Here is a 72,089-nt window from a genome sequence, read left to right as displayed (position 1 = left end):
GGTATAACTCAGTATAACTAGATAACTACAGTATATAACCTGGTATAACTAGATAACTACAGTATATAGCCTGGTATAACTCAGTATAACTACAGTATATAGCCTGGTATAACTCAGTATAACTAGATAACTACAGTATATAGCCTGGTATAACTCAGTGTAACTGCAGTATTTAGCCTGGTATAACTAGATAACTACAGTATATAGCCTGGTATAACTCAGTATAACTACAGTATATAGCCTGGTATAACTCAGTATAACTACAGTATATAGCCTGGTATAGCTAGATAACTACAGTATATAGCCTGGTATAACTCAGTATAACTACAGTATATAGCCTGGTATAACTCAGTATAACTACAGTATATAGCCTGGTATAACTAGATAACTACAGTATATAGCCTGGTATAACTCAGTATAACTGATAACTACAGTATATAGCCTGGTATAACTAGATAACTACAGTATATAGCCTGGTATAACTCAGTATAACTGATAACTACAGTATATAGCCTGGTATAACTCAGTATAACTAGATAACTACAGTATATAGCCTGGTATAACTCAGTATAACTACAGTATATAGCCTGGTATAACTCAGTATAACTACAGTATATAGCCTGGTATAACTCAGTATAACTACAGTATATAGCCTGGTATAACTCAGTATAACTACAGTATATAGCCTGGTATAACTAGATAACTACAGTATATAGCCTGGTATAACTCAGTATAACTGATAACTACAGTATATAGCCTGGTATAACTAGATAACTACAGTATATAGCCTGGTATAACTCAGTATAACTGATAACTACAGTATATAGCCTGGTATAACTCAGTATAACTAGATAACTACAGTATATAGCCTGGTATAACTCAGTATAACTACAGTATATAGCCTGGTATAACTCAGTATAACTACAGTATATAGCCTGGTATAACTCAGTATAACTACAGTATATAGCCTGGTATAACTCAGTATAACTACAGTATATAGCCTGGTATAGCTAGATAACTACAGTATATAGCCTGGTATAACTCAGTATAACTACAGTATATAGCCTGGTATAACTAGATAACTACAGTATATAGCCTGGTATAACTCAGTATAACTGATAACTACAGTATATATTCTACCTAACACACAGAGATAACCACTATACAAAAAAACAGTTTGACAGCTAGATCCAGAACTCTTTCAGGGTTCCAGTCCAATGTCTAATTAACTGCTTCGTGTTTTCCATATAATACAGAGTGTAATGGTGATATAATGACAACGGACACTGCCATAAATACAGTATATAGCCTGGTATAACTACAGTATATAGCCTGGTATAACTACAGTATATAGCCTGGTATAACTACAGTATATAGCCTGGTATAACTACAGTATATAGCCTGGTATAACTACAGTATATAGCCTGGTATAACTACAGTATATAGCCTAGTATAACTACAGTATATAGCCTGGTATAACTCAGTATAACTACAGTATATAGCCTGGTATAACTCAGTATAACTACAGTATATAGCCTGGTATAACTCAGTATAACTACAGTATATAGCCTGGTATAACTCAGTATAACTACAGTATATAGCCTGGTATAACTCAGTATAACTACAGTATATAGCCTGGTATAACTAGATAACTACAGTATATAGCCTGGTATAACTCAGTATAACTACAGTATATAGCCTGGTATAACTAGATAACTACAGTATATAGCCTGGTATAACTCAGTATAACTACAGTATATAGCCTGGTATAACTACAGTATATAGCCTGGTATAACTACAGTATATAGCCTGGTATAACTACAGTATATAGCCTGGTATAACTACAGTATATAGCCTGGTATAAATACAGTATATAGCCTGGTATAACTACAGTATATAGCCTGGTATAACTACAGTACATAGTCTACCTTACACACAGAGTGTTTTTCATATAATACAGAGTGTAATGGTGATATAATGACAACGGACACTGCCATATAACGGACACTGTCATATAACGGACACTGCCATATAATGGACACTGCCATATAACGGACACTGCCATATAACGGACACTGCCATATAATGGACACTGCCATATAATGGACACTGCCATATAATGGACACTGCCATACAACGGACACTGCCATATAACGGACACTGTCATATAACGGACACTGCCATATAACGGACACTGCCATATAACGGACACTGCCATATAACGGACACTGCCATATAACGGACACAGCCATATAACGGACACTGCCATATAACGGACACTGCCATATAATGGACACTGCCATATAATGGACACTGCCATATAACGGACACTGCCATATAATGGACACTGCCATATAATGGACACTGCCATATAATGGACACTGCCATATAACGGGCACTGCCATACAATGGACACTGCCATATAATGGACACTGCCATATAACGGACACTGCCATATAACGGACACTGCCATATAACGGACACTGCCATAATACGGACACTGCCATATAATGGACACTGCCATATAATGGACACTGCCATATAACGGACACTGCCATAATACGGACACTGCCATATAATGGACACTGCCATATAATGGACACTGCCATATAACGGACAATGCCATATAGCGGACACTGCCATATAACGGACACTGCCATATAATGGACACTGCCATATAATGGACACTGCCATATAATGGACACTGCCATACATACAGAAAAGTGTTGTTTTATGTCACATGATTTTCCGTCACCAACACAGGTTTTAAAACAACCCGTTATTTTTATTGAATATAACTATGCCCCCCCCCCCCTTATATCTTATTGTAATGACATTAATATTTTTGTGCAGACTGTTATCAATGATTTATCAACAGCTGTAACAAGTTGTCCAGCGTAGGAAATCCTCACGGGTACAGTAGCTTCTAGAAAGACCAATATGGGACGCGGGTGATTTATCTTATTTTCTGTCAGTTTGCTGCCCCATCATCTTGGAACATTTTGCAGAAGTAAAACTAGATAATTCAATTCTGATTGATGATTTGTAATCCCAGAGGACCACATATTGGCCATGTTTTAAAAAATCTCTTATTAACTCTGTTTTTATCTGACAATGATGTTTAATGTTGCTGCTTTCTTGACCAGGGCTCACTTGGGAAAGAGAGGTCAATCTCCATATGATTTTGAGGCTAAATAAAGTGTTCAAATTAAAGAGGAGAAAAGTATAGTTAGCTAGTTAGGAGAAGCTAATACTGTCTGTTCCCCTACTACTATTCCCTGTCAGGAATTCTACCAGACCTGGGAGCTCACGAGGGAATCATTTGAAACATTCATATAAATGTTTTTTTTTACCACAGTAAAGTTAATCACATTTCATATGGTAATTTGAATTAGCCACGCTCTTCCTCTCTCTCTGAGCAAGTCGACTTCAATCCCAATCTAATTAGTAATTATATGCTTGGAGATTGATTGAAAGAACCAAGGCATCCCAGCTAACAACAAAACGTTCCCGCGACTTTAGAGAACGTTTCAATAAGAGTCACGGTCAACAACTAACATTTTCATAGGAATGTTTTCTGTGATGTGCAAGGATTGTTTCCAAGAGACCATTCCCTTAAAGGAATACCCTTTATCTATCTATGTATTTATTTTTCTCCAGAGTCAGGTGAACTAGTGGAGAAGCTGTTTCTAGACCCAGTGTTGGTCTGTACGGTTCCCCTCAACCGTGTCTTATTAGAGTAACTACTGTATGTCTGTGTCTGTCTGGCCCTGAATTGGATACACAGGAGGAAACATGATCACAATTCTAGAGCATCGTATATTTATTTTATATTTTTTTATTTCACCTTTATTTAACCAGGCAGTCCAGTTGAGAACAAGTTCGACCTGGCCTACCTGGCCAAGATAAAGCAAAGCAGTTCGACACAAACAACATGGAGATACACATGGAATAAACAAACACACAGTAGAAAAAGCCTATATACACAGTGTCTATATACAGCATGTACAAATGAGGTAAGATAAGGGAGGTAAGGCAATAAATAGGCCATGGTGGAGAAGTAATTACAATCTAGCAATTAAACACTGGAGTGATAGATGTGCAGAAGTTGGATGGGCTATTTACGGATGGGCTATGTACAGGTGAAGTGATCTGTGAGCTGCTCTGACAGCTGGTGCTTAAAGCTAGTGAGGGAGATATAAGTCTCCAGCTTCAGTTCGTTCCAGTCAGTATTGGCAGCAGAGAACCGGAAAGAGAGGAGGAAAGGAGGAATTGGCTTTGAGAGTGACCAGTGAGATATGTACCTGCTGAAGTACGTGCTACGGGTGGGTGCTGTTATGGTGACCAGTGAGCTGTATATAAGGCGGGGCTTTACCTAGCAGAGACTTGTAGATGAGCTGTAGCCAGTGGGTTTGACGACGAGAGTGAAGCGAGGGCCAGCCAACGAGAGCGTACAGGTCGCAGTGGTGGGTAGTATATGGGGCTTTGGTGACAAAACGGATGGCGCTGTGATAGACTGCATCCAGTTTGTTGAGTAGAGTGTTGGAGTATATCACCCCTGTATATGAACCAAGTGTTCTCTGTATGATCTATTAGCCTACCAAGGCAACAACACAGTAGTAAAACGAATGTCACAAAGAGAGAGACTGTTTGACAAAGGAGTATTCTGCCACCATGAGTTATCATAGTAGAGAACTCCTGCCGTCTCACTGGTTAACGAAGGGACAATAGACCTGATTTAATCAATTAACTAATCAGTCATATTTAAATATCAACCCTGATTAAGGAGCTGTATCACTCTGATTAAAACCCTTTATTAATTATTTATTCTGATTTAAAACACTTTATTAATTCATTATTCTGATTAAAACACTTAATTAATTAATTAATTATTCCGATAATCTTTGCTAGAGGGACATTGCATAAAAACAGTTTAGAAATATCTGATTGGGATAAAGAGGACGAGAAAATTTATCAAACCAAATTTTGCGCTTAATGGTGAAGTTCACTCAAAAACACTTCAGTGTTTCAGTACCCCAGACAGTTTTTAGGTCCATTGTTTGAGTACTGTATTTTTATATCAACATGCTGAATTTCAGAATTGACCTAAAATCCATAAAAAATATTTTATCAACAAAGCATTGTATTACCTTGTAAATGTGTTGTTTTAATGTAAAAAGTATTTTTTTTCAAAAGCAAATACCTACATCGGGCACAAAGGTCACCCATATCAATCTGTAATCTGGTAAAAACTCTTCTTCATGGTTCTAAAATGGATAATTATAGGAGGCGGGACGAAGGAGTGTCTTATTATTGGTCTTCAAGAAAGGAAATCAGAACGAAGTTAATGAAGATGGTAGCTAGCTAGACTAGCGGTTAGTAGTCTGATGTAAAGTAAGGCTAGCGGTTATTAGTCTGATGTAAAGTAAGGCTAGTGGTTAGTAGTCTGATGTAAAGTAAAGTGAGTGGTTAGTAGTCTGATGTAAAGTAAGGCTAGTGGTTAGTAGTCTGATGTAAAGTAAGGCTAGCGGTTAGTAGTCTGATGTAAAGTAAGGCTAGTGGTTAGTAGACTGATGTAAAGTAAGGCTAGTGGTTAGTAGTCTGACGTAAAGTAAGGCTAGTGGTTAGTAGTCTTATGTAAAGTAAGTCTAGCTGTTAGTAGCCTTATGTAAAGTAAGTCTAGCTGTTAGTAGTCTAACGTAAAGTAAGGCTAGTGGTTAGTAGTCTGATGTAAAGTAAGGCTAGAGGTTAGTAGTCTGATGTAAAGTAAGGCTAGTGGTTAGTAGTCTGATGTAAAGTAAGGCTAGCTAGGCTAGCGGTTAGTAGTCTGATGTAAAGTAAGGCTAGCGGTTAGTAGTCAGATGTAAAGTAAGGCTAGCGGTTAGTAGTCTGATGTAAAGTAAGGCTAGTGGTTAGTAGTCTGATGTAAAGTAAGGCTAGTGGATAGTAGTCTGACAAAGTAAGGTTAGCGGTTAGTAGTCTGACGTAAGGCTAGCGGTTAGTAGTCTGATGTAAAGTAAGGCTAGCGGTTAGTAGTCTGATGTAAAGTAAGGCGAGTGGTTAGTAGTCTGATGTAAAGTAAGGCTAGCGGTTAGTAGTCTGATGTAAAGTAAGGCTAGCTGTTAGTAGTCTAACGTATAGTAAGGCTAGCGGTTAGTAGTCTAACGTAAAGTAAGGCTAGCTGTTAGTAGTCTAACGTAAAGTAAGGCTAGCGGTTAGTAGTCTGATGTAAAGTAAGGCTAGCTGTTAGTAGTCTAACGTATAGTAAGGCTAGCGGTTAGTGGTCTAACGTAAAGTAAGGCTAGCTGTTAGTAGTCTAACGTAAAGTAAGGCTAGCGGTTAATAGTCTGATGTAAAGTAAGGCTAGTGGTTAGTAGTCTGACGTAAAGTAAGGCCAGTGGTTAGTAGTCTGATTTAAAGTAAGGCTAGTGGTTAGTAGTCTGATGTAAAGTAAGGCTAGCGGTTAGTAGTCTGATGTAAACTAAGGCTAGTGGTTAGTAGTCTGACATAAAGTAAGGCTAGTGGTTAGTAGTCTGACGTAAAGTAAGGCTAGTGGTTAGTAGTCTGATGTAAAGTAAGGCTAGTGGTTAGTAGTCTGATGTAAAGTAAGGCTAGTGGTTAGTAGTCTGATGTAAATTAAGGCTAGTGGTTAGTAGTCTGATGTAAGGCTAGTGGTTAGTAGTCTGATGTAAAGTAAGGCTAGCTGTTAGTAGTCTAACGGAAAGTAAGGCTAGTGGTTAGTAGTCTAACGTAAAGTAAGGCTAGCGGTTAGTAGTCTGATGTAAAGTAAGGCTAGCGGTTAGTAGTCTGATGTAAAGTAATGCTAGCAGTTAGTAGTCTGAAGTAAAGTAAGGCTAGCGGTTAGTAGTCTGATGTAAAGTAAGGCTAGCGGTTAGTAGTCTGATGTAAAGTAAGGCTAGCTGTTAGTAGTCTAACGTAAAGTAAGGCTAGCGGTTAGTAGTCTGATGTAAAGTAAGGCTAGCTGTTAGTAGTCTAATGTAAAGTAAGGCTAGCGGTTAGTAGTCTAACGTAAAGTAAGGCTAGCTGTTAGTAGTCTAACGTAAAGTAAGGCTAGCTGTTAGTAGTCTAACGTAAAGTAAGGCTAGCGGTTAGTAGTCTAACGTAAAGTAAGGCTAGCTGTTAGTAGTCTAACGTAAAGTAAGGCTAGCGGTTAGTAGTCTGATGTAAAGTAAAGAATGTAGTAACACAACTAGAACCTCTACTAATGAGCTATGTAGTAGCAATACTCTCCTGGCAGACAGTTTGTGTAAAACTTCAGAATTAAAAGAACTGACAAAACTCACAGAGCTTTAATCCTCAAATCAGACTGTTTGCGTGTGTTCTTCTATGTTTAGTTCTGATGTGAGTTTCAGTGTGATGTGAAGGATCTTTCTCTCCCTATCTCTCCATCCCCCACCACTTACCCCAGCAGTCGTACCACAGTAGGATATAATCTATCTGTTGATTATTATATATTTTCCCCAGCGGTGGCACCCGGTGAATCAGACTTGTCAATCCAGTGTCAGCATACGTCCCAAATGGCACCTTATTCCTTAGGGGTTCTAGTCCAAATTAGTAGGGAATAGGCTGCCATTTGGGACATATCCTCAATCTCAAACACCACACGGAGAGGGAGGCCATGTTTATTTTGTTTATTTAGACCCAGAGCATATGTTAGAAAGCTGTTTAGCGTCGAAACCGAGCAGAAGTTTCAGAGTTAAGTCCTACTCCACTTGGCAACCGTTCAGTTGGCAGGAAGGGAAGGAACACTGTGAGAGCTCACACACACACACAACACACACAAATCAAGACCTCACTGACCTCATTGGGCCACCAAGGACCTCTATACCAGGCGGTGTCAGAGGAAGGCTCCTGCCATCCTGAACCTCTATACCAGGCGGTGTCAGAGGAAGGCTCCTGCCATCCTGAACCTCTATACCAGGCGGTGTCAGAGGAAGGCACCTGCCATCCATGACCTCTATACCAGGTGGTGTCAGAGGAAGGCTGCTGCCATCCTGAACCACTATACCAGGCGGTGTAAAAGGAAAGCTCCTGCCATCCAGGACTTCCATTACAGGCGGTGTCAGAGGAAGGCCCTAAAATTTGTCAAAGACTCCAGTCACCCAAGTCGCAGTCGGTTCTCTCTGCTACCGCACGGTGAGCAGTAACGGAGCGCCAAGTCTAGATCTGAGCAGTTTCCTTCCTCTCCAGCAACTGAGACAGGAAGGACGCCTGTATCTTTGTAGTTACGGGGTGTATTGATACCCAATCCAAATTGTAATTAATAACTTCAACATGCTCAAACAGATATTCAATGTTTTTTACCCATCTACCAATAGAGTACCACAGTATGAGTCATAATAACCATAAAACCTAGCGGTGAAACAGGGAAATGGTTCCAATCGTTTTTCCACCATTAATTTTTCCTATAGAGGATTTTGTAAATCTCTCCAGGACAAGGTGACATTTTTCAATATATTCGCCTGTATTTAGCCCCCAAATATGAAATAATAATTAGCTGATAATGAGGCTACCATAAAGAAGTACAAATGCCTTGATGATCTGGACGAGACTGCCGAATCGAGGCAAAGGGAAGAATCTCCGGATGTAATGTTAGCTAAATGCAGTAATGACTAGAGATGACGTGCAGGGATTTGTAGTTTTGCAAGATGTCTAATTTGATGCCAATTAGCATTTTTTTGAATCTGAAAATAAATAGAGAGGAATATATTTGATAAAAGTCCCCTTTTCCGAGAGAGAATTACATGGTTATCAAAATGTCATGCCAGAGCGAGCCTACACAAAACACAGACCTTATTTTAAGTGTTTCTAAAAAAATCCCCTATGGGAAAAATGTATGCTGTAAAAACGATTGGAGCCATTTCCTTATTTGACCGCTAGGTTTTATGGGTATTATGACACCTCCACTGTGTGGCTCTATGGGTGCTCTTCTTTGCGAGGCATTGGAAAACCTCCCTGGTCTTTGTGGTTGAATCTGTGTTTGAAATTCACTGCCTGACTAAGGGACCTTATAGATAATTGTACGTGTGGGGTACAGAGATGAGGAAGTCATTCAGAAATCATGTTAAAAACACTATTATTGCACACAGAGTGAGTCATTGCAATTTCCTATGTGACTTGTTAAGCACATTTATACTTCTGAACTTATTTAGGCTTGCCATAACAAAGGGGTTGAATACTTATTGACTCAAGACATTTAAGATTTTCAAAAAAAAAACGAATTCCACGTTGACATTATGGGGTATTGTGTGTAGACCAGTGACGCACTATCTCAATATCATAAGTTTACAATGCAGGATGTAAAATACCAAAATGTGGGAAGAAGTACTTTCTGAAGGCGCTGTAGCCTCGCTATTGTTATTTTAATTGTGTTATTATATTATCTTTTTACTTGCAAATGTTCGTACTTTTTAACTGTTGGGAAAGTTTTTAAACTCATTGTTTGTAAAGGTTTTTAACTCATTGTAAGGAAAGGTTTTTAAGGGCTCGTAAGCATTTCACTGTAAAGTGAAACACATCTGTTGAATTCTGGCATATGACAAATAACATTTGATTTGAATGCTGGAGTTTGAGGCAGGCGGCTCGACATGTAGAAACAGAAATACAACACAAAGGTTGTGTACTGCACAGTACAGTATAGTACTGCACAGTACAGTATAGTACTGCACAGTACAGTATAGTACAGCATAGTACAGTATAGTACAGCACAGTACAGTATAGTACAGCATAGTACAGCATAGTACAGTATAGTACAGCATAGTACAGCATAGTACAGTACAGTACAGTATAATACAGTATAGTACAGCATAGTACAGTATAGTACAGCATAGTACAGCATAGTACAGTATAATACAGTATAGTACAGCATAGTACAGTATAGTACAGCATAGTACACCCAGTTGCACAGGGCGGGGTCGAGACCCAGGGTCTCGAGCTTGATGACGAGCTTGGAGGGTACTATGGTGTTGAATGCCGAGCTGTAGTCGATGAACAGCATTCTCACATAGGTATTCCTATAGTACAGTGTAGTACAGCATAGTACAGTATAGTACAGTATAATACAGTATAGTACAGCATAGTACAGTATAATATGGTATAATACAGCATAGTACAGTATAGTACAGTATAGTACAGCATAGTACAGTATAGTACAGCATAGTACAGCATAGTACAGTATAGTACAGTATAATACAGTATAGTACAGTGTAGTACAGCATAGTACAGTATAGTACAGTATAATACAGTATAGTACAGTGTAGTACAGCATAGTACAGTATAGTACAGCATAGTACAGTATAATATGGTATAATACAGCATAGTACAGTATAGTACAGCATAGTACAGTATAGTACAGCATAGTACAGCATAGTACAGTATAGTACAGTATAATACAGTATAGTACAGTATAATACAGTATAGTACAGCATAGTACAGTATAGTACAGTAGTCAAAGTTCATTATGTTTTAGTCCAGCCAGGGTATGCTATGCTACAGTATAGTACAGTACAATACAGTATAGTACAGTATTGTACAGTATAATACAGTATAGTACAGTATAATACAGTATAGTACAGTATAGTACAGTATAGTACAGTATAATACAGTATAATACAGTATAATACAGTATAGTACAGTATAGTACAGTATATTATGTTATAGTCTAACCAGGGTATGCAATGCTACAGTATAGTACAGTACTCATAGCTCATTATGTTTTAGTCTAGCCAGGGAAAAGGGGATAGTTCGAAATAGCCTGAGTGCCAGTCTGTTTGAGCTATCATGCAAACTAGGAAAGCAATGGAGTTGGCAAGAGTACATCAAGATCTGGGACCAGGCTATAGGAGGAGACAACAGATCTGGGACCAGGCTATAGAAGGAGACAACAGATCTGGGACCAGGCTATAGGAGGAGACAACAGATCTGGGACCAGGCTATAGAAGGAGACAACAGATCTGGGACCAGGCTATAGAAGGAGACAACAGATTTGGGACCAGGCTATAGAAGGAGACAACAGATCTGGGACCAGGCTATAGGAGGAGACAACAGATCTGGGACCAGGCTATAGAAGGAGACAACAGATCTGGGACCAGGCTATAGAAGGAGACAACAGATCTGGGACCAGGCTATAGGAGGAGACAACAGATCTGGGACCAGGCTATAGAAGGAGACAACAGATCTGGGACCAGGCTATAGAAGGAGACAACAGATCTGGGACCAGGCTATAGAAGGAGACAACAGATCTGGGACCAGGCTATAGAAGGAGACAACAGATTTGGGACCAGGCTATAGAAGGAGACAACAGATCTGGGACCAGGCTATAGAAGGAGACAACAGATCTGGGACCAGGCTATAGAAGGAGACAACATATTTGGGACCAGGCTATAGAAGGAGACAACAGATCTGGGACCAGGCTATAGGAGGAGACAACAGATCTGGGACCAGGCTATAGGAGGAGACAACAGATCTGGGACCAGGCTATAGAAGGAGACAACAGATCTGGGACCAGGCTATAGAAGGAGACAACAGATCTGGGACCAGGCTATAGGAGGAGACAACAGATCTGGGACCAGGCTATAGGAGGAGACAACAGATCTGGGACCAGGCTATAGAAGGAGACAACAGATCTGGGACCAGGCTATAGGAGGAGAACAGATCTGGGACCAGTTTGAAGTACCTCAGAAATGTAGGCTAGCATATGAAACTAAAGTGTGAAAAGAAAATAAGAGTTGGAAGAAGGAGAAAATGAGTCATGGTGGAAATAAATGCAGCAGCTGGCAATGATTAGCTGCCATAAATTAGTGTTATCTTGGGCTTTTAAAATATATATATATTAAACCTTTATTTAACTACTCAAGTCAGTTATTAACAACAAATGATTTACGATGACAGCCTAGGAACAGTGCCTTGTTCAGCAACAGAACAGGGATTCGATCCAGCAACCTTTCAGTTCCTGGCCCAACGCTCTAACCACTAGGCTACCTGCCGCCCCTCTAACCACTAGGCTACCTGCCAACGCTCTAACCACTAGGCTACCACAGGTCATGGCCCAACGCTCTAACCACTAGGCTACCTGCCGCCCCTCCACTCTAACCACTAGGCTACCTGCCAACGCTCTAACCACTAGGCTACCTGCCACCCCTCTAACCACTAGGCTACCTGCCACCCCTCTAACCACTAGGCTACCTGCCACCCCTCTAACCACTAGGCTACCTGCCACCCCTCTAACCACTAGGCTACCTGCCACCCCTCTAACCACTAGGCTACCTGCCACCCCTCTAACCACTAGGCTACCACAGGTCATGAAGCTGAAGGGTAATTAGCTCACAGGTCTCTTTAGAAGTTAAATTAATATGTCAGTGTAACAGTCATGGTCTCATGACAGCTCTCTCTCTGTGTGTGTGTGTGTGTGTGCCTGTGCGTGTGCGTGTGTGCGTGTCAGAACACTGCTCAGTCCTGGTCTCATGACAGCTAATGAGGGTCAGAGAGCATAGCAGCTAACTTGCCTGGCTGCACTATACTGGAGGGCCTGTTAAGGCATGTAGTGGAGCCTGATATGGCATGTAGTGGAGCCTGATATGGCATGTAGAGGAGCCTGATACGGCATGTAGAGGATCCTGATACGGCATGTGTCTGTAGAGGAGCCTGATACGGCATTTAGAGGAGCCTGATACGACATGTAGAGGAGCGTGATACGGCATGTGTCTGTAGAGGAGCCTGATACGGCATGTAGTGGAGCCTGATATGGCATGTAGAGGAGCCTGATACGGCATGTAGTGGAGCCTGATACGGCATGTAGAGGATCCTGATACGGCATTTAGAGGAGCCTGATACGGCATGTAGTGGAGCCTGATATGGCATGTAGAGGAGACTGATATGGCATGTAGAGGAGCCTGATATGGCATGTAGAGGAGCCTGATACGGCATGTAGAGGAGCCTGATACGGCATGTGTCTGTAGAGGACCCTGATACGGCATGTAGTGGAGCCTGATACAACATGTAGTGGAGCCTGATACGGCATGTAGTGGAGCCTGATACGGCATGTAGTGGAGCCTGATACGGCATGTAGAGGAGCCTGATATGGCATGTAGTGGAGCCTGATACGGCATGTAGAGGAGCCTGATATGGCATGTAGTGGAGCCTGATACGGCATGTAGAGGAGCCTGATATGGCATGTAGTGGAGCCTGATACGGCATGTAGTGGAGCCTGATACGGCATGTAGAGGAGCCTGATACGGCATGTGTCTGTAGAGGAGCCTGATACGGCATGTAGTGGAGCCTGATACGGCATGTAGAGGAGCCTGATATGGCATGTAGTGGAGCCTGATACGGCATGTAGAGGAGCCTGATATGGCATGTAGTGGAGCCTGATACGGCATGTAGTGGAGCCTGATACGGCATGTAGAGGAGCCTGATATGGCATGTAGTGGAGCCTGATACGGCATGTAGAGGAGCCTGATACGGCATGTAGTGGAGCCTGATACGGCATGTAGTGGAGCCTGATATGGCATGTAGAGGAGCCTGATACGACATGTGTCTGTAGTGGACCCTGATACGGCATGTAGAGGAGCCTGATACGGCATGTAGTGGAGCCTGATATGGCATGTAGAGGAGCCTGATACGGCATGTAGAGGAGCCTGATACGGCATGTAGTGGGGCCTGATATGGCATGTAGAGGAGCCTGATACGGCATGTAGTGGAGCCTGATATGGCATGTAGAGGAGCCTGATACGGCATGTAGTGGGGCCTGATATGGCATGTAGTGGAGCCTGATATGGCATGTAGAGGAGCCTGATACGGCATGTAGTGGAGCCTAATACGGCATGTAGTGGAGCCTGATACGGCATGTAGAGGAGCCTGATACGGCATGTAGTGGGGCCTGATATGGCATGTAGTGGAGCCTGATATGGCATGTAGAGGAGCCTGATACGGCATGTAGAGGAGCCTGATACGGCATGTAGTGGGGCCTGATACGGCATGTAGAGGAGCCTGATACGGCATGTAGAGGAGCCTGATACGGCATGTAGTGGGGCCTGATATGGCATGTAGTGGGGCCTGATATGGCATGTAGTGGGGCCTGATACGGCATGTAGAGGAGCCTGATATGGCATGTAGTGGGGCCTGATATGGCATGTAGAGGAGCCTGATACGGCATGTAGTGGAGCCTGATACGGCATGTAGTGGAGCCTGATACGGCATGTAGAGGAGCCTGATACGGCATGTAGTGGAGCCTGATACGGCATGTAGAGGAGCCTGATACGGCATGTAGAGGAGCCTGATACGGCATGTAGAGGAGCCTGATACGGCATGTAGTGGAGCCTGATATGGCATGTAGAGGAGCCTGATACGGCATGTAGTGGAGCCTGATATGGCATGTAGAGGAGCCTGATACTCACTTCTGTGAGCAGGCCTTTCTAATCGACCTGGCCCGGGTATCCTGGAAGGACATTGACCTCATCCCGTCAGTTGAGGATGCCTGGTCATTCTTTAAAAGTAACTTCCTCACCATTTTAGATAAGCATGCTCCGTTCAAAAAATGCAGAACTAAGAACAGATACAGCCCTTGGTTCACCCCAGACCTGACTGCCCTCGACCAGCACAAAAACATCCTGTGGCGGACTGCAATAGCATCGAATAGTCCCCGTGATATGCAACTGTTCAGGGAAGCCCGGAACCAATACACGCAGTCAGTCAGGAAAGCTAAGGCCAGCTTCTTCAGGCAGAAGTTTGCATCCTGTAGCTCCAACTCCAAAAAGTTCTGGGACACTGTGAAGTCCATGGAGAACAAGAGCACCTCCTCCCAGCTGCCCACTGCACTGAGGCTAGGTAACACGGTCACCACTGATAAATCCATGATTATCGAAAACTTCAATAAGCATTTCTCAACGGCTGGCCATGCCTTCCGCCTGGCTACTTCAACCTCGGCCAACAGCTCCGCCCCCCCCGCAGCTCCTCGCCCAAGCCTCTCCAGGTTCTCCTTTACCCAAATCCAGATAGCAGATGTTCTGAAAGAGCTGCAAAACCTGGACCCGTACAAATCAGCTGGGCTTGACAATCTGGACCCTCTATTTCTGAAACTATCTGCCACCATTGTCGCAACCCCTATTACCAGCCTGTTCAACCTCTCTTTCATCTCGTCTGAGATCCCCAAGGATTGGAAAGCTGCCGCAGTCATCCCCCTCTTCAAAGGGGGAGACACCCTGGACCCAAACTGTTACAGACCTATATCCATCCTGCCCTGCCTATCTAAGGTCTTCGAAAGCCAAGTCAACAAACAGGTCACTGACCATCTCGAATCCCACCGTACCTTCTCCGCTGTGCAATCTGGTTTCCGAGCCGGTCATGGGTGCACCTCAGCCACACTCAAGGTACTAAACGACATCATAACCGCCATCGATAAAAGACAGTACTGTGCAGCCGTCTTCATCGACCTTGCCAAGGCTTTCGACTCTGTCAATCACCATATTCTTATCGGCAGACTCAGTAGCCTCGGTTTTTCGGATGACTGCCTTGCCTGGTTCACCAATTACTTTGCAGACAGAGTTCAGTGTGTCAAATCGGAGGGCATGCTGTCCGGTCCTCTGGCAGTCTCTATGGGGGTGCCACAGGGTTCAATTCTCGGGCCGACTCTTTTCTCTGTGTATATCAATGATGTTGCTCTTGCTGCGGGCGATTCCCTGATCCACCTCTACGCAGACGACACCAATCTTTATACTTTCGGCCCGTCTTTGGACACTGTGCTATCTAACCTCCAAACAAGCTTCAATGCCATACAACACTCCTTCCGTGGCCCCCAACTGCTCTTAAACGCTAGTAAAACCAAATGCATGCTTTTCAACCGGTCGCTGCCTGCACCTGCATGCCCGACTAGCATCACCACCCTGGATGGTTCCGACCTAGAATATGTGGACGTCTATAAGTACCTAGGTGTCTGGCTAGACTGCAAACTCTCCTTCCAGACTCATATCAAACATCTCCAATCGAAAATCAAATCAAGAGTCGGCTTTCTATTCCGCAACAAAGCCTCCTTCACTCAAGCCGCCAAGCTTACCCTAGTAAAACTGACTATCCTACCGATCCTCGACTTCGGCGATGTCATCTACAAAATGGCTTCCAACACTCTACTCAGCAAACTGGATGCAGTCTATCACAGTGCCATCCGTTTTGTCACTAAAGCACCTTATACTACCCACCACTGCGACTTGTATGCTCTAGTCGGCTGGCCCTCGCTACATATTCGTCGCCAGACCCACTGGCTCCAGGTCATCTACAAGTCTATGCTAGGTAAAGCTCCGCCTTATCTCAGCTCACTGGTCACGATGGCAACACCCATCCGTAGCACGCGCTCCAGCAGGTGTATCTCACTGATCATCCCTAAAGCCAACACCTCATTTGGCCGCCTTTCGTTCCAGTACTCTGCTGCCTGTGACTGGAACGAATTGCAAAAATCGCTGAAGTTGGAGACTTTTATCTCCCTCACCAACTTCAAACATCAGCTATCTGAGCAGCTAACCGATCGCTGCAGCTGTACATAGTCTATTGGTAAATAGCCCACCCTTTTCACCTACCTCATCCCCGTACTGTTTTTATTTATTTACTTTTCTGCTCTTCTGCACACCAATATCTCTACCTGTACATGACCATCTGATCTTTTATCACTCCAGTGTTAATCTGCAAAATTGTAATTATTTGCCTACCTCCTCATGCCTTTTGCACACATTGTATATAGACCCCCCCTTCGTTTTCTACTGTGTTATTGACTTGTTAATTGTTTACTCCATGTGTAACTCTTTGTTGTATGCTCACACTGCTATGCTTTATCTTGGCCAGGTCGCAGTTGCAAATGAGAACTTGTTCTCAACTAGCCTACCTGGTTAAATAAAGGTGAAATAAAATAAAAAAAAATGTGTCTGTAGTGGAGCCTGATACGACATGTTGTGGGGCCTGATACGGCATGTAGTGGAGCCTGATATGGCATGTAGAGGGGCTAATAGAGATGGAGATAATCTAATACTGTTGTTATCAAGGTTTATTATAATCTAATACTGTTTTTATCAAGGTTTATTATAATCTAATACTGTTTTTATCTAGGTTTATTATAATCTAATACTCAGGAAGAAGGAGAGATGTTGTCTGCCTCCTAAAGACACTCTAACACACTCGGTCGCAGAATGAATCAGTCCCACACGATGGCTGCTGCCATTGTCCCAGATGATGTTGACACGTCTTCCTCGCAGGGTCTTGTCTGAGACGACGGTGTCATTTAGACCCCGATACCCTGGAGTATTCTCCTCCTCATGCAGACTGCTTAATGAAGCAATTAATGGCCCGAGAGGGAGAGTGTAGGGGGAAGGGGGAGAGAGAGTGTATGAGTGTGTATGACAAAGAGGGAGAAGGAGAGAGAGAAGGATGGAGGGAGAGCGAGAGAAGAAGCCGTGGAGGGGTACTGATGATGAGTGTTGAAGCTAAATCGCCTGCCTGCCATTTACCTCCACTGATTAACTTCAATTTTAACACATCAACACTGTGGTTTTGTTTCTGTCACATCTAGGTACAGTACATTACTGCATTGGTACATGGCTGTATTGGTACATTACCACATTGGTGCATTACTGTATCGGTACATAACTAAATTGGTACATGGCTATATTGGCACATAAATGAATTCACCCATGAATGCATTGGCACATGACTACATAGGGACATGACTGCATCGGCACATATCGGTATTGGTACATGTCTATATTGGTACATGGGTGTATTGGTACATTACTACATTGGTACATACCTGTATTGGTACATGACTACATTGGTACATACCTGTATTGGTACATTGCTGTGTTGGTCCATTATTAGAAAGGTACATAGCTACACAGGTGCATTACCACACTGGTACATGACTGTATTGGTACATGACTACATGCCTGTATTTACTACACTGGCACATAACAACACCGGCACATGGGTGTATTTACTGTATTGTTATGTGCATGAATGCACCGGTACATAAATATACATACTATATTGGTACATGTCTACATCTACTGCATTGGTACATTAATGTTTTGGTGCATGCGTGTATTAACTGTATTAACACATAACTATATTGGTACATGGCTGTATTGACTGTATTGACACATGACTGTATTGACTGTATTGGTACATAACTGTATTAGTACATGACTGTATTGGTACATGACTGTATTGACTGTGTTGGTACATGCATATATTTACTGTTTTGGCACATGACTGCATCAGAACATGAATATATTGCATGTATTGGTACATTGCTATATAGGTACATGTCTGCGTTGGTACATGACTGTATAAGTACATGACTGTTTCGGTACACAACTGTATTGGTACATGACTGCATCAGCACAGGAATGTATTTCATGTATTGGTGCATGGCTATATTGGTACATGTCTGCGTTGGTACATGACTGTATAAGTACATGACTGCATCGATACATTACTGTATTGGTACATGACTGTATCAGTACATGCCTGTACTACCAATATTGGTACATGACTATATCGGTACACATATTTATTGGCACATGACTGCATTGGCACATGTTTGTATTGGCTGTATTGGTACATAACTATATGGGTACATGCTTGTATTGGCACATGCATGTATTGGTACATGTCTGTATTATATGTGGTGGTACATGACCATACAGGTACATGTCTGTGTTGACACATGACATGTATTGGTACATGTCTGTATTGGTACATGGCTGTATTGGTACATACCCTCATTGGTACATGCCTGTATTGGTACATGCCTGTATTGGTCCATGCGTGTATTGGTACATGGCTGTATTGGTACATACATGTATTGGTACATGTATGTATTGGTACATACATGTATTGGTGCATGCATTTGTTGGTACATGCCTGTATTGGTACATTCATGTATCAGTACATGCCTGTATTGGTACATGACTGTATTGGTACATGCATGTATCACTACATGCCTGTATTGGTACATGCCTGTATTGGTACATGCCGGCATTGGTATATGCATGTATTGGTACATGCCCGTATTGGTACATTCCTGTATTGGTACATGCCTGTGTTGGTACATACCTGTATTGGTACATGACTGTATTGGTACATGACTGTATTGGTACATGACATGTTACAAAACATTAGGAACACTTCCCTAATACTGAGGAAGCTTTTTGCCCTCAGAACAGTCTCAATTTGTCGGGGCATGGACTCTACAAGGTGTCCAGCGTCCCACAGGGATGCTGGCCCATGTGGACTCTACAAGGTGTCCAGCGTTCCACAGGGATGCTGGCCCATGTGGACTCTACAAGGTGTCCAGCGTTCCACAGGGATGCTGGCCCATGTGGACTCTACAAGGTGTCCAGCGTTCCACAGGGATGCTGGCCCATGTTGACTCTACAAGGTGTTGATAGCGTTCCACAGGGATGCTGGCCCATGTTGACTCTACAAGGTGTTGATAGCGTTCCACAGCGATGCTGGTCCATGTTGACTCTACAAGGTGTTGATAGCGTTCCACAGGGATGCTGGCCCATGTGGACTCTACAAGGTGTCCAGCGTTCCACAGGGATGCTGGCCCATGTGGACTCTACAAGGTGTCCAGCGTTCCACAGGGATGCTGGCCCATGTGGACTCTACAAGGTGTTGATAGCGTTCCACAGGGATGCTGGCCCATGTTGACTCTACAAGGTGTTGAAAGCGTTCCACAGCGATGCTGGCCCATGTTGACTCCAATGTTTCCCACAGTTGTGTCAAGTTGGCGGGATGTCCTTTGGGCAGTGGACCATTCTAAGTGTGAAAACCCAGCAGCGTTGCAGTTCTTGACACAAACCGATGCGCCCTGGCACCTACTACCGTAACCCCGTTCAAAGGCAATTCAATATTTTATCTTTGTCCATTCACACTCTGAATGGCATAAATACACAATCCATGTCTCAATTGTCTCAAGGCTTAAAAATCCTTCTTCAACCCGTCTCCTCCCCGTCATCTACACTGATTTAATTTTATTTTACCTTTATTTAACTAGGCAAGTCAGTTAAGAACAAATTCTTATTTTCAATGCCAGCCTAGGAACAGTGGGGTTAACTGCCTTGTTCAGGAGCAGAATGACAGATTTGTAACTTGTCAGCTCGGGGATTCGATCTAGCAACTTTTAGCATGCCACCATTTAATAGCAGGTACATTTATGTAATTTCGATGTCACAGACACATCACTTGAAAAACCCTTTAAACCCTTTTAAAACCCATTCAAATTACAGACTATATATATATTTATTTATTTATTTTTATATCTGGCTTCCAGACCTTCTTTCTCATACAGGACAAGAACAAATCGGCCTAGCAGCATTGACAAATGTCACTTGGTACAAGTAACCTACAGTACTCCCATCTGAAGCGATGTCAAAGTGCTCCCTATTGATGTCAGGCAACACAGTAAGTAAAGCATTACCCAGACACATTATAAGGAGATCTATTAGTTACCGCTGTGCAGCATGCGTAATGGGCCACCCACGGGAGAGCAGGAAATCATTTGAATCTCCACCCCAAATGGCACCCTATTCTCTATATAGTGCACTACTTATGACCAGGGCCCATATTGTATTATATAGAATAGGGTGCCATTGGGACACAGTTTAAACTTCAGTAAATTCCAAGCAGTGGCAAACCTCTGTAATCTGCACGCAGCCCCAGGCACCAATACGACCAGATGCAGATAGAGGGTTACAACATTCAACACAGCAAACAAAGAGACATGTAAATTGCTGTTAAATCATGGAACAAAGAAGAACACAAATATAGAGAGGGTATTTCTATTACCTGATGAGCATGTAGGCCTACTGATATAGCTCAGTATCTCTCTATATGATTTACAATCATATCTGGATATTTTTCTGTAATTCAGTAGTTAGTTATTGAGAAGGTAGTTGTAATATTGTAATGACTAAGTAGGCTAACCCCCCCCCCCCCCCCCCCCAAAAAAAAACGTGTAATATTAAATATCTGAACCCTATTTTAATAAACTATTACCATATTTTAATGTATTAACAGTTGATTGTATCTTTATAAACCTAGTTAAATTGCACAGAATCAGATGTTATGTTCTCCTAAATGAACCACAGATACAGTCCTTTCTCCTTTAAATCGGTCTCTTCCTTCAAGATAAGGATACGGGGTGGTTGGTTGGTCAATTGTCAGAAGACTGATCGTACTCCTGCAGCAGAAGAGTCTGGTAAGTGTGGAGGAGAGGCTCATATCATTATATTTATACAGAAACATGCAGATAGCCTAAAACGTGTGCCACTGTGGTTAGTAATGTCCTGCTTTGCTATTTCTGAGTCTATAGCTTCTTACCTAGCCGTTCTTAGACAATTTTGTGATGAGTGGAAGCGCATGTCGATAGTTTTTTTTTGTCTGTGAGTCCCGCCTTCCACTCTACTATTGGTCAATTTCGCAAATACTCGTCTCTGATTAGAGAGCTAAATTGTCTATCATTAGTGGTGACGTGGATTACCAGGAAATGATAATTGGGGTGAAGTGATGTGTTGGCATGTTAGGGAGAATTTGGTGGAAAATACAGCAAATCTGTCAATTATCTCTTCCATGTTTGCAGACTGCAGACAGGCAACCTGAGAATGCAGAAGTACCTTGAATAAGCAACACTATTTCGACTTACTGAGTAGGTAAGTGCACCAATGTAGCAATGTATTTGGGTGTAGTCATTCGATATTGTGCACAGAAAGTGCAGCTAAATTATTGAGTTCAGCCTGTCTGTTGCAGTGGATATGCATTTTGAAGAGTTGTACAATATGTAGTTGACACAATCACCGCATAGGGAAAATATACAACTATTATCATCAACATTCTGGTATAAAATGGCTGTTGTGGATTTTTGCGTCCTCCTTGCCCAGGTTGCCATTTTCTAGTGAATTAAAGCAAGGTCATAGTGCTGTTTCCTAATCAACCAATCCCACTGTACTGGACATATGGTTTGTTTTAAAATGCATTTCCTCCTATTTCTTAGTATAGCTGGAGGTGCAAATGGTTTTCTCTGTGATGCTCAAACCTTTTTGTTTACTCAGTCTTCAATGGGTCTAGCCTACACACCTACAGGCTTCTTCAGACTAGGACCATATATATTATTTCACCTTTATTTAACCAGGTAGGTTAGTTGAGAACAAGTTCTCATTTACAACTGCGACCTGGCCAAGATAAAGCAAAGCAGTGCGACACAAACAACATGGAGATACACATGGAATAAACAAACACACAGTAGAAAAAGCCTATATACACAGTGTCTATATGCAGCATGTGCAAATGAGGTAAGATAAGGGAGTTAAAGGAAATAAAAAGGCCATGGTGGAGAAGTAATTACAATCTAGCAATTAAACACTGGAGTAATAGATGTGCAGAAGATGAATGGGCAAGTAGAGATACTGGGGTGCAAAGAAGCAAGATAAATAAATACAGTATGGGGATGAGGTAGATAGATTGTTTGTCAAAGCTGCGGAGGATTTAAAGGTTGTTGGATTGTTTTCTGAGAGAATAGGTCAGAGGGGATTTAGATGCCATCAGAAACACTCCTGCCCTTTGACTCGTACTGTCTCCCCCTCTTAAACAGAGTAGGGCTGGGTGACATGGCCAACATCTCATGTCCTGATTATAGGTCATTTCATATAACGAAACATATCACAATATACACATTTTCTGTCAATTAAATTAATAAATAGTATATTTAAAATGACCACATGTAAAGGCCTATTATTTAATTTTGAATTAGCACCAACTCACGAAACCCCCGTTTCTCAACTGTGTAAATTGTCTTTGCAGCTGTTATCTCCTTCCATCTTCGTGGTTCTTTGCCATATGTTGTGCCGCGGGCGAAAGCCTCTTGCAACGTCTGAGTCGGGGTTTGTTTTGAGCGCTTGACTGTACTTTTTAGGGTCTCATCCGTAGTAGACTCTCTCCATACTGTTTCACATGACTCCTGCGTAGGTGTTAAAGGAGGTTAGTGGTGTTTGAGCCTGTTGGCGGGACCGGCCTGCAGCATATTCTGCAGAGGATGGTTTTCTGGTCCGTGTCAGGCTTTTCATACCCAAACCACGTCCATGCGACCAAAGTAGCCCCTCTTTTAGGTACGGTCTCTGTCACGTTCTCCATGTTTGTTTGTGTTGCACATTTCTTTCCACACGACACGAAGAATGCAAAGCGACGTCCAATTGACAAAAAATATTTCCGTAAAGTGATTTGCAACACAACGAAATAAACGGTAGAGCATAATATGAAACGATAGAAAAACACCTATCGTCCAGAGAGAGACACAGATATCTCCCTAAAACAGAGTTTTGATGTAAAACAGTACTGTGTATAGGCCTAAGAGCTTTGATACAATACCACAGTTGATTACTAAAGATCTTGTATTGAAGATCCATGTCATATTTAGCTGTAGGCCTATTGTCCTCAGAATGTTAACTCTTCTACTCTTCTTCCTCCCAGGTGAGGATGGGGAGGAAGGATGCATGCGCTGCGATGGCCCCGGTCGACCAGTACCGGAAACAGATCGGTGAGTTTCTTGTACTGAGTCAGAGCTAACGTAACTAGCTGTACAGCCCGGTAGTACCGGTGATGGTGTACAGCCCGGTAGTACCGGTGAAGGTGTACAGCCCGGTAGTACCGGTGAAGGTGTACAGCCCGGTAGTACCGGTGAAGGTGTACAGCCCGGTAGTACCGGTGAAGGTGTACAGCCCGGTAGTACCGGTGAAGGTGTGCAGCCCGGTAGTACCGGTGAAGGTGTGCAGCCCGGTAGTACCGGTGAAGGTGTGCAGCCCGGTAGTACCGGTGAAGGTGTGCAGCCCGGTAGTACCGGTGAAGGTGTGCAGCCCGGTAGTACCGGTGAAGGTGTGCAGCCCGGTAGTACCGGTGAAGGTGTGCAGCCCGGTAGTACCGGTGAAGGTGTGCAGCCCGGTAGTACCGGTGAAGGTGTGCAGCCCGGTAGTACCGGTGAAGGTGTGCAGCCCGGTAGTACCGGTGAAGGTGTGCAGCCCGGTAGTACCGGTGAAGGTGTGCAGCCCGGTAGTACCGGTGAAGGTGTGCAGCCCGGTAGTACCGGTGAAGGTGTGCAGCCCGGTAGTACCGGTGAAGGTGTGCAGCCCGGTAGTACCGGTGAAGGTGTGCACCCTGGTAGTACCGGTGATGGTGTGCACCCTGGTAGTACCGGTGATGGTGTGCACCCTGGTAGTACCGGTGATGGTGTGCACCCTGGTAGTACCGGTGATGGTGTGTAACCGTATCTTCTAAATCGGAGGAATACACGAAGCAAGAATGTTGGCTACGTGAAGTAGCTAACACGACATTACATGTAGCTACAGATTAGGTCACCTAGGAAACACTTTGGTTTCTACCTTGTCACAATGGCTCCTCCCTGGCATTTTCATTTGTTGTTTTCTCAAGACACTGTATTCAAAGTGCCCACTATTATATTCTATAGATTTAAAATAATCATTCTATTTCAACAGTTCACCAAAATGTTTTGCTCTAAATCACAAGTCAAATTGCAATTGCAAAATGTTGTTAAAAATAAGGCCAATATTGTTCAGACCTACGTGACCGTGTGGAAATGATCTGAAATTAGGGCATGAAATTGCAGAAACATATTTTGGGTTGAATTGAACAGTATACAACAAATCAGAACAGAGAAAGACCCATTTGGGGCGGCAGGGTAGCCTAGTGGTTAGAGCGTTGGACTAGCTGACAAGGTACAAAATCTGTCGTTCTGCCCATGAACAAGACAGTTAACCCACTGTTCCTAGGCCGTCATTGAAAATAAGAATTTGTTCTTAACTGACTTGCCTAGTTAAATAAAGGTGTACAAAAAAAACGTATTAATGTCTCACTACAAAGGGTTGCAAAAGGTCGGAAACATTTCAGGATACATTTCTGCTCGTTTTTTTTGCTACCATGTGGGTTTTAGCTTGCTTGAGCCTGCTAACTGAGTGTTAATTCACCTGTTTCCATACATGTTTAGTTTTAAAACATTTATTTATTTACAAAGAAGCAGATTCAACAATCTATTTATCTGTAGTTTTATTTCTCTTTGACTCTTTTCTCTTTTTCTTTTCTTTATATGAAAATGCCTCGGGCATTTTATCATTTATTATTATCTGATGTGTGGAGACATTTCACTGCAGCACTGCAATGTAGAAGGAAAAGCGGTGTACATTTGCAAATAATGTGCCAAGTTTTATGTGAAGAATGCAAAAAATATGCAGAATCGTCTGGCCAAGTGCATAAAGTTCCCTCAGCGCTCACAACAAGCAACCTCTGACAAAACTCCCTCTACTTCTATTCGAGATGAAAATTATGAATCAGAGACCTTATCGATAGCAACAGCTCATGGTCCTCCTGGAATCAGAAGTTTTTTTTTGACTCAATGGAGGAACGTAGTCAGAGAAATGCTGATGAATGTCTTGCTCGAGCTGCGTATGCAACTGGTTCACCTCTGATGCTCACAGGCAATGTGTATTGGAAGAGATTACTGAATGTTCTTTGCCCAGCAAACACCCCTCCAACCAGACATGCTTTATCTACTCATTTGCTGGATGCAGAGTTCAGCAGAGTTCAACAGAGTTCAAGTGAAGGTCAAGCAAATGTTGTGTGGTTGAATGTTCGTGGACAAGGATTAATTAACTACATCATCTCCACCCCTCAACCAGTATTCTACAAGAGCACAGACACAAGGAACAACATTGCAGATTAGCTGAAGGACCACAGCACTGGTGCCAGACAATGCTGCGAACATGAAGGCTGCTTGGTCTAAAGTTGAGGAGTCCTACCCTCACAGCACACCCAATGGCTGTGCTGCTCATGCATTGAATCTGCTGCTCAAGGACATCATGGCACTGAAAATAATGGATACACTCTACAAAAGAGCCAAGGAAATGATTAGGTATGTGAAGGGTCATCAAGTTATAGCAGCAATCTACCTCACCAAGCAAAGTGAGAAGAATAAGAGCACCACATTGAAGCTGCCCAGCAACACCCATTGGGGTGGTGTTGTCATCATGTTTATCAGTCTCCTGGAGGGGAAGGAGTCTCTCCAAGAAATGACCATATCACAGTCTGCCGATATGGACAGCCCCATCATGAGGATCCTCCTGGATGATGTATTTTGGGAGAGAGTGGTAAACAGCCTGAAGCTCCTGAAATCTATAGCAGTAGCCATTGCACGGATTGAGGGAGACAATGCCATCCTGTCTGATGTTCAGACTCTGCTTGCAGATGTAAGAAGAAATCCGTACTGCCCTGCCCACGTCACTATTGCTCCAAGCAGAGGAAACTGCAGTTCTGAAATGCATCAAAAAGTGTGAAGACTTCTGCCTGAAGCCCATACACACTGCAGCGTACATGTTGGACCCCAAGTATGCTGGCAAGAGCATCCTGTCTGGTGCAGAGATCAACAAGGCCTATGGTGTCATCACAACCGTGTCTCGCCACCTTGGCCTGGGTGAGGATAAGGTTCTTGGCAGTCTGGTGAAGTACACTTCCAAGCAAGGGCTTTGGGATGGAGATGCAATATGTCAGTCGTGCCAACATCTCATCAGCCACCTGGTGGAAGGAGCTTTGTGGATCTGAGGCTCTTTTCCTAGTTATTTAATCTGTAGTAAACTGCATGGTTTCCTGGGTCGTAGTGGGAGGACCACACAACAACACATCGGGTGACTCAAAGTTTACTTCCATGTGGTTATTATATCGATATTTGCGCGTTAAGGCGTTTCCACCACCATTTCTTGTAAAATGAATTTTACCGACACAAAACGATCCCATCTTGTCTAGCGTGTTTTGTCGACATTTGGAAAGTTTACCTACAAATGTTCTGATTCCATCAGACCTGTTAAATGTCACCATACTTTACCGGTGTTAAAGGAAACCTGGATACTGACTCGTGTTCTGACTAATCTGGTCCAAAAGTTGGGTCTTTTTCTGTAGTATTTGATTATTTCTCCCCCCAACATGTCGTTGTCCTAACCAAGACAAGATGCTGCATATCAATCATGATTTCAGGCCTTCAGCATGCCAGCTGTCTTCCCTAGCTGGAGCACCAATAAGAGAGGGTTTTATTCCCTGGAGCACCAATGAGAGAGGGTTTTATTCCCTGGAGCACCAATGAGAGAGGGTATTATTCCCTGGAGCACCTTCGTTTCTGAGGAAATGGCAGTGTTGGAAATTGCACTGTTGTGTAGTACACATAAACCAAGGTTGTCCGTGTACTGGCCTTCCATCTTGTGCAACCCAGCTTATTGGTACATATTTGGTCTATCCCCTTCAAATTCAACTCTGGACCTCCAAGCCAGTTCCACTGTATAATAAAAAATAAACAAATCCTCGTTCCCCTCTAATCAGGGACTGGTTTAGACCTGGGACACCAGGTGGGTGATTCCCCTCTAAACAGGGACTGGTTTAGACCTGGGACACCAGGTGGGTGATTCCCCTCTAATCAGGGACTGGTTTAGACCTGGGACACCAGGTGGGTGATTCTCCTCTAATCAGGGACTGGTTTAGACCTGGGACACCAGGTGGGTGATTCCCCTCTAAACAGGGACTGGTTTAGACCTGGGACACCAGGTGGGTGATTCCCCTCTAATCAGGGACTGGTTTAGACCTGGGACACCAGGTGGGTGATTCCCCTCTAATCAGGGACTGGTTTAGACCTGGGACACCAGGTGGGTGATTCCCCTCTAAACAGGGACTGGTTTAGACCTGGGACACCAGGTTGGTGATTCCCCTCTAAACAGGGACTGGTTTAGACCTGGGACACCAGGTGGGTGATTCCCCTCTAATCAGGGACTGGTTTAGACCTGGGACACCAGGTGGGTGATTCCCCTCTAAACAGGGACTGGTTTAGACCTGGGACACCAGGTGGGTGATTCCCCTCTAAACAGGGACTGGTTTAGACCTGGGACACCAGGTGGGTGATTCCCCTCTAATCAGGGACTGGTTTAGACCTGGGACACCAGGTGGGTGATTCCCCTCTAAACAGGGACTGGTTTAGACCTGGGACACCAGGTGGGTGATTCCCCTCTAAACAGGGACTGGTTTAGACCTGGGACACCAGGTGGGTGATTCCCCTCTAAACAGGGACTGGTTTAGACCTGGGACACCAGGTGGGTGATTCCCCTCTAAACAGGGACTGGTTTAGACCTGGGACACCAGGTGGGTGATTCCCCTCTAATCAGGGACTGGTTTAGACCTGGGACACCAGGTGGGTGATTCCCCTCTAAACAGGGACTGGTTTAGACCTGGGACACCAGGTGGGTGATTCCCCTCTAAACAGGGACTGGTTTAGACCTGGGACACCAGGTGGGTGATTCCCCTCTAATCAGGGACTGGTTTAGACCTGGGACACCAGGTGGGTGATTCCCCTCTAATCAGGGACTGGTTTAAACCTGGGACACCAGGTGGGTGATTCCCAGGAAACCAGCTCCAGACCTCGTAGGGTCAGAGTTGAATATCCCTGGTCTTCCCTATTCTCCCAAAAAAAAGAAAAAAAAGTTACATGCCCTCAATACAACTGGCGTAGTCTTTACTGTGAAATCCCTAAACACACTCAGAGATATATATATATATATATATCAGTCAGTCACTCACTGACAGAAAACATCACTGCTCTAGAGGAGATCTGCATGGAGGAATGGGCCAAAATACCAGCAACAGTGTGTGAACCTTGTGAAGACTTACAGAAAACGTTTGACCTCTGTCATTGCCAACAAAGGGTATATAAACTTTTGTTATTGACCAAATACTTTTTTTCCACCATAATTTGCAAATAAATTCATAAAAAATCCTACAATGTTATTTTCTGGATTTTTTTTTCTCATTTTGTCTGTCATAGTTGAAGTGTACCTATGATGAAAATTACAGGCCTCTCTCATCTTTTTAAGTGGGAGAACTTGCACAATTGGTGGCTGACTAAATACTTTTCTGCCCCACTGTGTGTGTGTGTGTGTGTGTGTGTGTGTGTGTGTGTGTGTGTGTGTGTGTGTGTGTATATATATATATATACATACCATATACACAGTCACTCACTGACAGCCAGTGCAGATAGTCAGTTAAATGGTATCCACACTATTTAGTAGTCTTATGGCTCGGGGGGTTTCGCTGTCTCAGAAGCTGTTGGTCTGATAGCCGACACTCCGGGACTGTTTGCTGGAAGGCATCAGTGAACTGGCTCGGATGGCTGGAGTTCTTCGGGCCTTCCTCTTAGATCACCTAAAGTTTCTAAATAACTCTAAATCAAAGCATATAGGACCTGTTTCAAATGCTCACTTTAATGCTTTGCCACTTCACATCATCACATGGGGGAAAATATCATTTTATTTAGCTCAGTTCAATTATTTTCTTTTACTATCAATTAATGGCACTGGACTTATTAGCATATCTAGTCTGATAAATGAACAAGCCTACAGGCTATATCATAGCCAGATAACATACAGTATCTAGTCTGATAAATGAACAAGCCTACAGGCTATATCATAGCCAGATAACATACAGTATCTAGTCTGATAAATGAACAAGCCTATAGCCTACAGCCAGATAGCATAGAGTATCTAGTCTGATAAATGAACAAGCCTATAGCCTACAGCATGGAGAATAGCCAGATAACATACAGTATCTAGTCTGATAAATGAACAAGCCTACAGGCTATATCATAGCCAGATAACATACCGTATCTAGTCTGATAAATGAACAAGCCTATAGCCTACAGCATGGAGAATAGCCAGATAACATACCGTAGACCAACTCGTATTCTGTTCTTCTGAAATACATTTTCTTCATATGTTTCTTTGGACCTGACTAAAATAAATAATGGATTTATTGGGATGCTGTCTATTAAAATGATTTATCACTGTTTAATGTAGATGTTACAGGCACACAACAGTGTGCTTGCAGGCCTGGAGATGTAACCGTGAGACCGGCAGGCTTCTTCTGCATGACAATAACCAGCTGACACAATTTGATGACCGCCACAGTCTTTCATAACATGGGACATAAACTGCTCTAATCTCTACATTATGATAGTGCTGTATGAAAGCACAGGACATAACAAACTACTCTCCCGCTGTATCCCTTTCAACGGGCTGAGGCCCAAACCGTACCCTGTTCCCTCTACAGTGGTCCATAGAGCTCCGGTTTAAAAAGTAGTAGACTGTAAAGGGAGCAGGGGTGCCGTTTGGGACGTAGAGCTGTCTCTGCGACGTTTGCTCGCAGCCGTTCTCCTACTCATCAATTCAAAGATGTAACCGCAGGTCACACAGTCAAGCCCTCCTTTTTATTTCCCTGTGAAAAGAAAGAACCACTATCAACCAGTTTTAGAGAACCGCTGGTTAACAACAAAAAGAATATTTAAAAAAATAAAAGAATCTTCCAGAATAGTACGAGGCAATTTTAGTTTATTTTGAGAGACCTGAAAGGGAAACGCCACATTGGTAATTCCACTAAGGTAATTCATAGGCTGCCACTACTCTGGCGCTTTATGAAGAGCGAGGCTCTGTCATGTCAGACACTGTCAAAAAGACCACTGCTGACACTGGCTTTTAAATACTATTATTATGGGTTCATCATTGACTAGTCAGCTGTCATCCACACACCTGCCTGGCCGCGAGTATGGGAGAAGAGGATTGGATGGGAGAGAAGAGGACGGGAGGGAATGGGAGAGAAGAGGACGGGAGGGAATGGGAGAGAAGAGGACGGGAGGGAATGGGAGAGAAGAGGACGGGAGGGAATGGGAGAGAAGAGGACGGGAGGGAATGGGAGAGAAGAGGACGGGAGGGAATGGGAGAGAAGAGGAAGGGAGGGAATGGGAGAGAAGAGGACGGGAGGGAATGGGAGAGAAGAGGACGGGAGGGAATGGGAGAGAAGAGGACGGGAGGGAATGGGAGAGAAGAGGACGGGAGGGAATGGGAGAGAAGAGGACGGGAGGGAATGGGAGAGAAGAGGACGGGAGGGAATGGGAGAGAAGAGGACGGGAGGGAACGGGAGAGAAGAGGACGGGAGGGAACGGGAGAGAAGAGGACGGGAGGGAACGGGAGAGAAGAGGACGGGAGGGAACGGGAGAGAAGAGGACGGGAGGGAACGGGAGAGAGAGGACAGGGAAGAGGACGGGAGGGAACGGGAGGGAAGAGGACGGGAGAGAAGAGGACGGGAGGGAAGAGGACGGGAGAGAAGAGGACGGGAGGGAAGAGGACGGGAGGAATGGAGAGAGAGGACGGGAGGGAAGAGGACGGGAGGGAAGAGGACGGGAGGAAGAGGACGGGAGGGAAGAGGACGGGAGGGAAGAGGACGGGAGGGAAAGGGAGGAAGGGAGAGGAGCGAATGGGAGAGAAGAGGACGGGAGGGAATGGGAGAGAAGAGGACGGGAGGGAATGGGAGAGGAAGAGGACGGGAGGGAATGGGAGAGAAGAGGACGGGAGGGAATGGGAGGGAAGAGGACGGGAGGGAATGGGAGAGAAGAGGACGGGAGGGAATGGGAGAGAAGAGGACGGGAGGGAATGGAGAGAAGAGGACGGGAGGGAATGGGAGAGAAGAGGACGGGAGGGAATGGGAGAGAAGAGGACGGGAGGGAATGGGAGAGAAGAGGACGGGAGGGAATGGGAGAGAAGAGGACGGGAGGGAATGGGAGAAGAGGACTGGAGGGAAGAGGAGGAGGACAGGAGAGACCTGGCCATGTGGTCAAGACTAAGAAGATGATTGTGGAAAAGGAGGACCGAGCACGCCCCCGTTCTCATCGACGGGGCTGTCGTGGAGCAGGTAGAGAGCTTCAAGTTCCTTGGTGTCCACATCGCCAACAAACTAACATGATCCAAGCACAACATGACAGTCGTGAAGAGGGCATGACACAACCTATTCTCCCTCAGGAGACTGAAAAGATTTGGCATGGGTCCTCAGATCCTCAAAATGTTCTACAGCTGCACCATCGAGAGCATCCTGTCTGGTTGCATCACTGCCTGGTATGGCAACACCTTGGCCTCCGACCGCAAGGCACTGCAGAGGGTAGTGCGTACGGCCCAGTATGTCACTGGGGCCAAGCTTCCTGCCATCCAGGACCTCTATACCATACCAATTGTCAGACTCCAGCCACCCTAGTCATAGACTGTTCTCTCTGCTACCACACAGCAAGCAGTACCAGAGGCTTCTACACAGCTTCTGCCCCCAAGCCATAAGACTCCTGAACATATAGTCAAATGGCTACCCAGATGATTCACAATGCCCCCCCCCCCTCTCCACTGCCACTCTCTGTTGTCATCTATGCATAGTCACTTTAATTAACTCTACCTACATGTACATACTACTTCAATTAACTGGTGCCCTAGCACGTTGACTCTGGCACCCCCTGTATATAGCCTCCACATTGACTCTGTACCGTAATACCCTGTATATAGCCTCCACATTGACTCTGTACCGTAATACCCTGTATATAGCCTCCACATTGACTCTGTACCGTAATACCCTGTATATAGCCTCCACATTGACTCTGTACCGTAATACCCTGTATATAGCCTCCACATTGACTCTGTACCGTAATACCCTGTATATAGCCTCCACATTGACTCTGTACCGTAATACCCTGTATATAGCCTCCACATTGACTCTGTACCGTAACACCCTGTATATAGCCTCCACATTGACTCTGTACCGTAATACCCTGTATATAGCCTCCACATTGACTCTGTACCGTAATACCCTGTATATAGCCTCCACATTGACTCTGTACCGTAATACCCTGTATATAGCCTCCACATTGACTCTGTACCGTAATACCCTGTATATAGCCTCCACATTGACTCTGTACCGTAATACCCTGTATATAGCCTCCACATTGACTCTGTACCGTAATACCCTGTATATAGCCTCCACATTGACTCTGTACCGTAATACCCTGTATATAGCCTCCACATTGACTCTGTACCGTAATACCCTGTATATAGCCTCCACATTGACTCTGTACCAAATACCCTGTATATAGCCTCCACATTGACTCTGTACCGTAACACCCTGTATATAGCCTCCACATTGACTCTGTACCGTAACACCCTGTATATAGCCTCCACATTGATTCTGTACCGTAACACCCTGTATATAGCCTCCACATTGACTCTGTACCGTAACACCCTGTATATAGCCTCCACATTGACTCTGTACCGTAATACCCTGTATATAGCCTCCACATTGACTCTGTACCGTAACACCCTGTATATAGCCTCCACATTGACTCTGTACCGTAATACCCTGTATATAGCCTCCACATTGACTCTGTACCGTAATACCCTGTATATAGCCTCCACATTGACTCTGTACCGTAATACCCTGTATATAGCCTCCACATTGACTCTGTACCGTAATACCCTGTATATAGCCTCCACATTGACTCTGTACCGTAATACCCTGTATATAGCCTCCACATTGACTCTGTACCGTAATACCCTGTATATAGCCTCCACATTGACTCTGTACCGTAATACCCTGTATATAGCCTCCACATTGACTCTGTACCGTAATACCCTGTATATAGCCTCCACATTGACTCTGTACCGTAACACCCTGTATATAGCCTCCACATTGACTCTGTACTGGTACCCCCTGTATATAGCCTCCACATTGACTCTGTACCGTAACACCCTGTATATAGCCTCCACATTGACTCTGTACTGGTACCCCCTGTATATAGCCTCCACATTGACTCTGTACCGTAATACCCTGTATATAGCCTCCACATTGACTCTGTACCGTAATACCCTGTATATAGCCTCCACATTGACTCTGTACTGTAATACCCTGTATATAGCCTCCACATTGACTCTGTACCGTAATACCCTGTATATAGCCTCCACATTGACTCTGTACTGTAATACCCTGTATATAGCCTCCACATTGACTCTGTATATAATGTTAATTTTTTACTGCTCCTCTTTAATTACATACTTTGTCTCTCTTATCCATATTTTTATTTAAACTGCGCTGTCGGTTAGGAGCTCGTAATTAAGCATTTCACTAAAGTCTACACCTGTTTTGATTTGATGGTCATTCTCCCCTTTCCTCAGAGATGTTCCTCCAGTGATTCTCCCCAGAACAAAGGGACAGAATGTCGTTTTATAACCCAGCCCTGTGGTTGACCAAGTAGAATTCCTTGCAATAAAACTAGCCAATGGCCAAATAACAAGCAGCCTATTTCTGTAGACATATTCCTCCCATGTCTCTGAACCATGGATCAATAATTCCCTGTTAGCACATCCTGTATCAGTCCCACATAGATGACTATTAGACATGACCAGCTCTTCCACACTGGTATCAGTCCCACATAGATAACTATTAGACATGACCAGCTCTTCCACACTGGTATCAGTCCCACATAGATAACTATTAGACATGACCAGCTCTTCCACACTGGTATCAGTCCCATAGATAACTATTAGACATGACCAGCTCTTCCACACTGGTATCAGTCCCATAGATCACTATTAGACATGACCAGCTCTTCCACACAGGTATCAGTCCCATAGATAACTATTAGACATGACCAGCTCTTCCACACTGGTATCAGTCCCACATAGATAACTATTAGACATGACCAGCTCTTCCACACTGGTATCAGTCCCATAGATAACTATTAGACATGACCAGCTCTTCCACACTGGTATCAGTCCCATAGATCACTATTAGACATGACCAGCTCTTCCACACAGGTATCAGTCCCATAGATAACTATTAGACATGACCAGCTCTTTCACACTGGTATCAGTCCCATAGATAACTATTAGACATGACGTTATGACAGTCTGCCGGTAGTGAGGTGTTCTTCTTCTGTTCCACTGGTTGATAAGGACGTCTCTAATGAGACCTTCATCTGTGATCTTGTATCGTTTCAGGCACAGTCAAGGTTTATTGCTTCAGCCTCAGACGATAGATTCTCATAACATGTAACGAAGGAAACAAAAAAAGTCAAAGTAACGTCCTGGTTTCAAGAGAGATTGATATTTCACATAGATTTCCCCTCAGTAAGCTTGTCCTCGTTTCAAGAGATTGATATTTCACATAGATTTCCCCTCAGTAAGCTTGTCCTGATTTTCAGTAAAATGTTGGACATTTCACCCTAGATATTCCTAATATGATGACTAAGGTGTAAAACATAGAAGCTTATCAGATTCTGATCATTCTACTATGCTTCTTCACCTGAGATTGACCCCCGATTGCTGATCAATCAGTTCTTAATTCTCCAGGCTCAGCTTTGTTATCAACATGGACAACCTTGCAATGACTGACATGTATCCATCGTGGATTTTCCCTGGACTTTTACTGCTCACCTCGTTATAAGGAAAAACTTGGTAAGGACCTTCCCATTTTGGCCCTAACGTGTCGGTCACATATTTGTTTATCATCACCCAGTGTCCTGGCACTACGTCATGTCCCCCCTCGGGAGTTAGTCCCCACTAGAGAGTTGTATGCAATAGTTAAGCATTGTGTCACTCATAAAATGAACATCTGCTTTTCTGAAATATAACGTGTCTGGTATTATCACCTTGTCCATTGTAGTAACTACCCATGTCCAGCCTGCCTCACACCCCCTCCACAATGCTTGAACAGTCTGTATAAGATAAACTCAGGGTTTTCCAACGGATTACTCTAAACCCATCAGAGAGCTGATCCAAAACAACTCACAACAGTCGTGTTTAAGTAATGTGGTATCTGGAGGATACATCAGAGTAGCTGGATTAGATGGTGTCTGTTCAACTATACCCATGTCCCATAGATCTTTACTCACTACTATAGTAGCGTCCATAGCTTCCTGTTCAACTATACCCACATCCTATAGACTATTTACTCACTACTATAGTAGCGTCCATAACTTCCTGTTCAACTATACCCACATCCTATAGACTATTTACTCACTACTATAGTAGTGTCCATAACTTCCTGTTCAACTATACCCATGTACCATAGATCTTTACTCACTACTATAGTAGCGTCCATAGCTTCCTGTTCAACTATACCCATGTCCCATAGATCTTTACTCACTACTATAGTAGTGTCCATAGCTTCCTGTTCAACTATACCCATGTCCCATAGATATATACTGACCACATTAGTAGCATCCATAGCTTCCTTACTAATGGGATATTGTTTTGTTCAAGGTGGGACAACTCCTGTCAAGCACACTGGTTCCATATCAAAAGTTTGACACTAATTTGTCTTTGTAGTCCTAATAGCATGGATCTGAACTGTAGATCCCTGCAGTTGTCTAATTTGCCACGTCACCTTCCCTTCAGAAATGTTGGATGTAGAGTCAAGTTGCATAATAACATCAAGGGCTAAAATGGGTTGTTTTAAATGAGCCTATCCACACCCCTGCATCAATCTTCATTGGACCAATACCTCTTCCCTCCCCCCCTTTTTCCTCTCTCTACCCTTCTGATGTTACATTTGCAAATCCCTTTGGTTAACATAGATATTCTGGGAACATCAGAAGGTGGGGGGGGGGATTAACTATATTTTGGTAATCCGAACAATTGAACATATGCGGTGGTACTTAATGAATATGTCAGTTCGGTTGTCATCTGAGACATTCTCATCAATGATAAGATGACAAACTCAACAGTGGAAAGTCTACACATCAGAGTTATCGGATTCACATGGAATTGTTGTTCAATTTAAATGTTTGAATATGAAATTATTCGTGATGGGATGAAATGTGATTTTACCTTCTAAAATGTGAGATTTGGGTTTTCATAAGGTAGGGCTCTGCTCAATCAGTGGCCCGCCCCTGTGAAGGGACATGGGCTATAAAACGTTTGAAACACGCCCTCCTCTCCCTTCCTATATAAAGCCTTGACGACAATGTAACCTCCTGTTCCGAGGATGTGAGGACGACGGTCCGATGTCAGAATGGTTCAGATAATAACTACAGAACGAAGCCAACATCAGCGTGAGATTTGGTTGCGAATGGTATAAACTTTGAATTCCTATTCACTACAGAAGTGATACCTCCTAGCCGTTGAGTTAGCAACAGCCGCTGCAAACGAGGGTTAGGAAGGAACAGACAGAGTATCCCGTCTATCACACAATGACATTACTACAACGTATCCAGTTGACCACCAGAGACATTCTTCAAAGGACTCGGTTGGGCAACACGGCCTTCCATCTACCACCAACCTACTGAAGCGCAGCTCAGAGTAAATATTTATTGCATTTTCCTTTTCCAAATAGGCGGTAATTTAGAATGCATAAGATACTGTATTTACGATAGCACAGCTTCGCCCTTTGTTCCTCAGTCTTCCCGCTCTTTCACTCAAACCCAGCCCCTTTTCTTTTGTGTAACCAGCTGTCATATCTGTTCCGCCCGCTAGGGACGTTTTCCTTTATGACGTAATTTGTAATCGAGGTTTAATTAATTCTTTGTATATGTAATTGTGTGTGATTAGTTAGGTATTTAGTAAATAAATAATGAAACCCAATATTGTAAACTTTCAGATGAGACTGAATTAAGGTGACGATTAATATTGACTGCTATTGATGTAAAATATTACTAGGTCTTTTAGAGTTTATTTGGAAGATAACAGCTCTATAAATATTATTTTGTGGTGCCCCGACTCTCTAGTTAATTACATTTTACATGATTAGCTCAATCAGGTAATATTAATTACGGATAATTTATTTTATAGAATTGCATGTCATATCACTTAATCCGGCATAGCCAAAGACACGACACATAAAATATGGGCAATACAATGCCTTCAGCATATCTACTGAAACGTTATTAACCATCATGTTCACTTTATATTGCATCTGATTTTCATATGCCAGCTGAGATGGGACGTAAGAGGGGAGTCTGTCAGTTTACCTCCACAGCATCTAGCAACCTCTGCTGCTGAGATGGGACGTAAGAGGGGAGTCTGTCAGTTTACCTCCACAGCATCTAGCAACCTCTGCTGCTGAGATGGGACGTAAGAGGGGAGTCTGTCAGTTTACCTCCACAGCATCTAGCAACCTCTGCTGCTGAGATGGGACGTAAGAGGGGAGTCTGTCAGTTTACCTCCACAGCATCTAGCAACCTCTGCTGCTGAGATGGGACGTAAGAGGGGAGTCTGTCAGTTTACCTCCACAGCATCTAGCAACCTCTGCTGCTGAGATGGGACGTAAGAGGGGAGTCTGTCAGTTTACCTCCACAGCATCTAGCAACCTCTGCTGCTGAGATGGGACGTAAGAGGGGAGTCTGTCAGTTTACCTCCACAGCATCTAGCAACCTCTGCTGCTGAGATGGGACGTAAGAGGGGAGTCTGTCAGTTTACCTCCACAGCATCTAGCAACCTCTGCTGCTGAGATGGGACGTAAGAGGGGAGTCTGTCAGTTTACCTCCACAGCATCTAGCAACCTCTGCTGCTGAGATGGGACGTAAGAGGGGAGTCTGTCAGTTTACCTCCACAGCATCTAGCAACCTCTGCTGCTGAGATGGGACGTAAGAGGGGAGTCTGTCAGTTTACCTCCACAGCATCTAGCAACCTCTGCTGCTGAGATGGGACGTAAGAGGGGAGTCTGTCAGTTTACCTCCACAGCATCTAGCAACCTCTGCTGCTGAGATGGGACGTAAGAGGGGAGTCTGTCAGTTTACCTCCACAGCATCTAGCAACCTCTGCTGCTGAGATGGGACGTAAGAGGGGAGTCTGTCAGTTTACCTCCACAGCATCTAGCAACCTCTGCTGCTGAGATGGGACGTAAGAGGGGAGTCTGTCAGTTTACCTCCACAGCATCTAGCAACCTCTGCTGCTGAGATGGGACGTAAGAGGGGAGTCTGTCAGTTTACCTCCACAGCATCTAGCAACCTCTGCTGCTGAGATGGGACGTAAGAGGGGAGTCTGTCAGTTTACCTCCACAGCATCTAGCAACCTCTGCTGCTGAGATGGGACGTAAGAGGGGAGTCTGTCAGTTTTCCTCCACAGCATCTAGCAACCTCTGCTGCTGAGATGGGACGTAAGAGGGGAGTCTGTCAGTTTACCTCCACAGCATCTAGCAACCTCTGCTGCTGAGATGGGACGTAAGAGGGGAGTCTGTCAGTTTACCTCCACAGCATCTAGCAACCTCTGCTGCTGAGATGGGACGTAAGAGGGGAGTCTGTCAGTTTACCTCCACAGCATCTAGCAACCTCTGCTGCTGAGATGGGACGTAAGAGGGGAGTCTGTCAGTTTACCTCCACAGCATCTAGCAACCTCTGCTGCTGAGATGGGACGTAAGAGGGGAGTCTGTCAGTTTACCTCCACAGCATCTAGCAACCTCTGCTGCTGAGATGGGACGTAAGAGGGGAGTCTGTCAGTTTACCTCCACAGCATCTAGCAACCTCTGCTGCTGAGATGGGACGTAAGAGGGGAGTCTGTCAGTTTACCTCCACAGCATCTAGCAACCTCTGCTGCTGAGATGGGAAGAGCTTCTTACATTTCTGCATCAACAATGTCATTGGGGCTGTTGTCTTGATTCCATTTTCCCTTAGATGGACCCATCTTCTCCTGGCCACTTCTTCTCATAAAATCACTTTTCCGACATTCTCGTTGCCACAGTGACCAGCAATCCCATAATAATGACATATACACCAGGTTTCTCTTCTGCTGAACGAATGATGTTGTTTGGTTTTACTCGGAAACCTGCACAACTCTGACAGTTGGTTTATTATGTTGATTGATGTCTCTGTCCATTCGTGATGTCGCCGTAGTTTTCTCTCCCAGTCATTAGTTGTGGAAATGTTTTTCGCACATCATCATGTTTGCATAAGCTGATGAGTGATTGCCCCATTTTTTTTTTCTGGAGGAATTTAGTGGGTCTTCATCTCCCCCATGTCAGATAATCCACTGTGTCTAACCACCTCTGATCTAAACCTTTCTACAAATTCAACAAACGGTTCTTTCGGTTTTTGAACACGTTTTGGTCATCTCTCCCCAATTGGTGGTTTCAATGGTCAGACCGTTAAGGAAAACCGTGTATGGCTCTCCGTCCATCGCCCCTATCTTGCTCTTCACCACCCACAGCTCCTCCCTAATCCTGAGTCCTGTGATATTGTGTGTGATTAAATTCCATTGTTGTCCAAAAACCTACCTGTAAGGCAAAGCCACAAATAATGTATAATTATTTTAAATTTGTCTCTTCATATAGGGCAGACTATATTTAACACTGCGATGACAGGAATTTTACTGACTAATCTCTCCCTGCACACGGAACACAATTACTGGAGTTAATTAGTCTCTACACCCATGCATACCCCATAAGACATGCCACCAGAAGTCTCTTCACAGTCCCCAAGTCCAGAACAGACTATGGGAGGTGTACAGTACTACATAGAGCCATGACTACATGGAACTCTATTCCACATCAGGTAACAGCGGGGACTGTGTGAAGAGACACACACACACACTCTACACACGTACACATGGATGTTGTATTGTAGATGTGTGGTAGTAGAGTAGTGGCCTGAGGGAACACACTGTGTGATGTTGTATTGTAGATATGTGGTAGTGGCCTGAGGGAACACACTGTGTGATGTGATGTTGTATTGTAGATATGTGGTAGTAGAGTAGTGGCCTGAGGGAACACACTGTGTGATGTGATGTTGTATTGTAGATATGTGGTAGTAGAGTAGTGGCCTGAGGGAACACACTGTGTGATGTGATGTTGTGTGGTAGTAGAGTAGTGGCCTGAGGGAACACACTGTGTGATGTGATGTTGTGTGGTGGTAGAGTAGTGGCCTGAGGGAACACACTGTGTGATGTGATGTTGTATTGTAGATGTGTGGTGGTAGAGTAGTGGCCTGAGGGAACACACTGTGTGATGTGATGTTGTGTGGTAGTAGAGTAGTGGCCTGAGGGAACACACTGTGTGATGTGATGTTGTATTGTAGATATGTGGTAGTAGAGTAGTGGCCTGAGGGAACACACTGTGTGATGTGATGTTGTATTGTAGATGTGTGGTGGTAGAGTAGTGGCCTGAGGGAACACACTGTGTGATGTGATGTTGTGTGGTAGTAGAGTAGTGGCCTGAGGGAACACACTGTGTGATGTGATGTTGTATTGTAGATGTGTGGTAGTAGAGTAGTGGCCTGAGGGAACACACTGTGTGATGTGATGTTGTATTGTAGATATGTGGTAGTAGAGTAGTGGCCTGAGGGAACACACTGTGTGATGTTGTATTGTAGATATGTGGTAGTAGAGTAGTGGCCTGAGGGAACACACTGTGTGATGTGATGTTGTATTGTAGAGTAGCGGCCTGAGGGAACACACTGTGTGATGTGATGTTGTGTGGTAGTAGAGTAGTGGCCTGAGGGAACACACTGTGTGATGTGATGATGTATGTATCTGTGTGTTGGACCCCAGGAAGAGTAATGGGGATCCGTAATACATCTAAATGACCAATGCATTCCAGGTGCAGGCTGGTAATGCTTTCACAAGCTGATACAACTAGTTTAACCCAGTCGTATGGTGTTTTACACTATAACAGGTGAAATTTAGAAGCCACTCAAGCAACTCTTACATTTAGGTTTTAAGTGGAACCATTTTGTGCCCTCTTGAGTATCATTCTTCAATTCTGAATTAAATAGTTGTGAACCTGTAGAGACCACTAGACATTCTGTTTGACGTTCTGTCTGCTAATGATTTCTTTCCCCCAGTCTGTTCCACCCTGATTACCATATATACACGCTGGAGTAGTGTCAGAGAGAAAGAGGCAGACTCTGCCCCATCCATCTGTATGTGGGAGGCCAAGGCCTATTTGTTCCAGAGTGATTGTCTAGGAGTGTGTTTAGACGGTAACTATCTAGGAGTGTGTCTGTAAACTGGCCCTGTGTGTTGACAGCACTCTGCCAGACCTCACCCTGGGCATTCTGCTGGAGTCACCAAGGACACCTCTCTACCTCTCTCCTCTACTCCTTTCTGCCCCTCCACCCTACCTGGTGACCAGTTTGTCCGCTTCACCTCAGAAAGAACAGCTGTTTAGAATCCAAACTGAACCATGCATACAAATATCTCACTTTGTGTGTGTGAGCAGTTAATTAAATACAATTACCACAGTCCTCATTCTCATTCATTGTATTTTTTTTGGCCATATATTTCTTACATTGATTTTATATATATATATATATATTACTGCTCAACACTAAAATAACACATCCTAGATCTGAATGAATGAAATATTCTTATTAAATACTTGTTTCTTTACATAGTTGAATGTGCTGACAACAAAATCACACAAAAATGATCAATGGAAATCAAATTTATCAACCCATGGAGGTCTGGATTTGGAGTCACACTCAAAATTAAAGTGGAAAACCACACTACAGGCTGATCCAACTTCGATGTAATGTCCTTAAAACAAGTCAAAATGAGGCTCAGTAGTGTGTTTGGCCTCCACGTGCTGTATGACCTCCCTACAACGCCTGGGCATGCTCCTGATGAGGTAGCGGATGGTCTCCCGAGGGATCTCCTCCCAGACCTGGACTAAAACATCCGCCAACTCCTGGACAGTCTGTGGTGCAACGTGGCGTTGGTGGATAGAGCGAGACATGATGTCCCAGATGTGCTCAATTGGATTCCGGTCTGGGGAACGGGCGGGCCAGTCCATAGCATCAATGCCTTCCTCTTGCAGGAACTGCTGACACACTCCAGCCACATGAGGTCTAGCATTGTCTTGCATTAGGAGGAACCCAGGGCCAACCGCACCAGCATATGGTCTCACAAGGGGTCTGAGGATCTCATCGCGGTACCTAATGGCAGTCAGGCTACCTCTGGCGAGCACCAAACCGGTCATGCTGGAGGATGTTGCAGGCAGCAGATTGTTCTCCACGGCGTCTCCAGACTCTGTCACGTCTGTCACATGCTCAGTGTGAACCTGCTTTCATCTGTTAAGAGCACAGGGCGCCAGTGGCGAATTTGCCAATCTTGGTGTTCTCTGGCAAATGCCAAACGTCTCGAGCCCTCATGGAGTCTGTTTCTGACCGTTTTGAGCAGACACATGCACATTTGTGGCCTGCTGGAGGTCATTTTGCAGGGCTCTGGCAGTGCTCCTCCTGCTCCTCCTTGCACAAAGGCGGAGGTAGTGGAGGTAGTGGTCCTGCTGCTGGGTTGTTGCCCTCCTACGGCCTCCTCCACATCTCCTGATGTACTGGCCTGTCTCCTGGTAGCGCCTCCCATGCTCTGGACACTACGCTGACAGACACAGTAAACCTTCTTCCCACAGCTCGCATTGATGTACCATCCTGGATGAGCTGCACTACCTGAGCCACTTGTGTGGGTTGTAGACTCCGTCTCATGCTACCTCTAGAGTGAAAGCACCGGCAGGGTAGCCTAGTGGTTAGAGCGTTGGACTAGTACCCGGAAGGTTGTGAGTTCAAACCCCCGAGCTGACAAGGTACAAATCTGTCGTTCTGCCCCTGAACAAGACAGTTAACCCACTGTTCCCAGGCCGTCATTGAAAATAAGAATGTGTTCTTAACTGACTTGCCTGGTTAAATAAAGGTTAAAAAAAATAAAAAGCATTCAAAAGTGACCAAAACATCAGCCAGGAAGCATAGGAACTGAGAAGTGGTCTGTGGTTGTCACCTGCAGAACCACTCCTTTATTGGGGGTGTCTTGCTAATTGCCTATAATTCCACCTGTTGTCTATTCCATTTGCACAACAGCATGTGAAATGTATTGTCAGTGTTACTTCCTAAGTGGACAGTGATTTCACAGAAGTGTGATTGACTTGGAGTTACATTGTGTTGTTTAAGTGTTCCCTTTATTTTTTTTGAGCAGTGTATATTATATCTATGTCCATTTTATATTTCAGGTAAACAAGACTACAAGAAGACCAAGTCAGCTCTGAAGTTGACGAAGTTGAAGGCTGAGGCGAAGAAGAGTGCTCCTGGAATAAGGGTCTGTATGTCTCACCCTCCTTCATACCCTCCTCTCCTCTCTGTGATGAAATGGTTTTATGCCCACTGGTCACAAACACACACACACACCGTCTAATCTGCCATTTTATATTAAGAGTGTGTTCTATTTCCCTTCATGCATTTAAGCCATTTTCTTTCTAGAAGCATTATCTATTAACTTCTATTTAACCGTTGAAAACACCTTGAGACTTAGGTCTCATTTGCCCCGGGAACAATACAGAAAATGTAATTGTCCACAATTTAAAACACAAAATGTAATAAGTAGCACATATTATATAAACATGTCTAATATTATTTAGCTCCTTTGTTAGCAGTAAGCTGTAGTTTATAGTATAATCTGTTCAGGGTTTCTGTTAGCCGCTTTTGGCCCCAAAAGTAGTGTTTATTAGTGTTTAAAAATATATATATATTATATGAATGTGTCGTCTGACTATCATTAAATGTGAAGACTTATTTTATCAAATCAATTCTCTGTGTAATAATAGTAGCCTAGTGGTTAGAGCGTTGGACTAATAACCGGAAGGTTGCAAGTTCAAACCCCAGAGCTGACAAGGTACAAATCTGATAATAATTATTACATGATTAACTATTCATGTAAACTTTAATTAACTAGGAAGTCGGCACCACGGGAAAATGTTTAGTCTGTTTTCCCGAATCTACTATTTTCATATCTTCTCGAGTCTTCTATTAATGTATTATTATGACATCATCAGTTCTCATTACTGAACGTCGCAAACCCTTGGATATCTGTACAAAATTATGAATCAGCAAAATACAAAATAAGTATTTGGTCACCTACAAACAAGCAAGATTTCTGTCTCTCACAGACCTGTAACTTCTTCTTTAAGAGGCTCCTCTGTCCTCCACTCTAACTTACTGTCACGAACCGGCTCAAAGCCCGTAACAAAAGGGAGACAACGTGGAGATAAGGAGTAACAAAATATATATTTATTAACTAAAGCAACTAAGGAAAATATACAATGGTGTGTGTAATCAGTAATCAGTAGTGTAAGTGAGTGTTTTGCATGCATGAATGTGATAATGCAGGGTGTTGAAAGATGTTGTCACAAACAACCCAAAAACCACCAAGAAACACAACAAAATCCATAAAGGTGTCTGCATGGAGAGAGTCTCTTCCATGAATGGGGAAGTGGTGTATTTATCCTGGGAGACACCGGGCCCAGGTGTTTCCCATGTAGCTGACGACCCTCCCAACTCCGCCCACCAGCATCCTAATAAGGAAATAACAGAGAGAGAATACGGCAGACAGAGTGGGAGGGTCGTCACCCCCCCCCCCCCCATAAAACCGGGGACCAACAAGGACCCCGGAACAAAATACCAGCCTAAGTTCCAAATTGACACAGCTTCTGCGCCACAAATTGATGAGGGTTTACGTGTTCACACTTTGCCCCAGCCAACCTCCTCCCCAGACCTCAGCGACCTTCGCACAGGAAGCAACATTTAAGAGGAAATAAGAAAACAAGACCAGGAGGGAGCAGACAGGACAGAGAGAACACGACAATACGAAACAATGGTCAGTCACGTAAACATTTAGGAACAGGGCGCACGAGAGAGCGCATCAGCAATCACGTTTTCAGTCCCCCGGATGTGCCTCACATCGAGATGGAATGATTGTAAAAATAAACACCATCGCATTATCCTCTGGTTTGGACACATCATGGACCTCAAAAAAGTGAGGGGGTTATGGTCGGTGTAGACCACAATGGGCACTACCCCCGACCCGACATACACTTCGAAGTGTTGTAGCGCCCAAATGAGTGCTAGCGCTTCCTTTTCAATAACCGAATAGTTCAACTGATAATCGTTAAACTTTTTGGAAAAGAAACTAACAGGCATCTCAATCCCAGACACATCTGCTTGCAGCAAAACTGCACCTGCCCCCACATGACTAGCATCCACCTGCAAGGTAAATGACAAATCCACGTGAGGAGCAGCCAGCACCGGAGTTGAGGTCAGCAACCTCTTTGCATCTTCAAAAGAGTGTTGACAACGAGTAGACCAAACGTAAACAGCCTTAGCTTTCAGCATATCTGTCAAGGGAGCGACCACAGTAGAGAAGTTCCTACAAAAACTACGGTAATACCCAATCATGCCCAAGAAACGCATCAGTTCCTTTTTAGTAGTTGGTGGTGGAAAAGCATCAATAGCCACCACTTTAGCCCGAACAGGACGCACTTCACCCTGCCCAACCACTTTTCCAAGGTATGTAACGGTCGCCTGAGCAAACTCACATTTAGCCAGATTGATTGTGAGGCGACCCGCAGCCAGACGTTCGAACAAGGCTTGAATACGGGACAGATGTTCTTCCCAAGTATCTGCATATATTACTACATCGTCCAAATAAACAGCGCACCCGGTCAGACCGGCGACAACCCTGTTCATAAGTCGCTGAAAAGTGGCAGGTGCATTGCGCAGACCGAAACTCATAACCGAATACGAGTACAGACTAAAGGGTGTAATAAAGGCAGAGATTTCACGTGCCCTACTCGTCAGTGGCACCTGCCAATAGCCTTTTAACAGGTCAAATTTGCTCACAAACTTAGCTGCACCGACTTGATCAACACAGTCCTCCATCCGAGGAAGAGGAAATGAATCTGGCTTTGTGACACTGTTTACCTTACGGTAGTCCGTACAAAAACGGTTTGTTCCATCCGGTTTACTGACCCAGATACAGGGAGAAGCCCAACTGGAGAAAGAATGCTCTGCTATCTTACTCTCCAGCATGTACTTGACCTCAGCATCCAGACAACGTAGTTTCTCTGAAGAAACTCTATAGAACCGCTGACGAATGGGGTCAGCACCTCCAATGCCAATATCATGTTCTATTAAGTTTGTACGTGTAGGTGTATCAGAAAACAAACCTGGAAATCTCTGAATAAGATCAACCATCTCTTTCCGCCCATCAACAGGTAGGTGAGTGAGAAGACTGAAAAATTCAGAAACACTGGATATTTTAGACAATCTACCCCGCAATATACAATCGTCAGGACCAGGAACATCTTCCTCCTCATGCACAGATCTAGCAGGACAAGAACACAAGGAAACAACGGTATCAGCCAAAAGAACAGGTTTACCGTCCTCTGTAGAATCCCACTGTTCAGTCTCAGAGGAACGTGCATAATAGGGTTTTAACAGATTTACATGGCACAGCTGGTGTGCTTTCCTCCGTTCTGGAGTGGCAACTAGATAATTTTGCTCAGTTTACTGGCGCACCACTGTATATGGACCTTGAAACTTGGCTTGAAAAGGAGAACCAACAATTGGGAGCAGAGCAAGAACCTGGTCACCTGGACTAAAGTGACGAGGCTCAGTTCGGCGATCAAATATGCCCTTCATCCTCTCCTGTGAAGATGATAACTTCTCTTTAGCCATTTCACCAGCGGCGTACAGTCGTCGCCGGAAATCACACACATACGATAATAGGGACTGAGGAGGCTCGGGAGACTTCCAGTCATCCTGGAGAACAGATAAAAGTCCACGCACCCTATGTCCAAACACAAGGTCATTTGGACTGAAACCTGTGCTCTCCTGTGAAACTTCCCTAGCGGCTAACAGTAACCAAGGCAACCACTCCTTCCAATCCTTATCCATCTCAGTACAATAAGCTCTCAACAAGGACTTAAGTGTTTGATGGAAACGTTCCAGTGCTCCTTGACTTTGCGCGTGATAGGCGCTAGACAAATTGTGTTTAATATGGAGCTGTTGAAGAACCTGACTAAACAGATTAGAGGTAAAATTAGATCCTTGATCACTCTGAATGACCTTAGGGATTCCAAACAATGAGAGAAACTGAGTCAATGCTTTTAACACAGACTTAGTCGTGATAGATCGGAGAAGATAGGCAGCAGGAAACCTAGTGGTCTGACACATCACAGTGAACAGGTAACTGCTACCCTTTTTAGAACGAGGCAGAGGACCCACACAGTCAATAATCAGATACTCAAAAGGTTGGCTGAGTACAGGAATAGGAAACAATGGTACTGGTTTAATAGCTTGATTAGGCTTACCAGTTAATTGACAGGTGTGACAAGTTTTGATAAAATCAAAAACATCCCTCTTTAATCTAGGCCAAAAGAAATGTCTTAATATGCGATTGTAGGTTTTCCTTACCCCCATATGTCCAGCAACGTCGCTGTGAGAAGTTTCCAACACCAACTCACGAAGCTTAACTGGTACAACAACCTGACTAATTGCCTCCCCCAGAAAACAACTATCATGAGACACCCACTTTCTCATCAGGACATCCTCTTGGAGAAAATAGCCATGGGCGACATCTCCCAACTGTTCTACAGGCACAATTTGATCACGCAACTCTTCCAACGTGGGGTCATCCCGTTGCGCATTGATTAGATCTGACCGGGTTACAGATAACGGGATAACAGGGAAAACAGTGACATACTTTGTATTATTATCATTAGTCGGCGCAGTAACCAGTTCGCCACGGCTCATAGAACGTGTCACTGCACACGCAGAGAACACCTCTGGGAAACTCTGTACACTCTCATCAGGAATCCCAACAAATGACGGCTTAGTGGAAACCACTAGAGATGGAAACACGACTGGCCATACACGCTCACCAGCCAAGTTATTCCCAAGGATAACGTCGATACCCTCAATAGGCAACGAAGGACGCACCCCCACAACAACTTCACCCTTCACCAGCCCACAATCCAACATCAGTTTATGCAATGGAACTGACAGAGTGTTCAAACCTATTCCCCTAATTAGAACACTATTCCCCGAATCAGTCTCAGCAGAAAAGGGTAACACAAATGATTCAGAGGCACCTGTGTCTCTCAGGATCTTCACTGGCACTAGGTCTTTACTTCCTAACATAGACACAAAACCTTCCGTAATGAAAGGTAAATAGTCTGGATCAATATGGACTTTCACATTCTCCTGGGCTTGAGGAAATGAGTCATGAGTGAACTGATGTGGAACAGGTGCAGCTAACGCGGTAGGCTTAGATTTAGCATAAGCACCCTTTGACCTGAGAAGTGGACATTCGTTTTTCCAATGACCTGAACCTTGACAGTAGTGACACTCCTGCCCAAAGTCAGCTTTACCATGGGAGTCAGGCTCAACCCTAGTTGAATAGAACTCTGCCCGTGAACCAAAGTATCTCGGTGAGCGAAGCCCAAATCTATCCGAACGCCCCCACTCTTTCCGAATACGGGGCTCTGCAAAGACACTTTTGTGAGTCAACACATACTCATCTGCCAAAACTGCAGCTTCAGCAACATTCTTTACTTTCTGTTCGTTAATATACGTGGCGATACGATCAGGAATTGTGTCCTTAAATTGCTCTAACATAATCAGATCACACAGCCCTTGGAAAGTCACAACTGCAGAGGCGGAACACCAGCGATTAAACTGTAAAGATAACTGTCGCGCAAACTCAACATGAGTCTGCTTATCATCCCTTTTTAAAGTTCTAAATCGTTGGCGGTAAGCCTCAGGGACCAATTCATAAATCTGTAACACAGCTGTTTTAACTTTATCATAACTGGTACTGTCTAGTGCACTAAGAGCTGAATATGCTTCCTGTGCTTTACCAGTCAGCACACACTGCAACATTAAAGTGCGGTCAGAATCAGGCCAACTCCTAGCGTCAGCAACCCGCTCAAACAACGAAAAGAATGTCTCGGGGTCCTTTTCATTAAACTGAGGCAATAACCGTAAGTTCCCAACAATATCAAATGTCTCTGGGGCACGACCAAAAGCAGAACTACCCCTAGGTAAATCTGGGTCACCTTCCCAAAACAAACTCTCCCCTGAGATCTTTCCTTCCCTAACCAACTCTATACGTTCTTGTTGCAACTTGATTTTAGCACGCTCCAGATCTCGTTTAAATGCCAATTCCTTTTCATACTTTACACGATCATGCTCTAGCTTCTCACGATCATGCTCTAGCTTCTCACGATCATGCTCTAGCTTCTCACGATCATGCTCTAGCTTCTCACGATCATGCTGCCGATCATGCTCTCTCTTCTCACGATCATTCTCCAGCTGTAACAAAAGCAGTTCTTTCTGCTGTTCAAAAAGAAGGCTACTAGGGCTAACCGATGGAATGGCCATTGTAACGTTATGGGGAGACGACAAATCCTCAGCAGAGGCTGGCCCAGTGGTAACTTCAAGAATACCACTCTCCATCAGATTGGCCTTCAATATCAACCTAATAGAATTCTTTAGACGTTTATCACTAATCTCAACCTTGTAGTGTTCCGCGACCTTCAAAAGCTGTACTTTAGTACCTAAATCTAACAATTCCTCTGATGGAGAGCGAATGAACTTATCTACATAAGACGCCATAATCACAAAAAAAAAATCTCGCTCTTCCCTTCTGCTGAGCACACCAGACCACAACCAGAGAATTGACAATCACCCTGAGCACCACAGAAGAGAGATGAGATCCCCAAAACCTACAATAACTCAACCCTAGTCTTCGTGCAGATTTGCGGTGGGAATTTACGCACTGTAGCCCGCTGGCAAGGAAAAACTCCCCAGCATGCTGGCAAATTCCACCAAGCCACAGATGTGCCCCCGAGACAACTGCTCAGTCCACAGACACCACACAAAAATAACAAACATTAACCATGCCCAACATATGCAACTGTTCAGGGAAGTCCGGAACCAATACACGCAGTCAGTCAGGAAAGCTAAGGCCAGCTTCTTCAGGCAGAAGTTTGCATCCTGTAGCTCCAACTCCAAAAAGTTCTGGGACACTGTGAAGTCCATGGAGAACAAGAGCACCTCCTCCCAGCTGCCCACTGCACTGAGGCTAGGTAACACGGTCACCACTGATAAATCCATGATTATCGAAAACTTCAATAAGCATTTCTCAACGGCTGGCCATGCCTTCCGCCTGGCTACTTCAACCTCGGCCAACAGCTCCGCCCCCCCCGCAGCTCCTCGCCCAAGCCTCTCCAGGTTCTCCTTTACCCAAATCCAGATAGCAGATGTTCTGAAAGAGCTGCAAAACCTGGACCCGTACAAATCAGCTGGGCTTGACAATCTGGACCCTCTATTTCTGAAACTATCTGCCACCATTGTCGCAACCCCTATTACCAGCCTGTTCAACCTCTCTTTCATCTCGTCTGAGATCCCCAAGGATTGGAAAGCTGCCGCAGTCATCCCCCTCTTCAAAGGGGGAGACACCCTGGACCCAAACTGTTACAGACCTATATCCATCCTGCCCTGCCTATCTAAGATCTTCGAAAGCCAAGTCAACAAACAGGTCACTGACCATCTCGAATCCCACCGTACCTTCTCCGCTGTGCAATCTGGTTTCCGAGCCGGTCATGGGTGCACCTCAGCCACACTCAAGGTACTAAACGACATCATAACCGCCATCGATAAAAGACAGTACTGTGCAGCCGTCTTCATCGACCTTGCCAAGGCTTTCGACTCTGTCAATCACCATATTCTTATCGGCAGACTCAGTAGCCTCGGTTTTTCGGATGACTGCCTTGCCTGGTTCACCAATTACTTTGCAGACAGAGTTCAGTGTGTCAAATCGGAGGGCATGCTGTCCGGTCCTCTGGCAGTCTCTATGGGGGTGCCACAGGGTTCAATTCTCGGGCCGACTCTTTTCTCTGTGTATATCAATGATGTTGCTCTTGCTGCGGGCGATTCCCTGATCCACCTCTACGCAGACGACACCATTCTATATACTTTCGGCCCGTCTTTGGACACTGTGCTATCTAACCTCCAAACAAGCTTCAATGCCATACAACACTCCTTCCGTGGCCTCCAACTGCTCTTAAACGCTAGTAAAACCAAATGCATGCTTTTCAACCGGTCGCTGCCTGCACCTGCATGCCCGACTAGCATCACCACCCTGGATGGTTCCGACCTAGAATATGTGGACGTCTATAAGTACCTAGGTGTCTGGCTAGACTGCAAACTCTCCTTCCAGACTCATATCAAACATCTCCAATCGAAAATCAAATCAAGAGTCGGCTTTCTATTCCGCAACAAAGCCTCCTTCACTCAAGCCGCCAAGCTTACCCTAGTAAAACTGACTATCCTACCGATCCTCGACTTCGGCGATGTCATCTACAAAATGGCTTCCAACACTCTACTCAGCAAACTGGATGCAGTCTATCACAGTGCCATCCGTTTTGTCACTAAAGCACCTTATACCACCCACCACTGCGACTTGTATGCTCTAGTCGGCTGGCCCTCGCTACATATTCGTCGCCAGACCCACTGGCTCCAGGTCATCTACAAGTCTATGCTAGGTAAAGCTCCGCCTTATCTCAGCTCACTGGTCACGATGGCAACACCCATCCGTAGCACGCGCTCCAGCAGGTGTATCTCACTGATCATCCCTAAAGCCAACACCTCATTTGGCCGCCTTTCGTTCCAGTACTCTGCTGCCTGTGACTGGAACGAATTGCAAAAATCGCTGAAGTTGGAGACTTTTATCTCCCTCACCAACTTCAAACATCAGCTATCTGAGCAGCTAACCGATCGCTGCAGCTGTACATAGTCTATTGGTAAATAGCCCACCCTTTTCACCTACCTCATCCCCATACTGTTTTTATTTATTTACTTTTCTGCTCTTCTGCACACCAATATCTCTACCTGTACATGACCATCTGATCTTTTATCACTCCAGTGTTAATCTGCAAAATTGTAATTATTTGCCTACCTCCTCATGCCTTTTGCACACATTGTATATAGACCCCCCCTTTGTTTTCTACTGTGTTATTGACTTGTTAATTGTTTACTCCATGTGTAACTCTTTGTTGTATGCTCACACTGCTATGCTTTATCTTGGCCAGGTCGCAGTTGCAAATGAGAACTTGTTCTCAACTAGCCTACCTGGTTAAATAAAGGTGTTCTCAACTAGCCTACCTGGTTAAATAAAGGTGTTCTCAACTAGCCTACCTGGTTAAACAAAGGTGAAATAAAATTTAAAAAAATAAATAAAAAATATTCCAAAAAATGAAACACATCGCTAAACCTATCAGGGGAAAAAGGCTATAGCTCCGGGTAGCAAGTTCCACCACCCTCCCCAAATCTCCCACCGAGGTACACAGCCGATTACTCACCTCAGACTGACGTCCCAACAGAAAGTAGAACAAGAGTTCAGGCTAGGCAGGGCCTGGAAACTAACCATTATACTCTCTCCAACACAGCACACAAACCAAACAACAAAGGCAACCAATACTGGGCCTATCAAAATCAAACCAAACACGTACCTCCACGGTCTCCCAAACCAATAGTTCAAAGATCCCAGATGAGCCCCCACTTGTCACGAACCGGCTCAAAGCCCGTAACAAAAGGGAGACAACGTGGAGATAAGGAGTAACAAAATATATATTTATTAACTAAAGCAACTAAGGAAAATATACAGTGGTGTGTGTAATCAGTAATGTAAGTGAGTGTTTTGCATGCATGAATGTGATAATGCAGGGTGTTGAAAGATGCTGTCACAAACAACCCAAAAACCACCAAGAAACACAACAAAATCCATAAAGGTGTCTGCATGGAGAGAGTCTCCTCCATGAATGGGGAAGTGGTGTATTTATCCTGGGAGACACCGGGCCCAGGTGTTTCCCATGTAGCTGACGACCCTCCCAGCATCCTAATAACAGAGAGAGAATACGGCAGACAGAGTGGGAGGGTCGTCACACTTACTAATCAAATCACAGAAATACATGAAACACACCCACAATTAGTATTACATAATACAAAGATAGTCCCAAGTGGATGAAACGGATATGATGACTTGGTAGACAAAAGGAAGGGGGTGTGGACCACTCGAGCGGAAACTCAGAACTACACTCATAGAAATTGCTAATACCTTACAAGAACGACCGCTCATTCGAAAATAAATTGCAATTTACATATTTACAAGTATTTGTCTTTTCTCTCTCTGTGGTCGCTGGTCCATCTGCTGGAGAGTATTGACAGAAAGGTGCGTTCCCCAGGAGTCACAGTCTATCGTAGTTGTTATAATGGATACTTCAGAGTACCATTCGGGAACTGGTCTTAGAGTGGCTGCTTTTACTAAAGCATTTGAACAGTTGCAGTCTAAATAATTGTTCTTTTAGTTTGTAGATTTTTTTTTCCCCATTTCAATGTGGGAATGATCTCCGCGTTCTCTGGTCTTGTCCTTTTGGTAGAGTTGTAGTGCCAACCATTTCAACATATAGCTACCGCTTCATATCTTCTGGTCTTAAAAATTCAACCATTTTGCAACCTTAGTTTACACCGTGATTTGCGTGGTCTGGTGTGAATTGCGTCACGTGGGCTTTTATACTTGACTAGAAAAATGGGCGGGTCTCATCATGTTTGTGCACACCTGGGCGTGGCTACTGACTGTGAATAAATTACCATAAAACATCCAATTCTCATTTAAAGACTAAATCACATTTTGTTTTCTTTTTCAAAAGTATTCTTATACTTCCATTTTTTTATACAACATTCAGATGCCAACCTGACAGCTGGGAAATGTGCACTTTAAGAGATACAGTTGTGTGTTTCCTGTCCTTCATGAGATCACCAAATGAAACACAGTCGTCATGACTGTCCCTTAAGTGTCCCAAATTCTCAAAAATAATTACATTTTGGGGATTAGGAGTTTTCTAAAGAGAAGCTGTTTGTTCTCTGTAGGCTCTCTCCCTCCGTGCTCTCCCTCCGTGCTCTCCCTCCGTGCCAAAATGGCCGAGAGGAAAAAAAACAAAAACAACTTAGCAAAATAATGCTTTTTATTCACTGATGAAAATACCAGTTGAAGTAAGTACAATTTTTTGACCACCATGCTTATCTGTGTGTAGGTTCATTTGCATAATTAAATTGGCCTTTCGTTAGTCATCATGTATCTTATTTATCCCACTATCACACACCCACAGCATACAGAGCCTGGGAGAGATTTCTCCTGTTGCTGCTGGAGTAGTGTGCAGCAATTCTAGATGCAGTCGCACGTTAACAGTTTTCCTTTTTTTTTTAATTGCTGCGATTTTTCAATTTCTCAACTGGTAATTGAAGTGCGTCTCCCATTTCACAATTCAACAGTCTATCAGAGCGTCATCCGCCACTACAAGGTTAGCTGGAGGCATTTTGATACTTAATTGTTTTGAAACCTGAAAAGTTTTATTTCATATTATCAGGCTATATACAAAATCCAACCATGGAAATGTGCAGGCAATTATTTTATAAAGACTTCGTCGTGTTTTAACGGGAAAACGTACCATTTCCAGAAAAAGACACAACTAATAATACAACAAATATTATGCTTAAACTCAAATATACGGATTGATAAATAACAAAAGAATTGCTCAGAGCATTTTGAGAAATGCTCTCCTTTCTGCATAACAGTTTGTGATTTTTCATCTGCATTTTTGTGGAACAGTTTTCATATCAACATATCAACAATGTTCATTTCTCAAAATCACGTCTGAAACATCTTAATTTAAAATAATAAAAAATGCAGTCAATGATCCGTGTGGAAGATCCGTTGGCGACTAAAGAAACGAGAGCATTTCTCAAAATGCAATTCTTTTGTTATTTATCAATCCCTATATTTGAGTTTAACCATAATATTTGTTGTATTATTAGTTGTCTTTTTCTGGAGGATAACTTTTTTTTCTCATTATAACCAGCTTTGTATGGATTGTTTTTAGGAAAGGGTGATATGTTGAACAAAGTTTAATTTTCAGTTAATTGGAAAATGAGAAGTTGCGGTCTGTATGAAGGCTGAGCCTCATAATCTACTGGCAAACCAATTAATGTATGAAGCTTTTAATGAGAAGTTTCATGCTTTAATATTGTATAATTTAATAATTTCAGCCTCCCAAACGCATTCATTATATAAATATGCATGTTTAATCCTGTCTGGTTTAGCATTCCAAATCAAATGAAATATTTTTTGCTCATATGATTTAAAATTAAAACGAGTTGTCTGGAGTAGGCAGCGCCATTAGTGAAGTGTGATCGGAACAAAAGAGGTAATCATTCCATAAATAGACAATATTTTCTTTGATACTGTAGTTATATCGATATTTGTGCATAAAGGCGTTTCCCGTATAATACGTTTTACAGAAACAAAAAGATCCCACCATGTCGAACAAACAAATTGTCTGTCTGCATTTATAAAATCGTATTTCATGTTTCCATCAGCTATTACTTTCCTATGTAATGTGACATGGTTGGATGGAAACCTGGTTATTAACAAATAAAGTAAAAAATGTGTTATTGTTTATTATTATTATTTATTATTGTTATTATTATATTAGTACCAGTCCACAAGGTGGCACAGCGCCTATCTTAGTCTTTAGGGAGAAACCTTGGTGAAATTCAGACACATGTTCATGAGAGCAGGGTTGGGTTGCTGGGGTTGCTAAGTGTTGTCTCTCCTTTCTTCTCCTCCTGGGTGTATATAAATGTTACTCTTGAGTGATCAGGAGTTTTGAGGATGTTTGCAGTAGAATGGCTTTACTGAAGAGCTCAGTGACTTTGAACGTGGCATCATCCTCACCTTTCCAACAAGTCAGTTCGTCAAATTTCTGTCCTGCTAGTGCTACCCCGATCAACTAAGTGCTGTTATTGTGAAGTGGAAAAGTCTAGGAGCAACAACGGCTCATCTGCAAAGTGGTAGGCCACACAAGCTCACAGAACGGGACCGCCGAGTGTTGAAGCGCGTAGCTCATGAAAATCGTCTGTCCTCGGTTGCAACACTCACTACCGAGTTCCAAACTCCTAGAACTGTTCATCAGGAGCTTCATTGCCACCACCTGTTGTGCTGATCAAGGCTTCCTGGCAGAGGACAGCCATTGACCTGATTGGTGCTGCCACCTGGGGATGGAAGTGTATCCTGGTGTTGCCTAACCGTGTGCTAACACTAAACTATCCCCATATCAAAACGTGTGTGCGTGCGTGCGTATACTGTGCAACTTTTATATCACTACATCGCAGTGACTGAGCAGCCGCACACAAGCGGAAGATCACCATGCGGAATGCCAAGCGTCAGCTGGAGTGGTGTAAAGCTCGCCGCCATTGGACTCTGGAGCAGTGGAAACCTGTTCTCTGGAGTGGTGTAAAGCTCGCCACCATTGGACTCTGGAGCAGTGGAGAAGCGTTCTCTGGAGGGGTGTAAAGCTCACCACCATTGGACTGTGAAGCAGTGGAAACCTGTTCTCTGGAGTGGTGTAAAGCTCACCACCATTGGACTGTGAAGCAGTGGAAACCTGTTCTCTGGAGTGGTGTAAAGCTCGCCACCATTGGACTGTGAAGCAGTGGAAACGCATTCTCTGGAGTGGTGTAAAGCTCGCCGCCATTGGACTCTTGAGTAACAGGTGTGCCTTGTTCAAGGTTAATTTGTGGAATTTTTTGCCTTAATACTTTTGAGCCAGTCAGTTGTGTTGTGACAAGGTAGGGGTGGTATACAGAAGATGGAATATTACCAAATAGGGATAAGTCCATATTATGTCAAGAACAGCTTAAATAAGCAAAGAGAAACGACAGTCCATCATTACTTTTAAGATGGGAAGGTCAGTCAATTCTGGAACTAGAACTTTGAAAGTTTCTTCAAGTTCAGTCGCAATAACCATCAAGCGCTATGATGAAACTATCTCTCATGAGGACCACCACAGGAATGGAAGACCCAGAGTTACCTCTGCTGCAGAGGATAAGTTTATTAGAGTTAACTGCACCTCAGATTGCAGCCCAAATAAATGCTTCACAGAGTTCAAGTAACAGACACATCTCAACATCAACTGTTTGTAGGAGACTACAGAAATTTGACCATGAAGGCCTGATTCACACAAAGAAACCACTAACCACTACCATGACGGAACACAGAGGAACCGCCCAACCGGGACGGAACACAGACACATTAACACACAGCTTCTACTTCCTGAACTGTCCACAGTAGTGTGGGGGGGAGGGTTCATGAAATGTAACATCCAATTAAATGTTATTAGTTGTATGTGTCATGGGTACAGGTCATGTTAAAGTTGATATATGCCGGTTTGAGACATACTGGTCTTCATCAAGCATTCCCTTAATCCCATTAGATTAGTCGTGAAATACTAATGTTCTTAGTGATCAACTGGAGAATCAAAGGGAACAGTATTCCTCTGGTAGGAAGATGGAAACCACTTAAATACTGAACTATTGGGTTGGAATGTCGATAATGGATATGGCCTCCTCTTCAATATAGTATTTGAACAGAAATTATGTTTTTGCATTTATTTTAGAGGGGTCATCTCCCTGTTTGTCTTTGAGGCCGTGGGCTTAATTTTTTTTATTACACTGTTAGCCTGATTTTGTGGAACATCACTCTCTCTCGCTGACGGTTACGGCTTTGTTGGGCCTGTTTTTTGTGTGAGACGATTTGAGGACCCCTCTCCTCCGTGTGTTCTGGTCTCCGCTGCAGCTGGTGTCTCCTAGGGTTCCAGCTGGCCAGGCAGCCAGGCGGGCAGACAGGCTGTCCTGGAGCCCAGAGCGTGTGTGTGGCAGGCAGGTATGACCAGCTGCTCCATGGGGCTGGTGGATCTTGGCATCCTGCGAGAGCTGCTGTGCTGTGACCAGGTGGTGTGGTGATGTTCGGGGAGCCAAGGAGCGGGAACCCACCTGCTGTGGTCTCTCTCTCAATTTAATTCAGTAAATGCTTTATTGGATGGCTGGTTGCCACTGTTGCCAGAGAAATGTATTGTGGGTGAGTGCTATGGGGCGATAGTCATTTAGACATGTTACCTTGGCATTCTTATGCTCAGGGACTATTGTTGTCCGCTTGAAACATGTAGATATTTCAGACTGGGTCAGGGAGAAGTTGAAAATGCTCTTGCATGGTTCAGTGTTAATTGGCTCAGAAGTGAGCATAGAAGGCATTTAGCTTGTCTGGTAGGCACTCATCACTGGCCAGGTTTCTCTTTCTACACCATGATAGTTTTTAAGCCACATGCGATGAGTGTCGGAGCCGGTGGGTTCCATCTTAATCGTATTGACACTTTGCCTGTTTGATTGTTCGGATGTTGCCTGTAATCCATGGCTTCTGGTTGGGATATGTACGTACGGTCACTTTTGGGACGACATTGTTGATTCACTTATTGATGAAGCCCGGTGACTGAGCTGGTAATGCCATTGGATGAATCTTGGAACATATTTCATTCTGCTAGTGAAACAGTCCTGTAGCTTAGTATATTATATGAATCAGAAGGATTTATGGTCAGATTTGCCAAATGCGGGAAGAGTGAGGGTTAGTATGCGTTGCTGTTCGTGGAGTAAATCTAGAGGTTGATTTGATTTTGTTTTGCCTCTCGTTGCATAGATGACATGCTGGTAGAAATGATAGATTTCAGTTTTCTTGCATTACAAGAAATGTAATATTTTTGTTCAGTAAAGTTGAGAGAAACACTGCTATTACTAGTATCTCTGCTCTTAAGTTTTACATATCGGCCTCAGAGCTTGTGATTGTTTTTCATTTGCACCCTTATGTAGACTCCACCCACATCCAAGTAGAGATCCAATCAAACGTTTGGACACCTACTCATTCAAGGGTTTTTCTTTATTTTTAGTATTTTCTACAATATAGTTTTTTGAGCTTGTTTGAAGCTGGTGTACAAAACCTTAAGTAAAAGATGCAATAACAAAACTTCCGAACGGGAAACACAGACATAGCAGAGTAGATCTACCACTTCTTAGACTGGCTTTCAATGAGAATGATAGATCTATAATGCACATTTCTTTGTGAATATGGTCGGGTCGCCCAAAAAAAAGTAACATTGAAATGTTTTTTCTATTGGAGACCGCGCCCCACCCACCTTGAGTTTACCCGACGCAGCCGTTCTGCCGATGTAAGACACGGGATATGATGCTTCCCCCTATGTCTTAGACCATTTAAACCATGAGGAAATGCCCTGTTGTCTGAAAAAAGACTGGTTTTGACACAGGAAGGGTGACCATGTGACCACATCATGTGACCATGAGCAATTATTCTGTACAGGCTTCCTTCTTTTCACTCTGTCATTCAGGTTAGTATTGTGGAGTGTCGTGTCTTTACTATCATTAACTGAAGACTTTAAGTTTTTATCAAAGATTCTCTGTAATTAGCATTTCGTGATTAACTAATCAGGCAAATGTAATTAACTAGGAAGTCGGGGCACCAAGGAAAATATTCAGATTACAAAGTTATAATTTTCCTAATGCAACTTTTCAGATATTTTAATATCTGATCAAATAGTCTTCTTAATTAATGAATTATTTATTTTACCTCACGTTAGTCTCATTCCAAACGTTGTAAATTATTGGTTATCTGCACAAACCCAGTCTTCACAATGAGTCATCCATACATCAATTGTCTTAAATCATTTATTTACTAACTAAGTAATTCACAGAAATGCATAAACAAACAGTAGATAGTTACAAGGAAATGATGACGGAGTTTCCCTAGTGGGATAAACCGGCATCGTGGCTTGGTGTACAAAAGGGAAGTGGGGGTCGACTGAGAAGACGACACACAGTTGATAATTATAACAATTGAAATACTAATCCTTTGCACATGAACGCTCACTCATTTGGGAACAATTGCAATCAGTATATATATTTACGCTCAGTGTGTCGTCGGGGTCTCTGTTGAAAAGTTTGTTTCTGTTGGAGAGTGTCCGTCCTCTCTCTCTCTCTCTCTCTCTCTCTGTCGTGGTTAGAATGGGTAGTTCAGAGTGACATTCATTCATGTCGTTATAGAATAGATGTTTCGGCGGTTGTCAGTCTTCGCGTTCAATGATACCGAATTCCTAGCTGCAGACTAGTAATTAATATCAAAGACTTGTTCTTATTCTGTCGATAGTCTCAGAGTTTAACCACGTGGGATGGTTAAAAGATTCAGCAATCTACTTGAACCTTATTTCCCTCTATGATAGAGGTACTGGTCTCATCTCAACCCTTAGCGCTCTCATAATTTGAGGTAAGCTCGGTTACAAACCTTGGCCCACTCGTTATCGAGGTAAGCTGGTCTGGTGATAGAAAAACCCAGGTGGGGGTTTTATCCGGAACATGGAAAAGGGCGTTCTCATGACGCCCGGTCCTGTGTGTGCCCCTGGGGGCGTTCTCATGACGCCCGGTCCTGTGTGTGCCCCTGGGGGCGTTCTCATGACGCCCGGGCCTGTCTGTGCCCCTGGGGGCGTTCTCATGACGCCCGGTCCTGTGTGTGCCCCTGGGGGTGTTCTCATGACGCCCGGTCCTGTGTGTGCCCCTGGGGGCGTTCTCATGACGCCCGGTCCTGTGTGTGCCCCTGGGGGCGTTCTCATGATGCCCGGTCCTGTCTGTGCCCCTGGGGGCGTTCCCATGACGCCCGGTCCTGTCTGTGCCCCTGGGGGCGTTCCCATGACGCCCGGGCCTGTCTGTGCCACTGGGGGCGTGCCAAGGACTTAGTGGAACTTTTTAGGGAATTGGAGTTTCCTCCATTAAACAGTCCAAAATCACATGGCACAATTTCACAGTTTCATCCTCACTGATTCATCTGATACAATAATTAGATGTAAGCCTCATATCTGAGGCTATTATATAAACAGCGTTATGGTAATGAGGCCGTATTGTCTCATGAGTTTCACAAATTGTACCAACGGACCAGTTCTTAGCTTCACCGATCTTTTATACCTTCTCCAGAACATAAATGTTGTTCGGACCTCAAGTTCTGTGAGGCGGAAGAAATTCCTTTGTTCTCTCTATGAAACTTCACTCTCTTTCTATACTGTGATGAGGAGATCATCCCCGGCAACTGAATTAGGAAGGTCGCCTGTATTTTTGTAGTGACTGGGTGTATTGATACACCATCTAAAGTGTAATTAATAACTTCACCATGCTCAAAGGGATTTCCAACGTCTATTTATTTTTTACCCATCTACCAATAGGTTTCCTTCTTTGTCAGTCATGGAAAACCTCCCTGGTCTTTGGATGAATCTGTGTTTTTAAATTCATTGCCTTATAGATAATTGTATGTGTGGGGTACAGAGATGAGGTAGTCAATGAAATTGGTACTCCTGAACTTTTCTATTTAGGCTTGCCATATCAAGGGGTTGAATACTTAAAAAAAAATTTTTTTATAAATAAATATAAAATCTAAATATAAAATCATAATCCCGCTTTGACACTATGGGGTTGTGTGTGTGTGTAGGCCAGTGACACAAAATATTATGGACTAGATTCAAGACTATATTTCAGATGCATCAAGACATTTGGCGCTCTTTTTTGGAGGGGATGTCTATCAACGTAGACCGGCCTAATTCCGCCCTACATGCATTTGTTGGTGTTTCAAATATTTCTACAGTATCTCTGTTGGATTGCTTGTCCCATTTAGTGTAGCTATGATACCTCACGTCCATACAGAGCAGTGAACTGAATAATACTATCAAATACTCTCTTCTTCTCTGAGTGAACTCTGTCACAAATGAACTCCACACCTGTTTTCCCGAATACTTTCCCCCATATTCATGGCAAAAGGACCTTCCTTGGTTTTTCTTTATTTTTACTACTTTCTACATTGTGGAATAATAGTGAAGACATCAAAACTATGAAATAACACATATGGAATCGTGTAGTAACCCCCCAAAAAGTGTTAAACAAATCACCCTTTGCCTTGATGACAGCTTTGCATTCTCTTAACCAGCTTCATGAGGAATGCATTTCCAACGGTCTTGAAGGAGTTCCCACATATGCTGAGCACTTGTTGGCTGCTTTCCCTTCACTCTGCGGTCCAACTCATCCCAAACCATCTCAATTGGGATGATGTCGGTTGATTGTGGAGGCATGGTCATCTGATGCAGCACTCCATCACTCTCCTTGGTCAAATAGCCCTTACACAGCCTGGAGGTGTGTTGGGTCATTGTCCTGTTGAAAAACAAATGATAGTCCCACTAAGTGCAAACCAGATGGGATGACATAACGCTGCAGAATGCTGTGGTAGCCATGCTGGTTAAGTGCACCTTGAATTCGAAATAAATCAGACAGCGTCACCAGCAAAACACCATCACACCACCTCCTCCATGCTTCACGGTGGGAACCACACATGCAGAAATCATCCGTTCAACTACTCTGCGTCTCACAAAGACACGGCGGTTGGAACCTAAAAACTTCAGGACAGATTGTCACTGGTCTAATATCCATTGCTCGTGTTTCTTGGTCCAATCAAGTCTCTTCTTCTTATTGGTGACCTTTTAGTATTGTAGCAATTTGACCATGAAGGACTGATTCACACAATCTCCTCTGAACAGTTGATGTGTCTGTTACTTGAACTCTGTGAAGCATTTATTTGGGCTGCAATTTCTGAGACTGGTAACTCTCATGAACTTATCCTCTGCAGAAGAGGTAAATCATGTCTCTGACCTACTCATCGTCAGCCTTGTCATTCCACCCCGTCTCTGAAAGATGGCAGTACTGCTGCAGCATATTGACCATTATGTAGGTTTAGAGATGTGAATATCAGCATTACACTTTTGTGTGTTGAAAATAACTAAGCTTTATAATTGCAGATATGTGAATGTTTAGAATAAATTCACATCCTTTTTTATTAGGACTTTGGTTTGCATTGTCTAAAAAGAGCGATAATGTAGGTGCTGGTATCTTTCTGCAAATTGAAATGGTCTCACCATTTTAGTACATTTTAATGAATAACATACTTGAATGAAATGCCTGCTTGAAGGAAAGGCCTTCTGCAAAACAACTAGCCCAGAGCAGCACCTTTTCAGCTATCTTGACACAGTATAGCAATGCCCCTGAATGAACCATTTGAATGAACAAAACACTTGAATCACTTCAGTTTTGATTACAAAGGTTGGTAATGACTTCTTAAAACAAAGGTTGAGAGGAGAGTGGACCTGTGTGGACTCTAGTAGACCTGTTGTGGACTCTAGTAGACCTGTTGTGGTCTCTAGGAGACCTGTGTGGACCCTAGTGGACCCTAGTGGACTCTAGTGGACTCTAGTGGACCCGTGTGGACCTGTGTGGTCTCTAGTGGACCTGTGTGGTCTCTAGTAGACCTGTGTGGACCCGTGTGGACTCTAGTGGACCCTAGTGGACCCTAGTGGTCTCTAGTGGTCTCTAGTGGTCTCTAGTGGACTCTAGTGGACCTGTGTGGTCTCTAGTAGACCTGTGTGGTCTCTAGTAGACCTGTGTGGACCCGTGTGGACCCTAGTGGACACGTGTGGACTCTAGTGGACCCGTGTGGACTCTAGTGGACCCGTGTGGACCTTAGTGGACCCGTGTGGACCTGTGTGGACTCTAGTAGACCTGTTGTGGTCTCTAGGAGACCTGTGTGGACCCTAGTGGACCCTAGTGGACTCTAGTGGACCCTAGTGGACTCTAGTGGACCCGTGTGGACCTGTGTGGTCTCTAGTAGACCCGTGTGGACCCGTGTGGACTCTAGTGGACTCTAGTGGACCCTAGTGGTCTCTAGTGGTCTCTAGTGGTCTCTAGTGGACCTGTGTGGTCTCTAGTAGACCTGTGTGGTCTCTAGTGGACACGTGTGGACTCTAGTGGACCCGTGTGGACTCTAGTGGACCCATGTGGACTCTAGTGGACTCTAGTGGACCCGTGTGGACTCTTTTGGACCCTTGTGGACCCTAGTGGAACCGTGTGGACCCTAGTGGACCCGTGGCTGGTGAGAGTTGTAATGCGGTGTAAAAGGTATTAAAGGAGCACATAGAAACCCATTTGAAGTTGGAAACCACTCAGCTCCAGCAACCATCCATTTAACAGCACAATTAAACACTTCAACTCTACGTTTAAATTATGAAAATTGATTTGTGAATATTGAAAAAGTTCATCTCAATCAGTGTGGGACACAAATAATAATTTAATAATGACCACTATATAGGCCATGTTGGCTTCTGTTTGATACCGTATTAATAATGACCACTATATAGGCCATGTTGGCTTCTGTTTGATACCGTATTAATAATGACCACTATATAGGCCATGTTGGCTTCTGTTTGATACCGTATTAATAATGACCTCTAGATTAGTTGTGATATGGTGTCATCAGTCACTGTTTGATACAGTATTAGTATTGACCACTAGATTAGTTGTGATATGGTGTCATCAGTCACTGTTTGATACAGTATTAGTATTGACCACTAGATTAGTTGTGATATGGTGTCATCAGTCACTGTTTGATACAGTATTAGTATTGACCACTAGATTAGTTGTGATTCGGGGTCATCGGTCACTGTTTGATACAGTATTAGTATTGACCACTAGATTAGTTGTGATTCGGGGTCATCGGTCACTGTTTGATACAGTATTAGTATTGACCACTAGATTAGTTGTGATTCGGGGTCATCGGTCACTGTTTGATACAGTATTAGTATTGACCGCTAGATTACAGTTGTGATTCGGGGTCATCGGTCACTGTTTGATACAGTATTAGTATTGACCACTAGATTAGTTGTGATTCGGGGTCATCGGTCACTGTTTGATACAGTATTAGTATTGACCGCTAGATTACAGTTGTGATTCGGGGTCATCGGTCACTGTTTGATACAGTATTAGTATTGACCGCTAGATTACAGTTGTGATTCGGGGTCATCGGTCACTGTTTGATACAGTATTAGTATTGACCGCTAGATTACAGTTGTGATTCGGGGTCATCGGTCACTGTTTGATACAGTATTAGTATTGACCGCTAGATTACAGTTGTGATTCGGGGTCATCGGTCACTGTTTGATACAGTATTAGTATTGACCGCTAGATTAGTTGTGATTCGGGGTCATCGGTCACTGTTTGATACAGTATTAGTATTGACCGCTAGATTACAGTTGTGATTCGGGGTCATCGGTCACTGTTTGATACAGTATTAGTATTGACCGCTAGATTACAGTCGTGATTCGGGGTCATCGGTCACTGTTTGATACAGTATTAGTATTAACCACTAGATTAGTTGTGATTCGGGGTCATCGGTCACTGTTTGATACAGTATTAGTATTGACCGCTAGATTACAGTTGTGATTCGGGGTCATCGGTCACTGTTTGATACAGTATTAGTATTGACCGCTAGATTACAGTTGTGATTCGGGGTCATCGGTCACTGTTTGATACAGTATTAGTATTGACCACTAGATTAGTTGTGATTCGGGGTCATCGGTCACTGTTTGATACAGTATTAGTATTGACCGCTAGAGTACAGTTGTGATTCGGGGTCATCGGTCACTGTTTGATACAGTATTAGTATTGACCGCTAGATTACAGTTGTGATTCGGGGTCATCGGTCACTGTTTGATACAGTATTAGTATTGACCGCTAGATTACAGTTGTGATTCGGGGTCATCGGTCACTGTTTGATACAGTATTAGTATTGACCGCTAGATTACAGTTGTGATTCGGGGTCATCGGTCACTGTTTGATACAGTATTAGTATTGACCGCTAGATTAGTTGTGATTCGGGGTCATCGGTCACTGTTTGATACAGTATTAGTATTGACCGCTAGATTACAGTTGTGATTCGGGGTTAACATGAGGTTGAATAACTGGAGCACCTTGCAGCTCAGAGCTGTTGTTCAGCTGTTGTTCAGCTGTTGTTCAGCATCTCATTTTTTATGCTGTTAAAACCACTATGTTTTTAGTGATTTGATCTTACGTGCTAATTCCTCATGTGGAATTGGAAAGTGGGTTTTGATTTAATTCTAGTATTTAGACATTTTTCTTTAAATCAGATTGGAGTTTAAATTGATTTCTTTGTCGTTTTTTTCAAAATGTTCTTTCCAGATGTTTGTCATCCCTCTCTTTATAAATCCATGTGGTCTTTGTACCTTAACTTTAGGCACGACAGTTTAACTAAACTCATGAGGGATCTATGGGTTGTATTTTTCAACAATCGATGGATATACACTGAGTGTACAATGTATTAGGCACACCTTCCTAATATTGAGTTGCACCCCCCCACCCCCCCCCCTTTTGCCCCCAGAACAGACTCAATTTGTTGGGGAATGGACTCTACAAGGTGTCGAAAGCGTCCCACAGGGATGCTGGCCCATGTTGACTCCAATGTTTCCCACAGTTGTGTCAAGATGACTAGATGTTCTTTGGGTGGTGGACCATTCTTGATTCAACAGTTTCCCATGTGTATGTGAAAAACCCTGCAGCGTTGCAGTTCTTGACACACTCAAACCGGTGTGCCTGGCACCTACTACCACACACGGTTTAAAGACAATTCACCCTTCACCCTTCACCCGCCATTCACCCTTTGAATGGCGCAAACACACAATCCATGTCTCAAGGCTTAAAAATCCTTCTTTAACCGGTCTCCTCCTCTTCATCTGATTTGAAGTGAATTTAACACGTTTATTTATTGATCCATTATTTTACCAGGTAAGTTGACTGAGAACACGTCATTTACAGCATCGACCTGGGGAATAGTTACAGGGGAGAGGAGGGGGATGAATGAGCCAATTGTAAACTGGCGATTATTAGGTGACCATGGTGGTTTGAGGGCCAGATTGGGAATTTAGCCAGGACACCGGGGTTAACACCCCTACTCTTACAATAAGTGCCATGGGATCTTTAATGACCTCAGAGAGTCAGAACACCCGTTTAACATCCCATCTGAAAGACGGCACGCTACACAGTGACATCAATAAGGGATCATAGCTTTCACCTGGTCATTCTATCTCATGGACTCCGTGTATATCATTATTTTAAAATCGCACATTGCCTTTTATTAACTATATACTTGTCTCTCCCCTTTCTGTGATTGCAGGATGCTTTCCTGGTCATCTTAGCCATCCTGGTGTTCATGCTCTGTGTGTATGCGTTCTTCTACCTCAACCTGAGCACTGAACTGGACATGGACCTGGATGTGGACTAAAGCAGGAGAGGACAACTTAACCTCGGGCTCGGGGTCTTGCTGGGCTGGGCTTGTCAGGCTCTGTCGGCATGGCTCATTGACTATTGTCAGGCTCTGTCGGCATGGCTCATTGGCTATTGTCAGGCTCTGTCGGCATGGCTCATTGGCTATTGTCAGGCTCTGTCAACGTGGCTCATTGGCTATTGTCAGGCTCTGTCAACGTGGCTCATTGGCTCATCTGGATGCAAATTTGACTCAAGATTTTCTTTTTTGTCTGATTCTGTTTCATTTTTTTCCTAATTTCTGTTTTCTCCATTTTTTTGTTTTTTGTCTTTTGTTCTCAAAAGCACACTTCTATAGAACATTCCATTTCAGTCCAGAACGATGCTTAAACCACGTCAGGAGACCACTTGAGGTCTGGGGATCATCTACCAAGAAGACTGTTGACATTAGCATCATCTCTAACAGCTACACAGAGACAAATGCGCGAACACAGACGGGGCAGTCCTGTTGCCTCTTCAGAAATATGAATCACTGATGCGTTTTTATTTCATGTCTTTATATTCATGAATATTAATGATTGTTATAAGCTCAATAAATTTTGTAATCTTGTTGAATTCTGTTTTTAATATCTGCATTATGTCTGCTGTTCTCCGCAACAGAGATTTTATACATACATCCTGTCCTGGACAAACTCCTCTGGATCACCATCTGAAGAGTCTTTCTGATTAACAGAGGAGACTACCTCTACCTGGCACTAACAGAAGGAGAAACACGGATATGGTCTTCTACGTGACACTAAAGACCATCTGCCTTTGTAGGAGATGATGGTGATGATGATGATGATGATGGACCTTGGAGATGACCTTATCTTGATTGTTGAATACCCTGCCACTCTTCTTCGCTTTTTCATTATTATACATATATTTTTATACAGATGTATTTTTATTTATTTATTTATTTCACCTTTATTTAACCAGGTAGGCTAGTTGAGAACACCTTTATTTAACCAGGTAGGCTAGTTGAGAACACCTTTATTTAACCAGGTAGGCTAGTTGAGAACACCTTTATTTAACCAGGTAGGCTAGTTGAGAACACCTTTATTTAACCGGGTAGGCTAGTTGAGAACACCTTTATTTAACCAGGTAGGCTAGTTGAGAACACCTTTATTTAACCAGGTAGGCTAGTTGAGAACACCTTTATTTAACCAGGTAGGCTAGTTGAGAACACCTTTATTTAACCAGGTAGGCTAGTTGAGAACACCTTTATTTAACCAGGTAGGCTAGTTGAGAACACCTTTATTTAACCGGGTAGGCTAGTTGAGAACACCTTTATTTAACCAGGTAGGCTAGTTGAGAACACCTTTATTTAACCAGGTAGGCTAGTTGAGAACACCTTTATTTAACCAGGTAGGCTAGTTGAGAACACCTTTATTTAACCAGGTAGGCTAGTTGAGAACACCTTTATTTAACCAGGTAGGCTAGTTGAGAACACCTTTATTTAACCAGGTAGACTAGTTGAGAACACCTTTATTTAACCCGGTAGACTAGTTGAGAACACCTTTATTTAACCAGGTAGACTAGTTGAGAACAAGTTCTCATTTGCAACTGCGACCTGGCCAAGATAAAGCAAAGCAATTCGACACAAACAACAACCCAGAGTTACACATGGAGTAAAACAAACATACAGTCAATAATACAGTAGAACAAAAGAAAACAAAAAGTCTATATACAGTGAGTGCAAATGAGGTGAGTTAAGGCAATAAATAGGCCATGGTGGTGAAGTAATTACAATATAGCAATTAAACACTGGAATGGTAGATGTGCAGAAGATGAATGTGCAGGTAGAGATACTGGGGTGCAAAGGAGCAAAATAAATAAATCCCAGTATGAGGATGAGGTAGATAGATGGGCTGTTTACAGATAGTGCAGGTGCTTCCTGGCCCCTTATGTTTGACTGTAATACCATCTGAATAGTAACGTTGTCCAGTTGCCTTCAAAAACTATTAACACCTCTTGACTTCTCCTGCATTTTGTTGTGTTACAAAGTGTCCTTAAGAGTTGACGCACCCGTGCATCAATCGAAATAACATATCAAAATCCCCATCAAAGTCTGTTCGTTTAAGAGATGTCTTTTTTTTGTACTGCGTCTCGATCCACTGAATCCATCTGTCAGACATCCTGAAAAGTATTATGACCCCACTATGGAAGGGACTCTCACGAACACAATGTTTTGCTCTACACAACATGTCACGGGACTAAATGTAACCCATACAAACAAATGGAGGTCGTTTTTTGCCAACAAAAATAAGGGGTTAGAATTGTCCAGCTTTCATATTTCCTAGATATAGGACAGACAGATATAGGACAGACAGATATAGGACAGACCATTTAAATCCTTGTTCCTGATGATGATTTATTTTTTGACTGTTTCAAATTGCTGTAGTAGTAAAGGGGTCCTATTTGCTAAATGATCCATGGTATGACCTTAAAACAATTCCTATGCCCCCCCACACACAAACATTTAAGTATGAACGCTAATATAGTTTGATTTAGATACATGTCGTCCCCCCCCCCTAAAGCACCTTTGGCAGTGATGTTTCTGGGTCTTTAAGACCGTTGCACACCTGGATTTCTCATTATTCTTGATCATGGCTAGACAACTGTTTTCAGGTCTTACCATTGATTTTCAAGTTTTAAGTAAAAATTGTAACTCGGTCAGGAACAGTCAGGTAGGCTAGTTGAGAACACCTTTATTTAACCAGGTAGGCTAGTTGAGAACACCTTTATTTAACCAGGTAGGCTAGTTGAGAACACCTTTATTTAACCAGGTATTTATATATATAACCCTTTATTTAACCAGGTATTTATATATATAACCCTTTATTTAACCAGGTAGGCCAGCTGAGAACAAGTTCTCATTTACAACTGCAACCTGGCCAAGATAAAGCAAAGCAGTGCGACACCAACAACAACACAGAGTTACACATGGAATAAACAAGCGTACAGTCAATAACACAATAGAAAAAAGAAAGTCTATATACAGTGTGCAAATGGCGTGAGGAGGTAAGGCAATAAATAGGCCATAGTAGCGAAATAATTACAATTTAGCAAATTAACAGTGGAGTGATAGATGAGCAGATGAGCAGATGATGATGTGCAAGTAGAAATACTGGTGTGCAAAAGAGCAGAAAAGTAAATAAAAACTATGGGGATGAGGTAGGTAGATTGGGTGGGCTATTTACAGATGGACTATGAGGTAGGTAGTGATGGAAATATAAGTCTCCAGCTTCAGCGATTTTTGCAATTCGTTCCAGTCATTGGCCACAGAGAACTGGAAGGAAAGGCGGCCAAAGGAGGTGTTTGCTTTGGGGGTGAACAGTGAGATATACCTGCTGGAGCGCGTGCTACGGGTGGGTGTTGTTATCGTGACCAGTGAGCTGAGATAAGGCAGTGCTTTACCTAGCATAGACTTATAGATGACCTGGAGCCAGTGGGTCTGGCGACGAATATGTTGCGAGGGCCAGCCAACTAGAGCATACAGGTCGCAGTGGTGGGTGGTATAAAGGGCTTTTGTGACAAAACGGATGGCACTGTCATAGACTGCATCCGGTTTGCTGAGTAGAGTATTGGAAGCTATTTTGTAAATGACATCGTCGAGGATCGGTAGGATAGTCAGTTTTACGAGGGTATGTTTGGCGATGTGAGTTTATTTTATGTTATTTTACCTTTATTTAACCAGGTAGGCAAGTTGAGAACAAGTTCTCATTTACAATTGCGACCTGGCCAAGATAAAGCAAAGCAGTTCGACAGATAAAACGACACAGAGTTACACATGGAGTAAAAACAAACATACAGGCAATAATGCAGTATAAACAAGTCTATATACAATGTGAGCAAATGAGGTGAGAAGGGAGGTAAAGGCAAAAAAGGCCATGATGGCAAAGTAAATACAATATAGCAAGTAAAATACTGGAATGGTAGTTTTGCAATGGAAGAATGTGCAAAGTAGAAATAAAAAATAATGGGGTGCAAAGGAGCAAAATAAATAAATTAATTAAAATTAAATACAGTTGGGAAAGAGGTAGTTGTTTGGGCTAAATTATAGGTGGGCTATGTACAGGTGCAGTAATCTGTGAGCTGCTCTGACAGTTGGTGCTTAAAGCTAGTGAGGGAGATAAGTGTTTCCAGTTTCAGAGATTTTTGTAGTTCGTTCCAGTCATTGGCAGCAGAGAACTGGAAGGAGAGGCGGCCAAAGAAAGAATTGGTTTTGGGGGTGACTAGAGAGATATACCTG

General features: G+C 43.6%; 1 protein-coding gene across 2 annotated transcripts; it reads left to right on the top strand.

The window, feature by feature from the left end:
- Positions 1-21,179: 21,179 nt before the first annotated feature.
- Positions 21,180-68,410, top strand: triqk (triple QxxK/R motif containing). Of its 2 annotated transcripts, none has more exons than XM_020475517.2 (5): positions 21,180-21,262; positions 21,644-21,713; positions 23,527-23,593; positions 43,879-43,964; positions 67,707-68,410. In XM_020475517.2, exons 3-5 carry the CDS (start codon positions 23,533-23,535, stop codon positions 67,812-67,814), a joined length of 255 nt encoding a protein of 84 aa, XP_020331106.2. In that variant the 5' UTR covers positions 21,180-21,262; positions 21,644-21,713; positions 23,527-23,532; the 3' UTR covers positions 67,815-68,410. The 2 variants fall into 2 exon arrangements, with proteins under 2 accessions (XP_020331106.2, XP_031645003.1); XM_031789143.1 differs by having other exon boundaries at positions 21,182-21,262; positions 21,644-21,709.
- Positions 68,411-72,089: the final 3,679 nt, after the last annotated feature.

This window comes from Oncorhynchus kisutch, linkage group LG14 (assembly GCF_002021735.2).
Source record: "Oncorhynchus kisutch isolate 150728-3 linkage group LG14, Okis_V2, whole genome shotgun sequence".
In the NCBI taxonomy this organism is placed as follows: domain Eukaryota; kingdom Metazoa; phylum Chordata; class Actinopteri; order Salmoniformes; family Salmonidae; genus Oncorhynchus; species Oncorhynchus kisutch.
This window is presented reverse-complemented; position numbering and strand designations above follow the sequence as displayed.

Bases quoted from the DNA above. Each gene is read 5' to 3' on its own strand.
- triqk (XM_020475517.2), top strand. From the start codon at position 23,533: ATGGGGAGGAAGGATGCATGCGCTGCGATGGCCCCGGTCGACCAGTAC. The intron at 23,594-43,878 runs GTGAGTTTCTTG...TTTATATTTCAG, and splicing joins CCAGTACCGGAAACAGATCG to GTAAACAAGACTACAAGAAG. The intron at 43,965-67,706 runs GTCTGTATGTCT...CTGTGATTGCAG, and splicing joins AGAGTGCTCCTGGAATAAGG to GATGCTTTCCTGGTCATCTT.